The following is a 72,089-nucleotide window of genomic DNA, read 5'->3' on the forward strand; positions in this document are numbered from 1 at the left end:
TCGGATAGCTTCCACCTAGGTGCATTCTTACACTCGGATAATTTCCATCCGGTCGCATGTTTTGACCAGCCAACCGATAGCTACCGATGTTCAGTCGGCTATTATATGAGTATTCAAGTCGATCCCAAACAGTTTGCCTTTGCTCTTCTGGAAACAACGCCTTTTGTTGAAGATATAGACCTTAGAGTCACCCGCCAGAAGGGGCCGGGTTACTCATAATGGTCATTGCCAGAAGCCCGGCGACAAGCTTGAAGACGGTGGGCCAAAGGTGGGCTTAAGACCCGGATATGGCTTAAGGCCCGTAGTTACAATCATCATTATAATAGAACTTGTAGTGTAAGGCAAGAATAGTTGAGAGTCCGAGCCGGACACTCTTATGAGCCGTCCGGGACTCTGAGAGTTGCTGGGCGTCAGCCTCCCTATATAAAGGGACGACCCGGCAGCGGTTTAGAGAGAAGGAAGATCCCGTCGAGAGTCAGGCATAGCAATTAAGCTCCCTGGCCCTCGAAACCCTAATCAATACCACCTCAACTGGACGTAGGCTTTTACCTTCACCGTAAGGGGCCGAACCAGTATAACCCTCGTGTTCCTTGTCCCGTTAACCCCTTCAAGCTTCCTAGCGGCGATGGCTCCATGACTAAGTCCTAGCTTGAGGACATCTGCCATGACGACTCCACGACAGTTGGCGCCCACCGTGGGGCGCCAACTGTCGTGGAGTCGTCACGGCAGATGTCTCAAGCTAGGACGTAGGCTTTTACCTTCACCGTAAGGGGCCGAACCAGTATAACCCTCGTGTTCCTTGTCCCGTTAACCCCTTCAAGCTTCCTAGCGGCGATGGCTCCACGACTAATTCCTAGCTTGAGGACATCTGCCGTGACGACTCCACGACACCTTTGGTCCACTCGGTTTCATATACCGACTGAACATATCATCTGATGGTGACCTTGGTCGCTTCAACTGGGATGGATGGTTAGAGCTGGAACCAACCGACTGATTGGCATACTTGGACAGCAACATATCAAAAGTTGGCTTGATCCGCTTGTGTTGCAGTTTAGCTTCATTCCTCTTCCACTTGCCAACTTCTGGACTCTTGGGTTTGACAAATTTAACTCGAGTATTTTCTTGCACTTGCGGTTGCCCCCCCCCCCCGAGTGTAGGATTCTTGATGGTGATTTTGATCACTTCCTTGCCATCGGGCTGCTTATCAAGCACAACATGTCTCCCCAAGACCGTGTTGCCTTCCATGTCTTTCCTGGGCTCACCAACAATGATATTAGCTTTATTAGCATATTCGGCTACCTCCGGCCGAATGAGTAGCTTCTTCCCCTCCAAATCCATGGTATTCATTGGAAAAGGTTGTTTATCAACTTGCATCTCAGAAAAGTTCAATCACCCTTCATTAATGGCTGATTGTATCTGTCGTCGAAAAACATTGCAATCGTTAGTAGCATGAGAAAAGAATTATGATACTTGCAATAAGCCCGCCGTTTTAGCTCTTCAAACGGCGGTAAAGTATGAGATATTCTAATAATCTTAGCCTGCAGCAAAGCATCAAATATTCTATCACACTTAGCAATGTTAAAAGGAAACTTCATCTCTTCATCATGATTCTTATGAATCGCTTTCTGATCATTGCAAGTAAAGGGTTTGACCTTAGATGGCCAAACAAATTCAGTAGCAAAAACATCACCCTCATCGTCCGAGTGATCACTATCATATTCCACCATATTCATCTTTGGACGATCGACTTTGTATCTATGCACTTCTTTGAGGTCTTTGCTTCGGCTTTCCTGAGCCAAAGCCCTTTGTAAGACTTGGTTGATATTTAAGAACTCATAGCCTTCTAGCTTTTCTCTAATGGGAGTTCTCAAACCACTCAGCACTAGGTCCGCCAAGTCCCTCTCGGTTATCACCAAACTAAAACACCGGTTTTTTGTTTCTCTGAATCTCTTGACGTAATCGGAGATTGATTCATCATGCTTGTGTTTAACTGATGTTAGATGTGACAACTTAAGTTCATTGTCGCCGCTATAAAAGTGATCATGAAATTTCTGCTCTAGTTGCGACCAAACTCGAATGGAACCATGTGGTAAAGAAGAAAAGCATGAAAATGCGGTACGAGTTAATGATAAAGGAAATAAACGCACTTTCAACTCATTTAGTGAGCCTGCTTCACCTAGTGGTGCCAACTATTGACTAACATGCTCCCATGTGGTTTTTGTGCCCTCTCCATTGAACTTAACAAAATTTGGAATCTTATATCCCGAAGGGCACTGGATGGCATCAAAGTACTCGGGGTACGACTTTTGGTAAATCCGATTCCGAGGTAACTCAACTCCAAATTTTTTTCGAAGCATCTTAGCCATCTCCTCTCTAAGATTAGCTAGACCATAGTCCATAGTGGACGATGAAGCTTGTGGCAGTGACATAGGAGGAGTAGGGTTACTAGCTGTAGGTAGGAATTGTAGCATGTATGTCGACCCGTAATTTGGTAGTGGTCGAGTGCTTGTAGCTGTAGGTAGGGTTTGGTTCGGCGTTGCCACCGAACCTGGCATGCTCATAATAGGATTAATGGGTGCAGCCACAATCTGATTTGTTTGGGTAGGATAATAAGCCATCGGCACGGGAGGCGCCGATGAAATAGGTAAAGCCAGATTTGGGTTTTGCACACTAGCAGCTACACCATCATTACCATTAGACGATTGAGATATATTCTTCTGAGCATTAGTATTTTCTATGAAAGTTTGATAGACTAGTTTGTTACCATCAGCAATACGACTCTCAATCTCAGCCCACTGCTCAGCAGAACAGGTAGTACTCATAGAAGGTTTAACCTGCTCATCTTGAAGAGGATGGAACTTGATTTCTTCAATCGGAGTGATGTTGCCTTGGCGATCCTTCTTGAATTTTGCAAGGAACTCCTGCAAATCCTTCTCTTCACGCGCCTTCTTGTACTCCTCATAGACTTGGCGATGATCGGACAATATCTCATCAAGACTTGGCTTAATGATGTTATCGGCGTCTACCTCAGATGGCTTGGGAAGATCGGACATGGTGGATGATGACGATTGATCTTCAGATCCCCAGCGGAGTCGCCAAAAAGTGTGTTGACACACGAACACGTCACGTGTACCCTCGACGCCACAAGCTTCATCGTCCACTCTTATTTGTTCTGCCTATAGCTCCTCGTTGGGTTCGACACTCTTATTTATCGAAGAAGGCTACAAACGATCCCCTATACTTGTGGGTTATCAAGACCTTTTTCTGGCGTGTTGCCGGGGAGCAATAGTGTGGGGTGAATATTCTCATGTGTGCTTGTTTGCTTTATCACTAAGTAGCTTTATTTCCTGTCCTAAGTTGTTATCTATCTTTAGTTATGGATATGGAACACGAAATACCAAAAAAATTAGTTGTACTTACTACTCATGGAGATGGGGAACCTCCTAAAACCCTCGATGCTCGTTATGTGAAAAATATTATGCACTACTTTGATAATCCTGAGAAAACCCCATTCAACTATATAATGAGAGTAACGTTGAATCAACGTGAATATTTTAGGGATTATCGCTGGACTCATAAAGGGAAATTGTTATGGGATCAAATTCATATGTTGCATTGGTATGCCCGGGAGCTATGCTTGAGATATGATTATACTTGTTGCTCTAGGATGAACGCTCCACACCTTCCCTTTTCATGCAAATTTAATGATAATGAAACCTTAGCTTCTTATGCTAATGGTAGATATGATTACTATGTGTTGACACACGAACACGTTACGTGTACCCTCGACGCCGGGGGTGATGCACCGCAGCTCACGTCGAAGGAGACCCGACCGACAGCGCGATACGTAGGACAGTCGGTGGGCGCTTTTGCAGACCCGAAACCCCGCGCACCCGGGAGGGACCCCGTCAGGGATTGCGGAGGCTATGGGCTGCCCTAGGTCGATTCACTCGCCCCTAGAGCCTCGAGATTCGCAGCTCTCAAACACGAAGAACAGCGAAGAACGAGAGAGAAAAACGGTGGAGAGATAAAACGTAGATGAAAAAAGTAGTATATTGATTTGTTCGATTGTGTGTTGTTCAATCGGCCATCAGCCCCAATATATATAAGAGGCGGCTGGAATTCCCGTACAAGTAAAGGATTCATCTAGGCTTTCCTTACAAGAAATTACATCAATTCACGTCCTAGCGTCCTAGTTCTATTCCAACTTGGATTCAGTGTGAATCTGGCCCAACTTCTGTCTTCCTCCTTGCACGGGCCGTCCAGCTTGCATATGATCTCCCGTCAAAACGGCCCAAACACCAAACTTGTGCGCCTCGATGAGACGAACAACTCCCAAGTTGATCACTTTTTCAAATAAGGCCATCTTGAATACTTTTTGATGTCATCTTTACCTTCTAGTCGGACTCGGTCTTGTAGCATCTGGATTTTCCGAGTCTCGTAGTGAATTTACATGCCATATACTATCTCTGGTGATGATGACTCCAAAACCAAAGTTTATCGTTTTGACAATACGCGTAACTTCCGTATTGAACACTTCTCCATCCGAGGTCATCTTGATAAACTTTCGGGCACATGTTCAGTTTCACTCGGATTTGAGCTCATCCACTCGGATTAGAGTCATTCACTCGGATCGTCCGACTGGACTTTTTCACTCGGATGACCATATTTTCACTCGGAAGGCAATCTCTTTACTCGATCGGCAAGTTTTCATTCCGACGGTAATCTTTTCATTCGGATGATTATATTTTCACTCGGAAGACAATCTCTTACTCGATCGGCAAGTTTTCATTCCGACGGTTACAGTTTCACTCGGATAATAATAATTTCACTCGGACGGAAAACTTTCACTCGACCGGTAAGTTTTCACTCGGATGGTAAGCTTTCACTCGTCGGTAAGTTTTCACTCGGATGGTAAGCTTTTCACTCGGATTTTCCGACTGAAAACATAGCCTGATTTTGATTTGTCTCTCGAGGCCTCATACGACCTCGGATTGAGATGAATTATATATAAAAATCGATCGGCTCGACGAGACGAAACTTTTATGTGTTGAAGGTTTTTCGATTCAAGGCCATCTTGAGGGCCAAATTGCTCACACATTACATCAGACACTCATCAACATGTGTCTGGTGTCAAGCGTAATATTTTGGTCTCTGGCCTGTCCAGACCATATTGACAGTAACTTTTGCATATGAACTCGGATTAAGATGATTTATATATGAAAATCAATTGCCTCAACAAGACAAAGACAATTCCTTTAGAGTGCTCCTTCATCCGAGGTAGCCCTGAATGCGTAATTGGCCGAAAAGCATTCGGAACAATAAATTCTGTCACTCGGAGTACTGTTTCGGCCCCTAAGATGAGGTCGGATGTCGATGAATTAAACATCAAAGTTATTCCATTCGACGACGCGGAACTTTTCATGCTGAAAACCTTTTCACTCGAAGCCATCTCATTTTCTTTTTATGCCGTGCCAAAATCTGATGTCAACACATGCCCCCCTGTTTTTCGGCAAAGCTTGCACGCCGAAAAATAATATGTACGGTGTTTGTTCTAAGGATTATGTCAACACTCCATCGACCATTTATTTTCTTAGGGCGATAATTATGTATCGGCCATGTTTACTTATGCTTCTTGCCACACACTCGGGTGGTATTTCTTCAAGTATTTGCCATTGAGAGCTCTAGGTAAGACCGTCCCTTGGATGGATTCCACCAAATATGAGTTTCCGGGAACTATTCTTGTAATCCTAAAAGGACCTTCCCAACTCGGAAACCACTTCCCGAATTTCCTATCTCTTGAACCAATCGGTAGAATCACTTTCCAGATGAGATCACCAACTTGAAAATTCTTCAACTTGACTTTCTTATTGTAAGCTCTTGCCACCCTCAACTTGTCTCTCTCTATGGCCTTCAAAGCAGCCAAACGTTTATCGGCAACCTCATCAATATTATCCATCATCAAGTTATAAAAGTCTACTGCCGATAAATCATTTTGTTTGGCTATGCTCAAAGCATTCAAAGTTACTTCCACTGGTAAAATAGCCTCTTGACCATATACTAGCTCATATGGAGTCACCTTCGTAGCACCATGCCTTGAAATTCTATGTGCCCACAAAGCTTCAGACAACAACTCATGCCATCTCCTCGAATTATCCTCAATCTTCTTCTTGATGAGCTTGATTAAAATTTTATTGCTAGACTCGGCTTGTCCATTAGCTTGGGCATAATACGGAGAGGAATTGAGCAACTTCATATTATAAGATTCGGCAAACTCTCTGACTTGGTGCGACATAAAAGATGAACCTTGATCTGTAGTTAACATTTGAGGACTACCGAGTCTATGAATAATGTGCTTGGTTATGAATTGAATTACCTCCGTATGTGTCATGTTCTTGAGAGGTACTGCTTCAGACCACTTAGTGAAATAATTAGTTGCCACCAATACGAACCGATGCCCTTTTGAGGAAGACGGATGGATTTCTCCAATGAAGTCTAAACCCCAACCTCTGAAAGGCCACGACTTGATAACAGGATGTAACATAGCAGCAGGAGCCAATTGAATATCACCAAATTTTTGACAAGCTTCACACCCCTTATAATATCTGAAGCAATCATTAATCATATTCGGCCAATAAAACCCAGCACGTCGCAATAACCATTTCATCTTGGGAGCCAACTGATGATTGCCACAAATGCCTTCATGTACCTCTCCCATAGCAACTCTTGCCTGGTCCTCGTCCAAGCACTTTAGAAGAACATCATCGACTGTTCGGCGATAAAGACCATCATCTCTCATTGTATACTTGAAAGCCATACGCCGAACAGACCTGTCCACCCTTTCACTCGGATTGCACAAGTAATCAACAATGGGCTTCCTCCAGTCGGTATTGTCACCTGCACTAGATTTTTTGATAAGGACTGATTCGGCCTCTCCTATATTGGCAAGACAAGACACCGGTCTTTGAGAAATATGAAACATGCCATGATCAACATGATAGCCGGATGCTTGCTGTGCCAACTCATTTGCTCTCCAATTGTCATGCCTAGATATATGAGCAATGCTAAAACAATCCAATGTAGAAATTATATCTAGACATTTATCAAGATAAACATTAAGTGATTCGTCCAAACACTGAAAGACTTTGGATATTTGCTGCACTACTAGTAACGAATCACCGTAAGCCTCAATATGTGTAACACCTATAGCAAGTAACATCTCTAAGCCGAATAACAATGCTTCATATTCGGCTTGATTGTTTGTGCAAAAATATTCTAAGCGGCACGAGACTTCAAAAACAGCACCATGAGGAGATATATAAACAATACCAACACCTTGGCCATTGCTACAAACTGATCCATCAAAGTATAATCTCCATGGTACTAATGAAACAAGGTTCATATCAATATCATGCTTGTCATTAATCCGATGTTCAACAATGAAGTTAGCAACAATTTGGCCTTTCATGGATTTTAGAGATTCATAAGCCAAATTATATTCAATCAAAGCATAAGCCCACTTGCCAATTCTACCACTAAGAATTGGCCTATGCAACATGTATTTAATGACATCGGTCTGACAAGCTACTACGCAAGCACTTGGCACTAAATAATGTCTCAATTTTGTGCAAGCATAATATAAGAATAGACATAATTTTTCAATAAATGTATACCTTGTCTCGGCGTCCAATAAGCGCCTGCTCAAATATGTAATAGCATGCTCTTTTCCTTCGGTTTCTTGAGTCAAAAAAGCACCAATAACACCTTCCTCTGCTGCAATATAAAGCTTAAAGGGCTCCCTATGTTTGGGTGCTTTCATCACCGGAGGAGTGCACAAATAATTCTTGATCATATCAAAGGCTTCTTGCTATTTTGCCCCCCAAGTGAAATCAGCATCATTCTTTAACCGAAGGATAGGAGTAAATGCATCAACTTTACCTAACAGATTAGCTATGAACCTTCTCAAATAATTAACCTTACCAAGGAACTTTTGCATATCTCTCTTGCATGTTGGAGCCTCCACTTTTTGTATGGCCTCTATCTTTTTGGGATCAATCTCTATGCCATCTTCATGAATAATGAAACCCAAAAACTTGCCAGCTGACACGCCGAATGCACACTTTAAAGGATTCATCTTCAGTCCATACTTTTTCATTCTTTCAAAAGCAAAACGCAAATGGGCCAAGTGAGATTCAAAAGCATCCGATTTGACAACAATATCATCACTATAAACTTCAAGTATGACACCAAGTAAATCATGAAAAATCAAATTCATAGCCCTTTGATATGTGGCACCAACATTTTTTAATCCGAATGTCATCACTGTCCACTCGAATAAACGAAGGAAACCAGGGCATCGAAAAGCTGTCTTGTACATGTCCTCTTCGGCCATAAAAATTTGATTGTATCCGGCATTACCATCTAGAAAGCTAATAACCTTATGTCCAGAAGCATCATTAATAAGCATATCGGCTATTGGCATGGGATACTCATCTTTGGGTGTAGCCCTATTCAAATCTCTGAAGTCAATGCACACTTTCAACTTGCCAGATCCTTTCTTCTCCACTGGGACAATGTTAGAAATCCACTCGGCATACCTGCAACGTCGAATGAAATTAGCTTTAAGCAAACGACCGATCTCTTCCTTGATCCGGTCATATGTTTCTGGATTAAACTTTCTGGTCGATTGTTTGTAAGGTCTAAAACCGGCCTTTATATGTATCCGATACTCCACTAGCTCTCGTCTTAAACCTGGCATCTCATGATATTCCCATGCAAAGCAACAAACATATTCTTTCAATAGCTCGATTAACTTAGCTTTACAATCGGCTCTCAAATTTTTGTTTACAACCGTCGGCTGAGTGACTGAACCATCTCCAATATCTATCTCTTCTAATGGATCAGCCGATGTAAAACCTTGTCCAAGTTTATCCATGTCATCTAACTCCTCTATAGACTCATATATATCGTCCTCGTTGGACCGATATTTTATGAGACATTTCTGTAACCACTCGGAACTAGAATCCATTTAAGCATATCATACCTTGGAGCCGATTGCATTCAGTCGGCTTTAAAGAGACGGGCACGAAACCATTCTTGGTCGCGCTGAGAAAATCGAACTCTAACAAGTCACGCCCCATCAAGCAAGTAGCATTGGGATGTTGCCAATCCACTGATGCATCGGCCAAAGCAACACAGGCCGAGTTATCCGCATGAATGACTTCCACTTCATCGTCAACCCATTGGATCAAAAACTGGTGCATAGTGGATGGCTCGCACTGGTTTGCATGAACCCAATCACGGCCTAGTATGACGTTATAGTTACCTTGCACCTCAGCGACAAAGAATGCAGTAGCCAAAGATTTTCTTCCGACTGTAATCTCCACATACATCACACTTTTGGCTTCAGTTTTCTCTTTGCCTTCAAATCCATTGAGCACCATATTGGTCTTGATCAATTCTTCATCAGGCAAACCCAATTTCTTGAAGACCGAATAGGGCATAAGATTTACCACAGCACCACCATCAACAAGCATTCGAGTGAGCGGTGACCCATTGATATGACCTCTGAGATATAATGGTTTCAGATGTGTTACTGGTTCCTTTGGCTTCTCGAATATTGCATTTTTAGGGCCAAAATTCAGCTGAGCCACCTCCCCTTCCTCATCTACAATACGAAATTCAGTAGGTAAGTAATACACCATATTGATATCCATACCTTCATGAACCAGCGTCGACTCATAATCTAACATATCATCCTCTTTCTCAAGTGCATCCACCGATTCTGAAATCTGTCCGAGTGAAGGAGAAGTAAGAAGTGTCGTGGAATTATCACGGCAGATGTCCTCGGGCTAGGACTTAGTCGTGGAGCCATCGCAACTAGGAAGCTTGAAGGGGTTAATGCGGGACAAGGAACACGAGGGTTATACTGGTTCGGCCCCTTACGGTGAAGGTAAAAGCCTACGTCCAGTTTGAGGTGGTATTGATTAGGGTTATGATCACCAGGGAGCTAAACTGCTATGCCCGGCTCTCGATCAGATCGTTCTTGTCCCTAAACCGCTGCCGGGTCGTCCCTTTATATAGAGAGGCTGACGCCCAGCAGCCCTTAGAGTCCCGACCGGCTCATAAGAGTGTCCGGCTCGGACTCTCAATCATACTTGCCTTACACTACAAGTTCTACCATAATAACGTTTGTAACCACGGGCCTTAAGCCATATCCGGGTCTTAAGCCCATATCTGGCCCATCGTCTTCAAGCTTGGCTCCGGGCTTCTGGTAATGACCATTAGAGTAACCCGGCCCCTCCTGGCGGGTGACTCTAAGGTCTATATCCTCAACATTAGGCCCCAGATTGATTTGAGCCGGCTCATGTCAATCTTCGACTCTGCCGACAGAAAAAATCTCCGGCTTACCATTCATGTGAAGGCCATAACCCGGCGTGACATCATCCTCCGGCCTCCGGATAATCCGCCGTGACGTCATCTTCCATTAAGCCCGTTTTTTACTCCACCAGATCCGCAACGGATCTTTGCTTTTACTGTCATCCCGAAAATCGAGGCGCCGTGGGGGGGGGGGCGATAACCACGCCGTGGTCTCCTTGAATCTCGCGCCCACTTATCACCTTGCCTTATAAATAGGCCGGCCCGACGGGCTTCTTTGCCACTCTTCTTCCTACTCGCGCCGCTACCTCTCTCCCTGAGCTCGCACTTCGCCGCCGTCGTCTCGCCTCCGGTCTTCGTCAACTTTGGCTGCTGCATCACCCTGACTCGGACCAGATAAACGGCGACGACTCCCGCACCTCTTCAGCTCCGGTAAGTTCTCATTACCCCGTAGAGTAGATCTGCAGTAGGGTTCATCCACATTCTTCATGTTCGTCACCATTGCCCGCAAGTTCGGTAGTTCTCCTAGTTGCTGCTCCTGCTTGATCTTAGGCCTGCATAGAACTAGTGCAGTAGTTGTGTTAAGATCCATTTCACACGCAAGTAGCCTTCCTTGTACTGCATAAGAACCTTGTTCAAACCCAAGAACTCCCTCACTTCAGTTTCTAGGTCTAGAAATGTTTTCCTTTGCCCGACCATTTTGATCCAAAAAAGTTACTGCAATATGTGAAACCTGTTTTACCACACTTCGTAAAAACTGCAACCATTGAATCTTGGCGGCTTACAATTCCGGTTTAAAGAAACCACGCGCCGTAGAATCTTCCGATTTAAAGAAAACCATGCTTTGTAGAATCCTCCGGCTTAGCTGTGATAAGGCCGTAGATAATCAATTTATTCTGAATGCCCCTGTGGCTTAAATAACCCACTGTACCAGAGTATATATCATTAGTCCCCTTCAGAAGCCGCCACCTTAGTTTTGAACTGTAAATCTCCGGCTTATAATTAACCCGGAAATTTTTCCTTTTTGTCATAGACCGCCAAATTTCACCATGCCTCCTAAGGCTCCCATCACTTGCAACTGGATGAGGTCCAACATCACCAACGAGACCCTAGCCAATTTTGTTAAGTCCGGATATCTGCCTAAGAAAGAAGTCATGTCCTACCGTGCCCCTGACCCGTCAGAAGAGAGACCACAGCCAAAGGATGGGGAGGTAGTGATTTTCGCGGATCACATGAGCCGGGGCTTCGCACCGCCCGACTCAAAGTTTTTTAGGGACGTGCTCAACTTCTTTGACTTGCGGCCTCAAGATATAGGGCCCAACTCTGTATCCAACATCTGCAATTTTCAAGTCTTCTGCGAGGTTTACCTTGGAGAAGAACCTAGTCTGCTGCTCTTCAGAGAGATTTTTTATTTAAACCGCCAAAATGAGTGCGCCAACGGGCCAAGTTTGGAGTTAGGTGGCATCTCCATCCAGCGGCGTAGGGATTGTCTTTTCCCTTACGCAGAGCCACCGAGCCATCCCAAGGACTGGAACATGACTTGGTTCTACTGCCAAGATACGTCCCCGGCTGATGAAAGCCCGCTGCCCGGCTTTCGCCCAACACGTCTGGAGCCGACTCACCCACTGTCGGACAAGCTGACTCAAGCGGAGCGCCAGCCTCTGCTTCCTACTATCAACAAAATCAAGGCCCTCCTGGGCAACGGTCTGAACGGAATTGACCTGGTCCGGGTCTGGATCTCCTGGCGGGTGATCCCATTGAGCCGCCGCCCCGGCTTAATGTGTGAGTACACAGGGCGAAAGGATGACCCTCAGAGGCACAGCCGCAATGATCTTCCAGAAGACGTTGCAGAAGAGGAGACCAAGGCTCTTTTAAACGAGAGCCTGGCAGACTGCGGAAGGACCGGGTTAGCCCCCTTCTGCAAGACCAATCCAGCCCCAGCGGTAAGCCGCTGACTTTAACTTTTTATCTTCGTCTGCATATAACCTTCATCTGAACCGTTTTAAGAATTCGTCATTGTATTTTTCAGGCTGATGATAAGTTCTGGCGGGTCAAATATGACCATGAGGCGGCCAAGAAAGCCAGGAAGGCGAAAAAAGCCGCCAAGAAAGCCGCCCCTCGCAAAAAGGGAAGCAGGCCTACTGCTTCGGAGCTGATGCAATTAAGCGACAGCTCCGAGTCAGAGGTAACTCCTGAGCATTTAAGTCCTTATTACATTCACTGTTTGTTGCTGTCCGCCTTATCAATACTTGCTCATTGACATGATGAAACCGGCGCAAGTAACCCGGTGGTTGAAGAGGTAATGTCGCTTTCCTCCGACTCGGAGCCCTTGCCACAGCTAAAAGTCCGAAGGGTAACCCGGAAAGTAAGCTTTTCACATCCTTTAGCTTACCAAGACCCTCAATTTATTTTGAAGCGACAGGTTCATGAAAGCCGGCGTCACACCCGGACCAACAAGGACACCGATCTCTCCGCCGGGCTACCCGACGCAACAAGGAAGCGTCGAACTGAGGTTTTTTTCTCACTTGTACCCTTTTCATCCGTCAGCCACTCAATTCTTCTGACTCCAATTATCAGGAGACCTCCCCTTCTTCGGGCGACTCTATGCAGTCGAGCCTTCCGGCTTTCAAGACCGCGCCCGGGTAATGACAACCATCTTACATTGTATTTGTCTGTACTTACTCTTTGTGTGCTTAACACTTCTGTCTTTTCAGTGCTCAGGCAAAACTCACCAAAAGAGCAAAGAAGACCAGATCAGCCGGAGTGCCGGATTTGCCTGAACCGGAGGTGACGGCTCAAGAACCGCCAGCTGCCCCCCCCCCCCGAAGCCACCACTCCAATGGACACGGCACCTGAAGCCGCTGCCCCAACCACCAAGGCAACAACCGAAGCATCGGCTAACCCGTAGGCCTCCAGCTTAGCTCCATCAGCAGACGACCCGGACGTGGTGATCACCCGGACGGAGTTTGTTGAGCCGGGGAGACCGACCGTGTTGGCCAAATGCTCCGTTAAGGGGGAGCTGCTTCAGCCCCACCGGGCGAATCTGGACCTCTCCAACTACAGCAACCTGAGCATTGGAGAGCTCGTCTCTGGCTACATCAGCCAAGTACACAAGAGCCGGGACGCCGAGGTCGCCATGGTAAACCAGATCCAGCAAAAATCTGAGGTATCCTTCTGTTATCTTCTTACTTACTACATAGTTATCTTTGCCATGCTAGCCCCCAAGTCGACGACTTATGATTTGAATATGTTGTAGACTTAGGTTCCGGCTTACTCAATTGAGCCGGCTGTATGTAGATAAATACGTTCAATATGCATTAGCCCCCAAGTGCCAAGTATCTTTGCTTGGAAAGTGCTTGGGACTTATATAGTAACTGCTCATGTCATAACCCGGAAATTTATACAGGCTGTTGGCAAGAAACTAGAGTCGGACCTTGCGGATCTCAAGAGCCGGCTAAAGACGCAGGAGATGGAGACCCGGAAGGCAAATGCCAAGTTTGTCTCCAGCATCGCCGCTCAAGAGAAGCTGAAGATAGAATTTGATGCCGAGCGGAAGGCCTGGGCTGAAGAGAAGGCCGCACTGGTGACCCGGGCAGAACAGGCGGAGAAGACCCTCTCTGAGAAGACCGCCGAGCTCTCCGGCCTAAAGCGCCAGGTTTCCCAAATGGTGGCCGCCATCTTCGGTAAGTCGCCTCACCGGCTTTCATCAATGTTAGAATGTTTATATCTCATGATTCATCCTTGTCGCCGACTTACTTGATTCTGTTAAACAGGTCCCAGAAGCGCCAACCTCAACCAGAGCGTGGTCACCAAGCTAAAGGCCGTGTATACTCTGGTGGAGCAGCTCTACACCGGGTCACAGCGTGCCTTAGCTGTGGTGGCCCTCTCCAACGAGGTGCCGACTCACCTGGCAGAAGTCCTGCGCCGGCTCGCCGTTCTGCCTCAGCGGATCCAAGAGCTGCGACGGGCTTCTGCGAGAGCCGGAGCGATCGCCGCGCTGAGCCGGGCCAAGGCATTCCTGCCGGAGCTAGACCCGGCGGACATCGCCCTTGGCTATCCAAGCCCGAAGGAAGACGGCTCAGCTTTCGATCAAAAGGACTTCGCAGCGTGCGTGAAGGCTGTATGCCCGGTGGCCACCCTCATCGGGAATGACACAGATCTGACCAAGTACCAGCCGGGTTATGACGCGGAGAATCAGAGGATTCCAACCCCTCACTATGAAGCTCTCAGCCTGATCCCGCCGGCTCGTCAGCACACCTTCGCCCCGGAGATAGACCCGGCCGGGTTAATTGACGAGGAAGCCCAGTTCGAGGCTCTCAGCGGTATCGACTGGAAGTCATCAACCTTCCAGGTCTTGGGATCAGCCGGAGGAGAGGACAGGAACGAGCCGGAGACTTCCACTCAGCGGGCATCGTAACTCGGCTGTCGGTTTACCAAACAGTGCTCCACCCTTGTTAGATTTGATGAGTTTTGTAATAAAGTAGGAACAACAGTCTATCTCTGCCGTGCCATCGTGCACATATTGAATACCAAGGTCTTATGAAGTTGTCTCTTTGATATTTCTCCGGGTCATAATCATCCCTTTGTTTTTCTCAACCTCAAAGAGGTGCCTTTAAGTATCCTGCATAAAAAGGCAAATCACAAGTCTCGAGGCGGCTTACCGCCCTGAGAATCAGGTGTTTCGGATAGATAACCCGAAATATGAATCAAAAAAGACTGGTCTTCAACTATATCCTTAACACAGTCATAATAACACCCTTAGTGGCCTGTAAACATACTTCCGGTTTAGATAACCAGGGTAACAAGGCTGATAGCTTAACTCCGAGTTACCTGTCTTGATGACACCCATGGTGTTCAACTAACATCGTAAACCAAAGTTAAGCCGGCAAAGCGAGACCCGGCCGTACACACCTTGACATAATCAGAGTAAACTTGTGATAGAACATAGGAACTTAGGGGCTTCCAGTTCGAATACGACCAGAAACCCGGCCCAAAGGGGTTAAGCTAAGATTCGGATATGATCACATAGCCCCCAGTGGGTGTGGCGATGCCAATCAAGAGGGTACCGACAGCTATGCTCTCTTTGGTTCGAATACGACCCATGTTTGAACAGGAAGCCCCCAAGTGATTTTAAGAAATTGTTTAACGACGCTGATTCGAATACGATCCACGTCGGTTCTCAGAGAGGTTAAACTATGATTCAAATGTGACCAAAGGTAACCTCCCAATGAGCTCGGCACTTTGCCAATCAAATGGGTATCGACAGCTATGTTCTCTTTGGTTCGAATACGACCCATGTTTGAACAGGAAGCCCCCAAGTGACTTTACTGCTTACGGCTAGATTCGAATACAATCATAAGCCGGATCCTCCTTTAAGTCATCATGTAATTTTGTAATAAAAACAACACGCGCATATTTGGAGGAGAAAATAGGACAGAGGTCCTGCTTTATTGCTTTATCATAATATATACATGGCTGAGAGAAGTATGTACATTACGAGAGCCGGCGGCTCAAGTGTAGTAAGGCCGAAGCTGAGCTATGTTCCATGGCCGACGGGTCTCCTCCTCCGACTTACGTGAATCTTTGTGCTCCCGAATGTCAATGAGATAGTATGACCCATTGTGCAAGTTCTTGCTGACCACAAAGGGCCCTTCCCAAGGTGGGGATAACTTGTGTGCATCTGTTTGATCCTGGATCAGCCGGAGCACTAGGTCGCCTTCCTGGAAGACCCGGGATTTGACCCGGCGGCTATGATAACGGCGCAGGTCTTGTTGGTAAATCGCTGAACGGGCTGCTGCCACATCACGCTGTTCGTCCAACAAGTCAAGAGCATCTTGGCGCACCTGTTCATTATCCGTCTCAACATAAGCCGCCACGCGAGGTGAGTCGTGACGGATGTCACTGGGGAGGACTGCTTCTGCTCCATAAACCATGAAGAAAGGCGTGAAGCCTGTAGACCTGTTAGGAGTAGTGTTGATGCTCTATAAGACGGAGGGCAACTCTTCTACCCAACAACCCGGCGTCCGTTGCAAAGGGACCAAAAGCCGGGGCTTGATGCCCTTCAGAATCTCCTGGTTAGCTCTCTCAGCTTGACCATTGGATTGAGGATGAGCCACTGAGGAAACATCAAGTCGGACATGCTCTCGTTGACAAAACTCTTCCATGGCGCCTTTGGAGAGATTGGTGCCATTGTCAGTTATGATGCTGTGCGGAAAACCAAAGCGGAAAATCACCTTTTTCATAAATTGAACCGCCGTGGCTGCATCGCACTTGCTAACTGGCTCAGCTTCCACCCACTTTGTGAACTTATCAACTGCCACCAAGAGGTGGGTCTTCTTATCCTTGGACCTTTTAAAAGGCCCCACCATATCAAGCCCCCAGACCGCAAAGGGCCAAGTGATTGGGATCATCCTCAGCTCCTGAGCCGGCACATGAGCCCGTCGTGAGAACCTCTGGCAGCCATCACATTTACTGACCAAGTCTTCTGCATCAGCATGAGCCGTCAACCAATAAAAACCATGACGAAAAGCCTTGGCCACAAGAGACTTTGAGCCGGCGTGATGGCCACAATCCCCTTCATGGATCTCACGCAAGATCTCTTGACCTTCCTCAGGGGAGACACAACGCTGAAACGCTCCTGTGTAACGCCCACGATGCGGCTATATCTCCCACGTGTCGAGGCACGACTTAGAGGCATAACCGCATAGTGGTTTTGTCGCAAGAAGGGTCATCTTCACACAATCCCATGTAATGAACAAGAATGGGATAAAGAGTTGGCTTACAATCGCCACTTCACACAATACATAAATATCATTCATACATCATCCAAAATACAATCATATAGACCGACTACGGTCAAAATCCAGATGAAAATAAGACAACCCCAAATGCTAGATCCCCGATCGTCCCAACTGGGCTCCACTACTGATCATCAGGAAAAGACACATAGTAACGACCACGTTCCTCGTCGAACTCCCACTTGAGATCGACGCCATCATCTGCACTGGCATCGTCGGCACCTGCAACTGTTTTGGTAGAATCTGTGAGTCACGGGGACTCAGCAATCTCACACCCGCGAGATCAAGACTATTTAAGCTGGTAGGAAAGGATGGTGCAAAGAGGTGGAGCTGCAGCGGTAAAAGCATATATGGTGGCTAACTTGCGCAAATGAGAGCGAGAAGAGAAGCAACGGAACGGACGTCATCTAGCAATGACCAAGAAGAGGTCCTGAACACCTACTTACGTCATTCATAACACAGACCGTGTTCACTTCCCGGACTCCGCCGAGAAGAGACCATCACGGCTACACACGCAGTTGATGTATTTTAGCTTGGGTCAAGTGACAAGTTATCTACAACCGGACATTAACAAATTCCCATCTGCCTCATAACCGCGGGCACGGCTTTCGAAAGATAATACCCCGCAGGGGTGTCCCAACTTAGCCCATCATAAGCTCTCACGGTCAACGAAGGCCGGAAAGACCCGATCAGTCTCGGAATCCCGGTTTACAAGACATCTCGACAATGGTAAAACAAGACCAGCAAAGCCGCCCGAATGTGCCGACAAATCCCGATAGGAGCTGCACATATCTCGTTCTCAGGGCACACCGGATGAGCAGTCCGTACAACTAAAACCAATCCTCGAGTTTCCCCAAGGTGGCGCTGCAAAGGGCTCTAGTTTGGACCAGCACTCAGAGGAACACTGGCCCGGGGCTTTAAAATAAAGATGACCCTCGGGCTCTAGAAAACCCGGGGGAAAAAGGTATAGGTCGCAAATGGTAAAACCAAGGTTGGGCCTTGCTGGAGGAGTTTTATTCAAGGCAAACTGTCAAGGGGGTCCCATAAATCACCCGACCGCGTAAGGAACGCAAACTCAAGGAACATAATCCCGGTATAACAGTAACTAGGGCGGCAAGAGTGGAACAAAACACCAGGCGTAAGGCCGAGCCTTCCACCCTTTACCAAATATATAGATGCATTAATTAAATAAGAGATATTGTGATATCCCAACATATCCATGTTCCGACATGGAACAAACTTCAACTTCACCTGCAACTAGCAACGCTATAAGAGGGGCTGAGCAAAAGCGGTAACATAGCCAAACAATGGTTTGCTAGGAAAGGATGGTTAGAGGCTGACATGGCTAAATGGGATACATGATATAGCAAGTGATAGGTAGCGAGCATGGCAATAGAGCGAACAACTAGCAAAGCAAAGATAGAAGTGATTTCGAGGGGTGGTCATCTTGCCTGCAAGGTTCTCAGAGTTGTCGAAAGCTTGATCCTCGTAAGCGTACTCGACAGGTTCCTCGTTCACGAACTCGTCTCCCGGCTCTACCCAAGACAAGAACACAAACAAACAGAACCACAATCAACAACGAGGAATGCGCAAGCAACATGATGCAAAACATGTATGATATGCAAGATATGATATGCGATGCATATGCGTGCTCCGGAAGGAAAATGATGAACATGGCAGTAACTTGGCAAACCAAGCATGCCACTGGAAAGATGAGATGATTTCGGTCGAAATCGATATAAAGATCACCGGAATCAGATGCACGGTTTGCAAATGGCAAGCAAAACAAGAATGACACGAATCTGCGATTAACAGCATGATAGCACTTAAAATGCAACAAGTAGCAATGCTATGGCACCCCAACATAGCAACAAAGCATATGGCAGTAATCTAGAGGAGATGCTTGACAAAATATGAACACTGAGCTACATCTAGTTCACAACATATCAAGCTCAAACAAGCATGGCAAAAGTGCAAAAGATTACAGGTTCACAGACTTGGTGAAAAACTGGACATGGCAGAAAACAGCATCAGGTAGCAATGTTCAGAGCACGAAATCAACATGCTACAGGAACTTAACATAGCAAAACAAGGCATGGTAGTGTTTTACTAAATGCACATGACAAAAGTCCCTTACTGACCATAATCCAAAAAGGACAAGAAGATATGATGGCAAGCATGTAAACATAGCAAGTTTCGTTATCAGGTTTCAGACTTAGCAGAAAACAGAGCATGGCAGAAATATTAATATGTAGGTCTCTTTGTGAGCTTGATGCACTCACTACAGAGCAACTCACTACAAAACAAGCATACCTACAGCAAGCGGGCATGTTAATGAAGCTATCCATGGCAAGAACAGTAGCATAGCGTGTATGGATCAACTACAATAAGCTTGGCAAAAATGCATATCATGATAAGAATCTGCCAGAAATATTTTATAGCAAAAGTAGAGCAAGATTGAGTCGTTCTATGGCACTCCATAAATGTAAACAATTGTAGGGATGGATAACTTACAACTATAGCTACAAAACATCCTTACTGGACATCTCAAAAATATGCATGGATCCCTCTGTAGCATCAAGTTTACATGGCAACAAAATTACAGCAGACAAGGACTTAGAGAAATCACTAAGTCCCTCAAATCAGAAATATTACGGGGCCTACTTTGCATGCTTGTGCTAGTCACCACAGGGATCACAAAAATACATGGACTATACCACTGGAAATGGCATGGCATACTTCAAAACACATGTAGAGCTCATGCTCAAAAGATACACAGATTAAATGATACAAAAATGACAAATCTCCAAGTTCTGCTAAGAACCAGAGAATAACAGCAACTAGCCCTCTTCCAATGAAGATTTGGGCATCAAGATGACCTCTAATGAACATGGTGCAATTGAACAAAATGAAGAGCATCACGAGGTGAACATTTTGACATATTACACGTGCGAATCGGAGCTACATAAACAAAGTTATAGCATCGGGAACAGGAGCACTTGCTGATAAAATAACAGGACTTGGAAAAAATCAGGGGTTCGAGAAGTCAACGCCGCACGTACTGGATCGATCGGATCGAGCGCTCGAGCTCGTCGCCGGTCGGGGGAGAAGAAGGAGGCGGGCGCCGGCGGGGGGGGGGGGGGGGAAGGAGCGGCCGGAGAGGGGCGGCGCTGCCGAGGCCCGGGCGCCCCGGTGGACGGCGCGGCGCCGGAGGAGATCCGGCGGCGGCGGAGGAGCTCGCCGGAGCTCGACGGCGGGGCGGCCGGCCGGCGACTGGATAGGCGGCGAGGAGGAGGACGCGCGGGCCGGGGAGGGCTCTCCGCGGGCTCGGGCGGGCCGCGGGCGCGGGCGGCGGCGCGCGGTGACGTGGCGCGCTCCGGTTGGCCGGGCGGCGCGGCGGACGTTGTCCGGCCGGAGCGGACGCGTCCGGCGCGGCGCGGAGGGAGAAGCTTGGGTTTCGTCTGCAGTTTCGTTTTTCGGGATGCCCACATATAAATAGGTAGAGGGAGCTAGGAGACTCCAAATGAGGTGCGGTTTTTGCCCACACGATCGTGATCGAACGACCTAGAGCATGGAAGAGAGTTTGGTGGGTTTTGGGCTGGTTTTGGAGGGGGTTTTTGCTGGACACTCAAATGGACTTTGCGGATGCCCGGTTAACCGTTGGAGTACCAAACGACCTCCGAATGGAACGAAACTTGACCGGTAGTCTCCGGGTGGTATATTAAGACCACTTGAGAAGCCTCGGTCCATTCCGAGAAGGTTTGACACACGCACACGAAAGAAAACAAGAGGGGTGCACCGGAGGAGATAGGAGCGCCGGATTGGAAAACGGACAACGGGGAAAATGCTCGGATGCATGAGACGAACACGTATGCGAATGCAATGCACATGATGACATGATATGAAAATGCATGACAAGACAAAATGCAAAACGAAAAACAAAACCCGACAACGGAGGGAAAAACATATCGCATAGCCAGAAATGGCAAGAGTCGGAGTTACAAATATGGCAAGTTACATGCGGGGTGTTACAACACTCCACCACTACGAGAGGATCTCGTCCTGAGATCTAGGACTGAAAGAACTCCGGATATTCGGAACGGAGATGGTCCTCGCGTTCCCAGGTGGCTTCCCGGTCGGAATGGTGCGACCACTTCACTTTCAGGAATTTGATTGACTTGTTGCGAGTCTTGCGCTCAGTTTCTTCAAGAATAGCAACGGGGTGCTCATGATAAGACAAATCTTCTTGGAGGTCAATCTCTTCGAAGTTGATAGTGCGCTCAGGCGTCTTGAAGCACTTGCGGAGCTGTGACACGTGGAACACATCGTGCACGTTCGCGAAGTTGGAAGGAAGCTCAAGTTGATAGGCGAGGTCACCTCTTTTGCCAATGATCTTGAAAGGACCCACGTATCTAGGGGCAAGCTTCCCTTTAATACCGAAGCGACGAGTGCCTTTCATTGGAGAGACGCGGAGGTAGACATGGTCTCCGATCTCGAAAGCCAAATCACGATGCTTACTATCATAGTAACTCTTCTGGCGCGATTGCGCGGCTTTGAGATTATCACGGATGACTTTACACATTTCTTCAGCTTCAGTGGTTAAGTCATTGCCAAGAAGTTGGCGTTCACCAGTCTCTGACCAATTGAGAGGAGTACGGCACTTTCTGCCATAGAGAATCTCGAATGGGGCCTTGCCCGAACTCGCTTGGAAGCTGTTGTTGTAGGAGAATTCAGCATAAGGAAGACAATCTTCCCATTTCATGCCAAAAGAAATGACACAAGCCCTGAGCATATCTTCAAGAATTTGATTGACTCGCTCGACTTGGCCACTAGTTTGAGGGTGAAAAGCCGTGCTGAAGCGAATATTTGTGCCCATGGCCTTCTGGAAGGAGTCCCAGAACTTAGAGGTGAAGATGCTTCCACGATCTAAAGAAATCAGTTGTGGAATGCCGTGCAAGGACACAATTCTGGAGGTGTAGAGCTCTGCCAGCTGAGCTGCTGTGATGGATTCTTTGATTGGAAGGAAATGAGCCACTTTAGAAAGCTTGTCAATGACAACGAAGATAGCGTCATTTCCACGCTTGGACTTGGGAAATCCAGTCACGAAGTCCATTTCGATATGATCAAACTTCCACTCTGGGATAGCAAGAGGTTGGAGGAGACCAGCTGGTCGTTGGTGTTCTGCTTTCACTCTTCGGCAGACATCACATTCATTCACGAATTGAGCAATTTCTCGCTTCATTCGAGTCCACCAATACGACTGCTTGAGGTCATGATACATCTTCGTACTTCCAGGATGAATGGAAAGGAGAGAATTGTGCGCCTTGTTCATTATGACTTTCCTTAGATCACCTTTAGGAACCACAATCCGGTCCTCGAAGAACAAAGTGTCTCTGTCATCAATGCGATAGCACTTGTATTTGGAAAGACCCTTGTCGATACCACGTTTCACCTTCTTCACCATGGCATCAAGGAGTTGTGCCTCACGAATTTGATCTTCCAAAGTAGGAGATACTATGAGGCTGGCAAGAACGCCTTGAGGAACAACTTGGAGATTCAGCTTGCGGAAAGCTTCACAAAGATCCGGCTGGAAAGGCTTGAGGATTAAGCTGTTGCAATAAGCCTTCCTGCTTAAAGCATCTGCAATGACATTAGCCTTGCCTGGAGTGTATTAGATACTCGGATTGTACTCTTGAATCATTTCGACCCATCGAGTCTGCCTGAGGTTGAGGTTGGGCTGAGTGAAGATATACTTGAGACTCTTGTGATCAGTGAAAATGTCCACTTGTCTTCCCAACAAGAGATGTCTCCATGTAATCAACGCATGGACAACTGCCGCCAACTCAAGATCGTGAGTGGGATAGTTCTTCTCGTTGGGCTTCAACTGCCGAGAGGTATAGGCCACAACTTTATTCTCTTGCATTAACACAACACCGAGACCTTGGAGAGAAGCATCACAGAAAACTTCATACGGCTTGGATTCATCAGGAGGAGTCAAGACAGGAGCTGTGACTAGTTTCTCTTTGAGAGTGTTGAAAGCAACGTCACACTCAGGAGACCAGACATACTTCACATGCTTCTGTAGGAGGTTGGAAAGAGGCTTTGCAATCTTGGAGAAATTCTCAACGAATCTTCGGCAATAGCTTGCAAGACCCAGAAAGCTGCGGAGCTGCTTGACATTTTGAGGAGGTTCCCAATCCACAACTGCGGACACCTTCTCGGGGTTAACAGCGATGCCCTTGGCAGAGATGATGTGACCAAGAAAAAGAACTTCATCGAGCCAAAACTCACATTTGGAGAACTTCGCATAGAATTGATACTCTCTGAGCTTGTCGAGCACCAATCGCAAATGTTTGGCATGATCCTGCTTATTCTTGGAGAAGACCAAGATATCATCGAGATACACCAGAACGAATTCATTGGTATAGGGGTTGAAGATGAAATTCATCATCCGAGAGAACACCGGAGGAGCATTGACAAGGCCGAAAGACTCGACAGTATATTCATAAGAACCAAAGCTTGTTCTGAATGCTGTCTTGGGAATATCTTCTTCACGAATGCGAATCTGATGATAACCCATACGGAGGTCAAGCTTCGAGAATACTTTAGCGCCCTTGATTTGCTCGAATAGCTCATTGATGTTGGGAAGTGGATACTTGTTCTTGATTGTCTTCTTGTTCAATGGACGGTAGTCGACACAAAGTCGGTCCGTGCCATCCTTCTTCTTGACAAAAAGAACACCACAACCCCATGGAGAAGAACTCAGTCTGATCAAACCCAGACGTTCTTGTTCATCGAGCTGTTTCTTCAATTCCTTCAGCTCGTTGGGTCCAAGCTTGTATGGACGCTTGCAAACGGGTTCAGTGCCAGGCTCTAGTTCGATAACGAACTCAACTGGCCGATGAGGAGGCATACCCGGAAGCTCTTCTGGAAAGACATCTAGATACTCGCAAACGACTGGAATTTGCGAGATGGCATTCAATTCACCCTTCTCATTGAGAGAAAATAACCGAATGGTTTCATCACAAGCGGCAAAAATAACCACATCCTCAGAAGAGTGTGTCAATTGAATTTCCCTGGCAGCACAATCAAGTAGAGCTTTGTGCTTAGAAAGCCAATCCATCCCGGGAATTAGATCAATATCCGAATCACCAAGAACAATTGGAGAAGACAGAAATTCATAGTCGTCCATCTTGATTGTGGAATCCCGAACGAATGCTCGAGAAGTCAGTTGTCGAGCCAGAGAAACAATAGACAGAGGACTCGGCAATACTTCAGTAACCAGATCATGCATAGCCACAAAAGGTCTAGAAATGAAAGAATGCGATGCACCAGTATCAAAAAGAACTTTTGCAGGAATATCATTAACAGGAAGATTACCCATTATCACATCAGTAGATTCCTCCGCTTGAGCTGCATTCATCATGTTCACCTTTGCAAACTTTGGATTATGCTTAACCACTGCATTGCTGGAAGATCTGACAGGAGGAGGAGGAGGAAGACGCCTCTGGTTGAAGCACTTGTTAGCATAGTGACCTTTCTGCTGACATTTGTTGCAAGTCACCTCTGAGAGTGGACGGTGATAAGGAGCATTGGACTTGGGAGCTTGATTCTGAGACTTGTTCTGATACCCAGAGTTGGAAGAGTTGGACGGACCATGGCCACCTTTGTTCTTCTGCTGGTAAGGCTGACGAAACGGAGGAGGAGGAGGCAACCAGAACTTCTGTTGCTTAGCTGTCACAAGTGAGGAAGAAGAAGACTGAACTGCATCTCTGACTCTCTTCTTAGAAGCCTCACACTTGAGCTGAGCAGCCTCTTGCTTCAGTGCCATATTGTAGAATTGATTAAACTGAGTAGGCTCAACAAGAACGAGAGCTAACTGCAGATCCTCTTTAAGGCCACCTCTGAAGTGATAGATCATGCTCTTCTCATCAGGAACGTCTTGTTTAGCGAAGCGAGCAAGTTTCTGAAACTGAATGTTGTATTGATACACAGACATGTTGCCTTGCTTGAGATTGCGGAACTCCTCACGCTTGCTCTCAACAACACTTTGTGGAATGTGGTGCACTTTGAAGTCCCGACAGAAGTCAGTCCAAGTGATCACACGACCTCCTCTGGAATCTTTGTATTGTTGAAACCAATCAGCAGCTTGGTCCTTGAGCTGGAAAGAAGCAAACTTGACAAAGTCCTCAGGCCTAACATTGCTACATTCAAAATGCTTGTTGATGTCCACGAGCCAATCATCGGCATCCGTGGCCTCGGCACAGTAGCTGAAAGACTTGGGCTGATTTGCGAGAAACTGGTTGAGAGTGGCAAAGTGAAACTGATTGTTGCCTTGACCTTGATTGCCTTGATTGCCTTGCCCTTGAGTACGTTCTTGCAAGAGTTGCAGAATCATCTGAGCATTGGCGTTGGTGGCTGCCATGATTGCTTGCCATGCCTCCAGAGGTGGAGGTGGCGGCGGAGGGTTTGCTTGACTCCCTTCATTGCGATCCGGATTCTGACGCGTTGGCGGAGCCATCCTGAAGAGGGTGACATCCGTTAGCATCTTGATAGACAAATAGATAAGTAGAATCAACGGATAGAAATTGCAACATATAGTCTTCACAATAAACATTCGAACGAAGATGAACGAATGAATTCCGTAGTAAAACATCACACTTCCATAAGTTGAGAAGCCACTTGAAAAAGATATGGAATGAACATAGAATTCGAAGCAACTCGAATACCACAATACAAAATAAACAAAGTATTGGCTTGCAAAATAAGCCGGAACAAACATATGATAGATATTTCGTCCGAAGTTTTCATGGTGGGGCCCACACGGGCTCAATCGTACAGCACCATCATGTACAAGGCTGTGCACATGACATACGAAGCGTCCCCGAGTCGGCATAGCCATGGACTCTTTAAGACACAACGAGACCACTGTAAAATCAACCGTATATAGGCGGACCACTAGACGTCGAACCCCAATCTCATATCATGCGTCTGTCGGAAAGATATCCTAAGGCTACTTGAATTCCCACTTATAAACTCCCGAAACTTTCTGGTTATGCAATCTGGTGTAGGGGATACAGGGGACACAAAATATATCACCCAAACTAACAATCCCTAGATCCAGCTGTATCCATCCGTCAACACATAACCAAGAAACCTTCGGAAATCGTTTACCTCAACCTTCGAAAAACATCCGTTATACAAGTTATGGCAATACTCCCGAACTCCCGCCCCAGTACTGGGTGGCGTCGAGGTGATCTCACCAACAACTGCATAAAAGAGATTTTGATGTCGGCGAAACTCAGGTATTCCAGAACTGCAACGATAAAATTGTGACGACAACACCTCGGAGCTCAACTCCCCGGGACACTGCCACAACCCCTAAATGACAGGAGGCACCAAGAACAATGTTCTCGTCACAAATCCATCAGAACGATTCCAAGATACCCGCGTGATCCTAAATTTTTTTTTTGTGAAATTTTAGGAGAGAGTAGTCAAAACTCTACGTCAGGAGACCTCACCAGAGCGATGAAGGGACTGAGGAGTAAAAAGAATCCTACTCCCCGATATATATAATCCTAAGACTCAAAACATTTTTGTTCTAGACTCAACAACGCCAGCGATTCGATCAAGCAGGGGGCTCCTAAGTCGGGGATGGCTCTGATTACCAACTTGTAACGCCCACGATGCGGCTATATCTCCCACGTGTTGAGGCACGACTTAGAGGCATAACCGCATAGTGGTTTTGTCGCAAGAAGGGTCATCTTCACACAATCCCATGTAATGAACAAGAATGGGATAAAGAGTTGGCTTACAATCGCCACTTCACACAATACATAAATATCATTCATACATCATCCAAAATACAATCATATAGACCGACTACGGTCAAAATCCAGATGAAAATAAGACAACCCCAAATGCTAGATCCCCGATCGTCCCAACTGGGCTCCACTACTGATCATCAGGAAAAGACACATAGTAACGACCACGTTCCTCGTCGAACTCCCACTTGAGATCGACGCCATCATCTGCACTGGCATCGTCGGCACCTGCAACTGTTTTGGTAGAATCTGTGAGTCACGGGGACTCAGCAATCTCACACCCGCGAGATCAAGACTATTTAAGCTGGTAGGAAAGGATGGTGCAAAGAGGTGGAGCTGCAGCGGCAAAAGCATATATGGTGGCTAACTTGCGCAAATGAGAGCGAGAAGAGAAGCAACGGAACGGACGTCATCTAGCAATGACCAAGAAGAGGTCCTGAACACCTACTTACGTCATTCATAACACAGACCGTGTTCACTTCCCGGACTCCGCCGAGAAGAGACCATCACGGCTACACACGCAGTTGATGTATTTTAGCTTGGGTCAAGTGACAAGTTATCTACAGCCGGACATTAACAAATTCCCATCTGCCTCATAACCGCGGGCACGGCTTTCGAAAGATAACACCCTGGAGGGGTGTCCCAACTTAGCCCATCATAAGCTCTCACGGTCAACGAAGGATAAACCTTCTCCCGGAAAGACCCGATCAGTCTCGGAATCCCGGTTTACAAGACATCTCGACAATGGTAAAACAAGACCAGCAAAGCCGCCCGAATGTGCCGACAAATCCCGATAGGAGCTGCACATATCTCGTTCTCAGGGCACACCGGATGAGCAGTCCGTACAACTAAAACCAATCCTCGAGTTTCCCCAAGGTGGCGCTGCAAAGGGCTCTAGTTTGGACCAGCACTCAGAGGAACACTGGCCCGGGGCTTTAAAATAAAGATGACCCTCGGGCTCTAGAAAACCCGGGGGAAAAAGGTATAGGTCGCAAATGGTAAAACCAAGGTTGGGCCTTGCTGGAGGAGTTTTATTCAAGGCGAACTATCAAGGGGGTCCTATAAATCACCCGACCTCGTAAGGAACGCAAACTCAAGGAACATAATCCCGGTATAACAGTAACTAGGGCGGCAAGAGTGGAACAAAACACCAGGCGTAAGGCCGAGCCTTCCACCCTTTACCAAATATATAGATGCATTAATTAAATAAGAGATATTGTGATATCCCAACATATCCATGTTCCGACATGGAACAAACTTCAACTTCACCTGCAACTAGCAACGCTATAAGAGGGGCTGAGCAAAAGCGGTAACATAGCCAAACAATGGTTTGCTAGGAAAGGATGGTTAGAGGCTGACATGGCTAAATGGGAGACATGATATAGCAAGTGATAGGTAGCGAGCATGGCAATAGAGCGAACAACTAGCAAAGCAAAGATAGAAGTGATTTCGAGGGGTGGTCATCTTGCCTGCAAGGTTCTCAGAGTTGTCGAAAGCTTGATCCTCGTAAGCGTACTCGACAGGTTCCTCGTTCACGAACTCGTCTCCCGGCTCTACCCAAGACAAGAACACAAACAAACGGAACCACAATCAACAACGAGGAATGCGCAAGCAACATGAGGCAAAACATGTATGATATGCAAGATATGATATGCGATGCATATGCGTGCTCCGGAAGGAAAATGATGAACATGGCAGTAACTTGGCAAACCAAGCATGCCACTGGAAAGATGAGATGATTTCGGTCGAAATCGATATAAAGATCACCGGAATCGGATGCACGGTTTGCAAATGGCAAGCAAAACAAGAATGACACGAATCTGCGATTAATAGCATGATAGCACTTAAAATGCAACAAGTAGCAATGCTATGACACCCCAACATAGCAACAAAGCACATGGCAGCAATCTACAGGAGATGCTTGACAAAAGATGAACACTGAGCTACAGCTAGTTCACAACATATCAAGCTCAAACAAGCATGGCAAAAGTGCAAAAGATTACAGGTTCACAGACTTGGTGAAAAACTGGACATGGCAGAAAACATAGCATGTCAAGAGCAAATACATAGCATGTATGGATCAACTACAATAAGCTTGGCAAAAATGAATATCATGTTAAGAATCTGCCAGAAATATTTTATAGCAAAAGTAGAGCAAGATTGACTCATGCTATGGCACTCCATAATTGCAAACAAGGGCATGAATGGATCAATTACAACAATAGCTACAAAACATCCTTACTGAAAATCTCCAAAATATGCATGGATCTCTCTCTAGCATCAAGTTTACATGGCAACAAAATAACAGCAGGCAAGGACTTGGAGAAATCACTAAGTCTCTGAAATCAGAAACATTACGGGACCTAGTTTGCATGCTTGTGCTAGTCACCACAGAGATGACAAAAATACATGGACTATACCACTGGAAAGATGGCATGGAATACTTCAAAACACATGTAGAGCTCATGCTCAAAAGATGCACAGATTAAATGATACAAAAATGACAAATCTCCAAGTTCTGCTAAGAACCAGAGAATAACAGCAACTAGCCCTCTTCCAACGAATATTTGGGCATCAAGATGACCTCTAATGAACATGGTGCAATTGAACAAAATGAAGAGCATCACGAGACGAACATTTTGACATATTACACGCGCGAATCGGAGCTACATGCACAAAGTTATAGCATAACACATCGGAGGATATTGCACCAACAATCTCCCCCTTTTTGGACGATTGTTGACAAAACATAACACATCGAAGGATAGATAATGAATGGAATGTAATGCAAAGGATAATAAATGATGAGAGATAATTACGAAGATAAAGCACACTCCCGTGAAGATGTGCAACATTTGAGTGCGTAGTTAAATCAGAAGAAAGCGAGGTGAATCTTCATAAGAGTGTCATTGACATAAGATCTTATACGTGGTCTCTTTCAATACACTCGACAGAGTCTGAGATAATTCCTATCACACTATCTTTTGAAAAGAATTAGATATAATGAATACTTTGAAATGATTTGTTACAAAGGATATGTCATGAAAGTTTTCTCAAAACATATTTAAATCCACACGAGATGTAAATTCCCTCCAAGATAGATACTCGAGAATTGTAAGAGCAAGAGAAATAAAGGATTTTGCTCAGATGAGATAAGATTCAGACAAATTTTTCCTATTACAAAGTTGATACAAAGAATATGTGCGAGGAAAAACACTTTAACGGTCATATAGATAAATCTCACGAGATTTTAAGCTGAGACTGACTTTCTTCGCCTGCAGGGTTAGATAACAAGAGATAATTAAGCAAATAATATTCAACTATGACACATATAGTTTCAAGGAGAGAAATGTCTCTGATTAGAGAGGCATGAATTCTTGTTCTTGTTGGCAAAGCCTTTACTTTCCCTGCGCGAAAGATAATTATCGAGGATAACCATGACATGGGAGTAACCTTTCGATAGCACCTGCATATAGATAGTTGAAAACAAGTAGCATTGCAGGAGGGGGTTATTAACGAAACATGGCGATCGAGTATTTCAACACCACAAGCGGTGCGATAAGTTCAACAAGCAAATTTTTCAAGAAAAAACCAAAAAGTTTGACTACGAAAAGCAAATGGTGTCGTGGGTTTGTCACGGCAGATGTCCTAGTGTGAGGACTTAGTCGTGGAGCCATCGGGACGAAGTTAGCTTAAAGGGGTTAAACGGGACAAAGGACACATGGAGTTATACTGGTTCGGCCCCTTGCGGTGAAGGTAAAGGCCTAATCCAGTTTGAGGTGGTATTACTAGGGTTTTGATGACCAGGGAGCGAATATGCTTAACCTGGCTCTCGATCTGTTCTTTATTGTCCCTAAACCGCCGCCGGGTCATCCCTTTATATACTCAGGTTGACGCCCGGCGGTTCACAGAATCCCGGCCGACTCATAAACGTGTCCGGCTTGGTATCCACTCTTTCCTATCTTACAATACAAGTCATACACCTATGGCGGTTTACATCTATGGCCCCTAACCCGCCTTTGGGCTTTGGGCCTTCTTATTAAGTCTCCTTCGTAAGTCGCCATCTTCTATGTCTTCATGGGCTTCAATACTGGTAAATCATCATGAGCATAACCCGGCCCCTCCTGGGCGGTTTATACTCAATAGTTATGTCCCCAACATTAGGCCCCAAGTTGATTTGAACTTGTTCATGTCAATCTTCAACACTTATGAAAATCCCTTCTCCATTACCTTCGTGAAGATTTGTAACTCGACGTGACGTCATCTTCTGAGATCATGATAACTCGCCATGACGTCACCTGTCATTAATTCTATACAAATCCAAAATCATATATGTATCTTCATTTTTAATGAACCTCCGAAAATCGAGATGTCGGCCCTGTTACATATCCAATTTGGAGCTCCTCGGTTCCCGCGCATGCCACTTATCCATTCGTCTTATAAATAGGGCCAGGGGTCCTTTATACTTTCCCCCCTCAGCCTCTTCGTCTTCATCGTCTTCCTCGCGAAGTGTTGCTCTCGAGTCTAGCCGCCGCCATCGATCCTCTCCTCTGCATCACCATTGGCCGCTGCATCAACCTGATTAGTCCAGATCTCGCTCGTGCGCCTCCTCCGCTCCAGCAGCCTCAGTAAGTTCTTCCTCCTTCCCTCTTCATAGATCTCATTAGGGTTCGTACGAGCTCATGTAGGTTCAGCACTGTTCTTCACTTGTTCTTCGCTGTAGCATGAATTTTTGATTCAAACTTGATATTTTCCTGTGAAGCAATGGCCATAGTCCTTCTTTCCTCATCAAAGCATCTCTGTTTAGGTAGAAAATCCAATCTGTTCCTTTATAAACTGTTCAAGTACCAACATTTAGGTCTGAATATATTTTCATTTTCTGACACGCGGTAGATCCGAAATTGTGATATCAATCTGTGAAAACTGTTTTTCATCACTTAGTCATTTTCCAACTTCAGATCTATACTTTCAATATCTGTGTAGGCGGTTTAACTCAGAAAATAATAACCCGTCAGGTACCATTAGTCCCCTCTTAAACCGCCAATTGCTCATCTCTGCAACTTGATAACGCCAATCTCCGGTTTAACACTTTTGCACGCTTCAACCCTTTCTGCCTTTTAGTCCTTTACTGGATTAACCATGAATCTTAAACCGGCACAAACCTTCTTCCAGGTTGTCGAATAAATGGCCAAGTCCTTTTATTCCTGCAACTGGGTTCAATCCCGGGTTACAGAAGAAAGGCTGAACGGGTGTGTTGCTACTGGCGCTTTAGCCAAAAAGGAAGACATCCACTGGAGAGTCGCTGGTCCTGAAAATCCCCCTGGACCCAAGGAAGGGGAAGTGATCATTTTTGTTGACCATCTGAGTCGAGGATTCAGCCCTCCCGGATCAATTTTTTTTCATGATGTGCTTCGTTCCTCCAACTTCACCCTCAAGATATTGGACCTAACTCCTTATCCAATATTTGCAATTTCCAAGTGTTCTGTGAAGCTTACCTACAAGAGGAGCCCACAGTTGAACTGTTCAGGGATTTCTACTATTTTAACCGCCATACAGAATTTGTGGACGGGCCCAATACTAAACTTGGCGGGGTTTCAATCCAAAAGAGAAAAGATGTCAGCTTCCCTCACGCTAACCATCATAGCCATCCCAAAGACTGGAATCAAACTTGGTTCTATTGCCAAGATACATCTCCAGCTGGTGAGAATCCTCTGCCGGGTTACCATGTTCACCGGCTTAGCAGTACACATCCACTCCCCCAAAGACTGAGTGCAAAGGAACGAGCCAAATATGCACCACAGCTTTCAAAGCTCAAAGCCTTTGTGGCAAACGGCTTAACAGGCGTTGATTTTGTCCGTTGCTGGGTGTCTTGGAGTATTTTGCCCTTAAGCCCGTCGCCCCGGTTTAATGTGTGAATACACATGGGACGTGAAAGATCCTCAACGCCACATTGATATTCAGTTGACTGACACTGAAGTTACTGAAGCCGTCAAAAAAAATGTTGGATATACCGGTGGCAGAGTGCAGCAAAACATGGCTTAGTCCTTTCTATGCTTCAAATAAACCGCCAGCTGTAAGAATTACCCAACTTCTGCTTAATCCATATTCTTAATACTCCCTTATGATCTTTTCAACTTTTAACAGGGTGATGATCCATTCTAGAAGAGGAAACCATAGGATAAACCGGCCAAAACAGCTCATCCCAAGACCAAGGTCAACAAGAAGCCCGCGAAAAAGAAAACCGCCGAGTCCACCAAGTTAAATATTGACGATGACGATGATAATCATGAGTCAGAGGTAGAACTTGATTCACTTGGCTCCTTTTTCATACATCTCATTGACAATGATTATTATCAGGATGATGTAGAGGCTAGCCATGCTGGGGATGCAGAGGTAATTATTCTTTCCTCTGGCTCAGAACTCTGCCAACACGGGAAACCCGTCAAGCAAGCCGGAAAGTAAGATTTTCTCACCCTCTAGCTCAGTTAGACTCAAACTTTCTTTTGAAGAAACAACAACATGAGGCTTGCCGCACGACCCGACATAGCGGCAAGATAATCACCTCTTCCGGTTTACCAAACACTCCACTGCGCAAACGCCGTCCAGATGTCTTACATATTTCTGACATACTTTACCCCAAGGCGGGTTTTTTTCGACAACCTCTTAATTCGTCCGATTCAAACTATTAGGGGACTTCTCATTCTTCCTCCGGTGAGTCAACAGGAACACAAATTCCAACCCTCAAAACTGTTCCTGGGTAAACATGTTTTTAACTCCTTATGTCTTATGTTTCGATCATTATACTGACCTGTTATGTGCGTCTCATTTTCAGGACCCAGGTCAGACCCAATAAGAAAGCCAAACTGAATAAACCGGTTGATGACCCCCATCCATCTGATCCGGAAAGAACCCCGGAACCTTCTAATCCAAATGCTGAAGTTACTCCTGACGATCCACCACCGCAAGACCATGCAGCCTTTGCTGAGCCTATGGGTCGACCCGATGAGCAATGCTGATAAACCGCCAAGCCCAACTAAAACTATTGATGACAAAACTGACGATGTTGTAGTTACTGGTGTTAGTTATACAGCCCCAGGTAACCCCACTGCTCTGTCAAAACATAGTGCCAAAGAAGAAATTTATGTTGTTGATAAAGGCAAATGGAAGGTAGACTTGGAAAGCTATGCCCACCTCAGCGCCCAAGATATTCACTCTGGGGTTTTAAACCGCCTGCATACCAGCCGTGACTATGAAGCCAGTTTCGTAAATCTGATGAAGGAGCGATATGAGGTAAACGCTGTTGCCTTTGTATGAATATGCTTCCCTTAGCCGCCAAGTTTATTGGACATAATAGAATGTACTGTAAACTTTGAATAACCATATAGATCAACTGCAGTAACCCCCAAGGGCCGGTTTATATTTTCAATATGAACCGGGACTTTAGAATAATAGGAGTCCAAATTTTGACTGTGTAGCCCCCAAGGGCCGGTTTATATCTTCAATATGAACCGGGACTTTTTAGAATACTAGGTTTCTTTGAGCAAACATGCATTAGCCCCCAAGTGCCAACAGTAATACTTGTATTGGGTTTGGGACTTGTAAAAAGGTTTATAAGAAGCAATAAGCATTGTCCCCCAAGTGCCAAGTAGATTACTTGTTATGTGCTTGGGACTTTGAATATGCACTGTCATCTCATAAATTGCTTGTCTCTTGCAGGCTGAGCTTATCAAGAAGGAATCCCAAATCGCCGACCTTGAAGAAAATATCAAATCTCAACAATCAGAGACTTCCAAGGCCAAGGATGAACTGACCAGCGCCTTAGCAGCAATGGAAAAACTGAAGGAAAGCTTCAAGAACGAGTGGGCAGGTTGGGATACAGAAAGGTCAACTATGCTGAAGAGGGCTGAAGATGCTGAAACAGCCCTTAATCCGGTAGCGGAGGAGCTGACTGGCTTGAAACAGCAAATAAATGCCATGAATGCTGCCGTTTTTGGTAAATAGCTTCTTCATAAGCTTTAAACATGTATTATCTAATAAACTGTCGGTTTACAAACGTTTTTGATGACGCAGGAACCCGCATTGCTCATCTTGGCTCAGATATGCGGCAAAATTTGAAAGCCGCCTATACACTTATAGAGCAGTTATATACCGGCGTACAACGGGTTATCTGCACAGCTTCCCATAACAAACCGCCCCCAACCTTGATCAAGGAGACGTTGGAAAGGCTGGCGATGATGCGTGCCCGGTTTGAAGAACTAAAGAAATCAGATGCCAGGGTGGGTGCTCTTACTGCGCTAACTCGGGCCAAAGCATGGATATCTGATCTTGATCCGACCAATTTGGGAAACGGCTACCCGAGCATAAAGGAGGACGGGTCAGACTTTAATACTGATGACCTCGGAGCCCTGACAAGGGAAATGCACCCATTGGCTAGCAAATTGGCCGAAGAGACCGATCTTTCATATTATCAGTTGATTTATGATACCAACAACAAGAGAGTTAAAGTGCCAACTTATGATGCTCCAAATCTTATTCCTCCAATCCGTAAGCATACTTATGCCCCTGATGTTGATCCCTCCACACTTATAAGTGATGAAGCTATATTCAAAGCCTTAACTGGGATCGACTGGACAACCATTGACTTCCAACCACTGGGTAGAGAAGAGGAAGATGAACCGGCGCTGGATGATCCACAACCGTCAAGTCCACCAGGCCAAGATTCATAAACCGGAGGCTGGCTAAACATCTGCTCTCTGCAAGACTCGTAAAACAATTATCCTTTTGGGCATCACACGCCTTGTAATAGGCTAGCTTAAACTCTTGATCTGTTATGCCCTCGTGCATATTTGCTTTGCATGACACTGCTGATCCGCCATGTTAAGATATACCACATGTGCTTATGATATTAGCAATTTGAATCTGTTCCCGCATATAACAGATTAAAAAAGTGTCCTGGCGGTTTACCGATGGACGGGTTATAATGCCCAATATAAAGTCATGGGAAATTAACATAGTTTATAACCAAGGCTGGACTTAAGGATAACCATATATAATTCAAAATATATCATACCTGTGATATTGGATCACACGGTTGGTTTACCAAGCCAGTGTAGTAAGGGTGATAACCCAAAATTTGAGCACTGGCAATTATCATATATTTCCGGCTTATGAACAAAGCCGGGCCGGGTTAATAAACACCGGATATTATCTTATCTCATGCTGGCGACTTATAGTCGAAAGCCAGGCCGGGTTAATGAACACCGGGTAGTTTCATGTATAAACCATAAGGCACCACAGCCCTCATAGGCTTTTTAACCATGTACTACTATGTCACACGAGAAAAAACCTCAAAAATGTTCAAATCAAACAACAACAAAAAATCAAGGCTTTCATAGGCGGCCAAGCCTAAAACTCAAGTGCTTTGACGGGCCGCACAGCCACTGAGTTAAACCTTTATACAAACCTTATAAGCCGGACCTCACACAACCAATCGTCGTTTTAACTTTGACAAGTTCAGGGTCTGTATAAGATTGACTTATCAAAAGTATGGCGGATCGTTCCAAGATTACCTGGGCGGAGTGGCAGACTTAAAAAGGCAGGATAACCCGGGGTTTTAGGTGAATACACCTGGCTTCCAAGCTTGGCTTTTAAGCCTATTACAAGGGTTATAAAAACTCTTGTTGTTTAGAACAAAGAGCCCCCAAGCAATATTTTTGAGCTGTGCTCAATGGGTACCTATGTTTGAGTTGTGCTTTTGCAACAGACTCTCTTTGGTCCCTTTAACCTGGGTAGCAAGCCCCCAAGTTTTTTTTTCATATATGGCCTATAAGCTGGATCAAAGGGTAATCATAACTTTACTTTATAAAGCAGAAGCCCCCAAGTAACCAAAAACTCATTATTTAAGAAGAGAAAACGACAGAGGCCCTGCTTTAGCAGGGATGCCGGTTTATTATATTGATCATAATATATACTTTGTCAAAATATGTACATCAGAAGAGCTAGTGGCTCAAGTGTGGTAAGGCCGAAGATGAGCAATATTCCACGGCCGGTGGGTCTCCTCCTCCGACTTACGTGAGTCTTTGTGCTCTCGAACATCGATAAGGTAGTAGGACCCATTGTTGAGATTCTTACTGACCACAAAAGGTCCTTCCCAAGGTGGGGATAACTTGTGCATATCAGTTTGATCCTGGATAAGCCGGAGCACCAAATCACCTTCTTGGAAAGTTCTGGTTTTAACCCGGCGGCTGTGGTTACGACGCAGATCTTGCTGGTAAATCGCCGAACGAGCCGTTGCGATATCACACTCCTCATCCAACAGGTCAAGTGCTTCCTGACGTGCTTTTTCATTGTCAGCTTCAACATAAGCCGTCACACGAGGTGAGTCATGACGGATGTCACTAGGGAGAACCGCCTCTGCTCCATAAACCATGAAGAAAGGCGTGTAACCCATAGATCTGTTGGGGGTGGTATTAATGCTCCATAACACGGAAGGTAACTCCTCCACCCAACAACCCGGTGTCCTCTGTAAGGGAACCATAAGCCGGGTCTTGATGCCTCTCATGATCTCTTGATTGGCTCTCTCAGCTTGACCATTAGATTGGGGGTGAGCCACTGACGACACATCAAGACGGATATGCTCACATTGACAAAATTCTTTCATAACACCTTTGGAGAGATTAGTGCCATTGTCTGTTATAATGCTGTGTGGAAAGCCAAAATGGAAGATCACCTTCTTCATGAATTGAACCACCGTTGTTGCATCACACTTACTGACCGGCTCTGCCTCTACCCACTTAGTGAACTTATCAACCGCCACCAAAAGGTGGGTCTTCTTATCCTTGGTCCTCTTAAAAGGTCCAACCATATCAAGCCCCCAAACTGCAAACGGCCAAGTAATTGGAATCATCCTCAATTCTTGAGCCGGTACATGGGCTCGTCGTGAAAATTTCTGACATCCGTCGCATTTACTGACCAGATCCTCAGCATCAGCATGAGCCGTCAGCCAATAAAATCCATGACGAAAAGCCTTGGCCACAAGAGACTTAGAGCCAGCATGGTGGCCACAATCTCCTTCATGAATCTCGCGCAGAATCTCACAGCCTTCTTTAGGTGAAACACAACGTTGAAACGCCCCTGTGACACTGCGATGATGTAGCTCCCCATTGACAATAGTCATTGACTTGGACCGCCGGGTAATTTTCCTGGCCAAAGTTTCATCCTCAGGTAACTCGCCCTGGGTCATATAAGCCAAATATGGAACTATCCAATCAGGAATTACATGAAGAGCTGCCACCAACTGAGCTTCCGGGTCCGGAATAGCCAAATCCTCCTCTGCAGGTAACTTGACCGACGGGTTATACAAAACGTCAAGAAAGACATTAGGCGGCACCGGTTTACGTTGAGAACCCAACCGGCTTAAGGCATCAGCCGCTTCATTTTTCCTCCGATCAACATGCTCAACTTGATAACCCTTGAAGTGACCAACAATAAATCCACCTCTCGTCGATAAGCCGCCATGAGTGGATCCTTAGAATCCCAAGTACCAGAGACTTATTGAGCCACCAAATCTGAGTCACCAAAGCACCTTACCCGGTTTAAGTTCATCTCCTTAGCTATCCGAAGACCATGGAGCAACGCCTCATATTCAGCTGCATTGTTAGTGCAAGGGAACATCAAATGGAGAACATAAAAAAATTTATCACCTCGAGGGGAAGCGAGCACAACCCCAGCCCCCGAGCCCTCCAATTGCCTGGACCCATCAAAGTGAATAGTCCAATACGTGTTATCTGGCTTTTCCTCGGGCATCTGCAGCTCTGTCCAGTCATTGATGAAATCCACCAGTGCCTGAGACTTGATGGCCGTGCGAGGCATATATTTCAAACCATGAGGACCAAGCTCAATGGCCCACTTGGCTATCCGACCTATGGCTTCTCTGTTCTGAATAATATCCCCTAAAGGAGTAGAACTAACCACAGTGATGGGATGACCCAAAATATATTGCTTAAGCTTCCGACTTGACATGAACACCCCATATACAAATTTCTGCCAGTGCGGATATCTCTGCTTGGACTCAATAAGCACCTCACTGATGTAGTAAACCGGCCTTTGAACCGGATATTCCTAGCCTGCCTCTTTCCGTTCCACCACAATAGCCACGCTGACAGCCCGGGCATTGGTAGCCACGTACAACAACAATGGCTCTTTATCAACAGGAGCAGCCAGAACAGGTGGCTTAGCCAGCTGCTTCTTCAAGTCCTCAAACGCTGCATTAGCGGCATAACTCCAAAGAAAATTATCTGTCTTTTTCATCATCTGATACAGAGGGATAGCCTTCTCTCCCAACCAGCTTATGAACCGGCTTAACACCGCAATAGGACCCGCCAGACGTTGAACATCGTTGACACACGCCGGTTTAGCCAGAGAAGTAATGTCTTTCATCTTCTCCGGATTAGCTTCAATGCCCCTGTTAGACACCAGAAAGCCCAAGAGCTTGCCTGCCGGTACACCAAAAACACACTTGGCCGGGTTAAGCATCATCTTATAAACCCTGAGATTATCAAAGGTTTCCTTCAAATCGTCTATCAACGTCTCCTTCTTTCCGGACTTCACCACAATATCATCCACATAAGCATTAACATTGCGCCCAATCTGATTATGAAGGCAATTCTGCACACATCGCTGGTAAGTCGCCTGGGCACTCTTGAGCCCAAAAGGCATAGACACATAGCAGAAGGCTCCAAAGGGAGTTATGAAACCTGTCTTCTCCTGGTCCTTAATTGCCATCTTGATCTGAGGATAACCAGAATAAGCATCCAAAAAACTCAAACGCTCACAACCCGCCGTACCATCAATAATCTGATCAATATGAGGGAGAGCAAAAGGATCAGTTGGACAAGCCTTGTTTAAGTCCGTGTAGTCCACACACATACGCCAAGTGTTGTTCTTCTTAAGTACCAGCACCGGGTTAGCTAACCACTCAAGATGAAAAACCTCAACAATAAACCCAGCCGCCAAGAGTCGGGCTACCTCCTCACCAATGGCCTTACGCCTTTCTTCATTGAAACGGCGAAGAAACTGCTTGATTGGTTTAAACTTGGGATCAATATTGAGAGTGTGCTCAGCGAGTTCCCTCGGTACACCTGGCATATCAGAAGATTTCCATGCAAAGATGTCCCGGTTCTCACGGATGAACTCGATGAGCGCGCTTTCCTATTTCGGATCCAGATTAGCACTGATACTGAAGTGCTTGGATGAATCGCCAGGAACAAAATCAACCAGCTTGGTATCATTTGCCGACTTAAACTTTAAGACTGGGTCATGCTCTGTAGTTGGCTTTTTCAAAGATGCCATATCCGCCGGATCAGCATTGTCCTTATAAAATTTAACTCCTCCGTTGCACAAACCGACTCAACATAAGCCGCATCACCTTCTTCGCATTCCAAAGCTATCTTTTGGCTCCCATGCACTGTGATGGTCCCCTTGTAACCCGGCATCTTGAGCTGCAGATAAACATAAAAAGGCCGCGCCATGAACTTGGCATAAGCCGGCCGTCCAAACAAAGTGTGATACGGGCTGTGAATCTTGACTACTTCAAAGGTCAATGTCTCTGACCTGGAGTCATGTTCATCTCCAAAAGCAACTTCTAGAGCTATCTTACCAACTGGGTACGCCGACTTACCAGGCACCACGCCATGGAAAACAGTGTTCGACGGTTTAAGATTTTTATCTGTCATCCCCATGCGACGGAAAGTTTCATAATAAAGGATATTGATGCTGGTCCCTCCGTCCATGAGTACCTTTGTGAACTTATACCCTCCTACCTGTGGCGCGACCACCAATGCCAAGTGACCCGGATTATCAACCCAGGGTGGGTGATCTTCCCGACTCCACACAATGGGCTGCTCAGACCAGCGCAAGTAACGGGGAACTGCCGGTTCAATGGCGTTCACCGCCCTTTTATGAAGCTTCTGATCCCGTTTGCATAAACTTGTGGTGAAGACGTGGTACTGCCCACTATTCAACTGCTTTGGGTTACTCTGATACCCGGATTGCTGCTGCTGATTCCCCTGACCTGACTGTTGATGGTAGCCACCCTAATTGCCTTGATTGCCTTGATTACCTTGGAATCCAGAGCTAGAACCTCCACCGCCATAACCCGGTCCATGAGATACGGATCCTGAGCCACCACCTGGCCCATGATTTTCTTGAAAAAGATTGGAATCTTTGTACTCCTTCATAATGAAGCAATCCTTCCAGAGGTGGCCAGGCGGTCTTTCTCGCGTTCCATGCGTTGGGCAGGGCTGATTTAGCAGTGGCTCAAGATTGAAGCCTGACCCTCCAGTCCGTGGGGGCGGTTTACCCTTACGATGCTGACCATTATTCTGCGTATTGGTGTTAGCCACAAAGTCCAAACTACTATCAGCTTTGCGCTTCCCGTTGTTTCCATGGCTCGTCGGGTTATGCTGCTGCCCCCAGGTGCTGCTGCTCTTCTTTCCCCTTCCCAGTTTTTCATCATCAGACTCGGGGTCCTTGGTACCATCAGAGTCAACATACTTAACCAGAGCCGCCAAGAGTGTCCCCATGTCATTGCAATGATGTTTGAGCCGCCCTAATTTCTGCTTCAGGGGCGTGAAACGACAATTGTTCTCCAACATTAAGACTACTGAATCGGCATTGATGCGGTCGGATGAGTGCAGGATTGTTGAAACCCGGTGCACCCAACGGGTTGTTGACTCACCTTCTTCTTGGACACAGGAGGCCAAATCCACGATTGACATGGGCTGATTGCACGTTTCTTTGAAATTCTGGATAAACCGGGCTTTTAACTCGGCCCATGACCCAATGGAGTTGGCTGGCAACCCCTTCAACCAAGTACGAGTTGTCCCTTCCAACATCATGGTGAAGTACTTAGCGCATGCAGCATCGTCAACATCCAACAGTTCCATCGCCATCTCATAACTCTCAACCCATGCTTCAGGAGGTAAATCTGCAGTGTAGTTGGGCACCTTATGGGGACCCTTGAAATCCTTGGGCAAACGTACGTTACGCAAAGCCGGCACCAAACACGGCACACCCAGAGTCCTGAAGGTCAAACCTGTCTCCACCGAAGTTGTCGGACGAACCGGGGAATGCTGACGAGCTGTATACTGGGCCGCCAGCTCAGCCTCTCAACGCGCTCTTCCTTGATCCACGACGTTCTGGGCATTAACCCCACCACCTGCCGGGTTATGCCCACAGGGCGGGTTACGGTTCCGTCCACTGATTGACACAGTCAGTTCCTCAATATGCCTGCTATAACTCCGGCTTGGGCGAGGGGTTGAATGAATCCTCTCACGACTGTAAGAATAAGCCTGCTGCTGAACCAATGCTATCTAAAGAAGCTCTCTAGCCCTTCGCGTCTCAACTACTGTTGGAGACTCGCCTTCAACTGGGAGAGCCGCCAATCGTGATGCGGCAGCGATCATGTTATCCAAGGGGTTAGAATAATGACTCGGTGGCGTCGGCATGTGCTATAGTGGGATATTGTCTTGACGAGGCGGGCCCGTCGTGCGCGGCTGAACCGGCGCTCCCGTTCCAGATGTTTCAACCCGGTTTACCACTGGCTGGTTACTGGTTCCTGCTCCTGCGTGTTAAAGAGATTTCTTGCCTCGTAAACCGGGGGCAGACGAGTCTGATGCCTCCTCCTCAAGACTTTGTTTGAAGCGTTCTGATCTAGCATGAGTTGGTAAGACTCTGACTGAATCCGCTGTGCCTGAGCATCCAAAGTAGCCCGCTCCTCGGCCATCCTAGTGTTTTCTGCGTTCAGCTCCTCCTTGGCCTGTGCTATCTCATCACGCAATTTTGCGACCGCCGCATTATGCTGATCCTGATCCGCCGGGTTAACCACTGTTGTTAACAATGCTGTCAGCTTATCCAGCAAGTCAGTCACGACCTGAGCCGGCGGGCGCACAGGGCCTCCTGCCCCGGCAGCCGTTGCCGCTGCTGACCCAGAAATCATCTCTGCTGCAGTCGACGAGTGATGCATGGGCTGCGTACCGGCCATGAAGATTGCAACCCGGTTCGGCGGCTCATAGGAGTCCGGAATACTGTCGCCATCGGAACAGCCCCCAAGCCGGCCGTCTTGCAGTTGATACAATGACTCGGTCTCACCGGTGGATGACTCACCATCAGAGTAAACAACCATCTCACCACCAGATGCCAATCTATCCTCAGATTCCGCTCCATGGATGAATCCCACGAAGGCACGATTCATGGCGGGCCGAACCCGGGCGGGTCTTGCACGCTGAGCCGTCTCGATGATGTCGGTGCAGACGTCCGGCTCAGGGCCCAGTTCGCCGATCTTGCCGATGAAGACGTGAATTCCGCCGAAGGGGACCCGGTACCCGTACTTGATTGAGCCGGCCTCGGGGCCCCAGCCTGCGTCGTCGATGCAGAGCTTGCCGCGACGACTCTTGGTCATCCGGCTCACAGCGTATCCCGTGATCCCTTTGAAGTTGCCCTCTAAGAACTTGAAACCATCGTGCGATAGCCCCACGGTGGGCGCCAACTATTGTGGGTTTGTCACGGCAGATGTCCTAGTGTGAGGACTTAGTCGTGGAGCCATCGCAACGAAGTTAGCTTAAAGGGGTTAAACGGGACAAAGGACATAGGGAGTTATACTGGTTCGGCCCCTTGCGGTGAAGGTAAAGGCCTAATCCAGTTTGAGGTGGTATTGCTAGGGTTTCGATGGCTAGGGAGCGAATACGCTTAACCTGGCTCTCGATCTGTTCTTTCTTGTCCCTAAATCGCCGCCGGGTCGTCCCTTTGTATAATCAGGTTGACGCCCGGCGGTTCACAGAATCTCGGCCGGCTCATAAACGTGTCCGGCTCGGTATCCACTCTTTCCTATCTTACAATACAAGTCATACACCTATGGCGGTTTACATCTATGGGCCCTAACCCGCTTTTGGGCTTTGGGCCTTCTTATTAAGTCTCCTTCGTAAGTCGCCATCTTCTATGTCTTCATGGGCTTCAATACCAGTAAATCATCATGAGCATAACCCGGCCCCTCCTGGGCGGTTTATACTCAATAGTTATATCCCCAACAAATGGCGAATGAAAACACCCTGCAAATGCCCCGTCCATCTATCACTCGACGTTCTTCTCCCCCTTTTTTCAACAAGTGTCGAAAAGGAAAGAGAATGCATATGATGAACTACACGTCCGAAGAATCCTCAGAATCAGAATTAGCACTGCTTGATGAAGTAGAATTCGTAGAGCAAGGAATGGTCGAGGCCGAAGCAGGTGTTGCGGTATGGGCTTCGGGAACTCCTTCGAAAGAAATGGTGCGAGGTGCATCTGGTTTGAAGACAAGTGTTCCAGCCGTGTCTTCGATTTCATCATCTGGTTCGACGAACAACAAATCAGTGGATGCAGAATGCTGAGGGAGTACAGGGGTTTGTCTTCGGATGCGAGGTACTGCAAATAACTCCAGATAGTCATATTATTTCTTGATGCCTTTGGCAGATAGTTGTTTCCGAGAATAATGCTGCCTTAGTAGAGTCCAGGAGCGCTTCTTTTGTTCCTTCTCATGCAGAAGAGTTTGGGAGCATAATTATGAAGCAACTTCAATTCAATCATCAATTCCATTTTTTCTTTTGATCAAGCTTGATGTGACTCTCTAGAGCTTGCTGAGTGCGAATGCAAATCTCATACAGAGATGGATTTTCTTCTCGAGGAATTTCAACCTTGGCTCCCTTGACTTTCGGAGCGGTCTCAGAAGCAGAAGCAGAAGCAGTGCCGGCAATGTCAACAGGTGCCTTTCCTTTCCCAATATCCTTCACCATTTGGAGAGTGTCACGAACTGGTGGCATGAAGACCTTCGGAACATGAGGGTAGAAGAAAATTTCATGAATGAGCTGCTCAATTGCATACATGATCCAAGGAGCATATGGCTTTAATGATTGGGGGCTATCTGCAGCACAAGCCAAATTTCGAATGAATAGATCTGGAACATCAAAACAAATTCCTTGAGAAATTGCTAGAAGAGCATTTCCCATGATTCCATTGATATTTTCTGGTCTGTTGGTTGGCATGAGAGTATTGCAGAGGATGTAGAACATCACTTTGTTCTCATAGGCCAACTTCTTGGGATCGATATCAATGCATTCATCTCCAACTAGTTTGGGGTCCATTAGCATGTGAAGTTGTGCTTCGGAGACTTCCCAGTAGTGCAGCCTATGTTCTCGTTCTTTATCAAATTCACATCGAGGAAGATTTAGCAGAGCAAGAAACTGATCTGCTGAGCACTTTATCTTTTCTTCTCCAGTGATCCATTCGAGGATCCAAGTAAAGCTATGATACATCTCCGTCGTATCTATAATTTTTGATTGTTTCATGCCAATATTATACAACTTTTACGTATTTTTGGCAACAATTTATATGATTTATTGGACTAACCTATTGATCCAGTGCCCAGTGCCAGTTCCTGTTTGTTGCATGTTTTTTGTTTCGCAGAAAATCCATATCAAAGGAAGTCCAAACGCAATAAAAATTTATGGAGAATTATTTTGGAATATATGTGATTTTTGGGAGGTGGAATCAACGCAAACGGGGGCCCACAGTGCCCACAACCGACCTGGGCAGTTGGGGCCCTTCTTCTGGCACAAGAAAGATCATTTATGGAAAAATCGTCTAAACATTTGAGCGCAATCGGAGTTACGGATCTCTGGGAATTTAAGAAACCGTGAAGGGCCAGATCTGGAGAACGCGAAACAGAAGAGAACAAAGAGGGAGATCTAATCTCGGGAGGGCTCCCGCCCCTCTGCAGCCATGGAGGCCATGGACCAGAGGGGGAACTCTCCTCCCATCTAGGGGAAGGCTAAGGAAGAAGAATAAGGAGGGGGGCTCTCTCCCCCTCTCTCTCGGTGGCGCCGGAACGCCGCCGGGGCAAGGATCATGACGGCGATCTACATCAACAATCTTGCTACCGTCAACACCAACTCTCCCCCCCCTCTATGCAGCGCTGTAACACCTCTTCTCTCCACTATAATCTCTACTTAAACATGGTGCTCAACTCCATATATTATTTATCAATGATCTATGTTATCCTATGATATTTGAGTAGATCCGTCTTGTCCTGTGGGTTAATCGTGATCTTGGTTGGTATGATTGTATATTTTATTTATGGTGCTGTCCTACGGTGACCTCCGTCTCACCCAAACATGAGGGGCCCCCGTTGTAGGGTGTTGCAATATGTTCATGGTTCGCTTATTGTCGGTGTTGCGGGGGTGACAGCAGCCTAAACGCGGATAATTGGGTTATGGCGTATGGGAGTAAAGAGGACTTGATACTTAATTCTACGGTTGGGTTTCACGACCTTAATGATCTTTAGTAGTCGCGGATGCTTGCTAGAGTTCCAATCATAAGTGCATATGATCCAAGTATAGAAAGTATGTTAGCTTATGCCTCTCCCTCATATAGAATTACAAGAATGATTACCGGTACTTGTTATCGATTGCCTAGGGACAAATGACTTTCTTGTTGACAAAAGCTATCTACATATATTACCTTGCAATTTATCTGTAGTTTATTCTTGCAAAGTACTCGTACTTTTATTCTTGCAAAATAGTTTCATACTTGTTCTAGGTAAAGCAAACGTCAAGTGTGCGCAGAGTTGTATCAGTGGTCGATAGAACTTGAGGGAATATTTGTTCTGCCTATAGCTCCTCGTTGGGTTCGACACTCTTATTTATCAAAGAAGGCTACAAACGATCCCCTATACTTGTGGGTTATCAAGACCTTTTTCTGGCGCGTTGTCGGGGAGAAATAGCGTGGGGTGAATATTCTCGTGTGTGCTTGTTTGCTTTATCACTAAGTAGCTTTATTTCCTGTCCTAAGTTGTTATCTATCTTTAGTTATGGATATGGAACACGAAATACCAAAAAAATTAGTTGTACTTGCTACTCATGGAGATGGGGAACCTCCTAAAACCCTCGATGCTCGTTATGTGAAAAATATTATGCACTACTTTGATAATCCTGAGAAAACCCCATTCAACTATATATTAGGAGTAATGTTGAATCAATGTGAATACTTTAGGAATTATCGCTTGACTCATAAAGCTAAATTGTTATGGGATCAAATTCATATGTTGCATTGGTATGCCCGGGAGCTATGCTTGAGATATGATTATACTTGTTGCTCTAGGATGAACGCACCACACCTTCCCTTTTCATGCAAATTTAATGATAATGAAACCTTAGCTTCTTATGCTAATGGTAGATATGATTACTATGTGTTGACACACGAACACGTCACGTGTACCCTCGACGCCGGGGTGATGCACCGCAGCTCATGTCGAAGGAGACCCGACCGACAGCGCGATACGCAGGACAGTCGGTGGGCGCTTTTGCAGACCCGAATCACCGCGCACCCGGGAGGGACCCCGTCAGGGATTGCGGCGGCTATGGGTTGCCCTAGGTCGATTCGCTCGCCCCTAGAGCCTCGAGATTCGCAGCTCTCAAACACGAAGAACAGCGAAGAACGAGAGAGAAAAACGGTGGAGATATAAAACGTAGATGAAAAAGTTAGTATATTGATTTGTTCGATTGTGTGTTGTTCAATCGGCCATCACCCCCAATATATACAAGAGGCGGCTGAACTTCCCGTACAAGTAAAGGATTCATCTAGGCTTTCCTTACAAGAAATTACATCAATTCATGTCCTAGAGTCCTAGTTCTATTCCAACTCGGATTCAGTCTGAATCTGGCCCAACTTCTGTCTTCCTCCTTGCACGGGCCGTCGAGGTTGCATATGATCCCCAGTCAAGACGGCCCAAATACCAAACTTGTGCGCCTCGACGAGACGAACAACTCTCAAGTTGATCACTTTTTCAAATAAGACCATCTTGAATACTTTTTGATGTCATCTTTACCTTCTAGTCGGACTCGGTCTTGTAGCATCTGGATTGTCCGAGTCTCATAGTGAATTTACATGCCATATACTATCTCTGATGATGATGACTCCAAAACCAAAGTTTATCGTTTTGACGATACGCACAACTTCCGTATTGAACACTTCTCCATCCGAGGTCATCTTGACAAACTTTCGGGCACATGTTCAGTTTCACTCGGATTCGAGCCCATCCACTCGGATTAGAGTCATTCACTCGGATCGTCCGACTGGACTTTTTCACTCGGATGACCATATTTTCACTTGGAAGGCAATCTATTTACTCGATCGGCAAGTTTTCATTCTGATGGTAATCTTTTCACTCGGATGATTATATTTTCACTCGGAAGACAATCTATTACTCGATCGGCAAGTTTTCATTCCGATGGTAACAGTTTCACTCGGATGATAATAATTTCACTCGGTCGGAAAACTTTCACTCGACCGGTAAGTTTTCACTCAGATGGTAAGCTTTCACTCGATCGGTAAGTTTTCACTCGGATGGTAAGCTTTTCACTCGGATTTTCCGACTGAAAACATAGCCTGATCTTGATTTGTCTCTCCACGCCTCATACGACCTCGGATTGAGATGAATTATATATGAAAATCGATCGGCTCGATGAGACGAAACTTTTCTGTGTTGAAGGTTTTTCGATTCAAGGCCGTACTGAGGGCCGAATTGCTCACGCATTGCATCAGACACTCATCAACATGTGTCTGGTGTCAAGCGTAATATTCTGGTCTGTGGCCTGTCTAGACCGTATTGACTGTAACTTTTGCATATGAACTCGGATTATGATGATTTATATATGAAATTTAATTGCCTCGACGAGAAAAAGACAATTACTTTAGAGCGCTCCTTCATCCGAGGTAGTCCTGAATGCGTAATTGGCCGAAAAGCACTCGGAACACTAAATTCTGTCACTCGGAGTACAGTTTCGGCCCCTAAGATGAGGTCGGATGTCGATGACTTAAACATCAAAGTTATTCCATTCGACGACGCAAAACTTTTCATGCTGAAAACCCTTTCACTCGAAGCCATCTTATTTTCTTTTTATGCCGTGCCAAAATCTGATGTCAACACATGCCCCCCTGTTTTTCGGCAAAGCTTGCACGCCAAAAAAATAATATGTACGGTGTTTGTTCTAAGGATGATGTCAACACTCCATCGGCCATTTATTTTCTTAGGGCGATAATAATGTATCAGCCATGTTTACTTATGCTTCTTGCCACACACTCGGGTGGTATTTCTTCAAGTATTAGCCATTGAGAGCTCTAGGTAACACCGTCCCTTGTATGGATTCCACCAAATATGAGTTTCCGGGAACTATTCTTGTAATCCTAAAAGGACCTTCCCAACTCGGAGACCACTCCCGAATTTCCTATCTCTTGAACCAATCGGTAGAATCACTTTCCAGACGAGATCACCAACTTGAAAATTCTTCAACTTGACTTTCTTATTGTAAGCTCTTGCCACCCTCAACTTGTCTCTCTCTATGGCCTTCAAAGCAGCCAAATGTTTATCGGCAACCTCATCAATATTGTCCATCATCAAGTTATAAAAGTCTACTGCCGATAAATTATTTTGTTTGGCTATTCTCAAAGCATTCAAATTTACTTCCACTGGTAAAACAGCCTCTTGACCATATACTAGCTCATATGGAGTCACCTTCGTAGCACCATGCCTTGAAATTCTATGTGCCCACAAAGCTTCAGACAACAACTCATGCCATCTCCTCGGATTATCCTCAATCTTCTTCTTGATGAGCTTGATTCAAATTTTATTGCTAGACTCGGCTTGTCCATTAGCTTGGTCATAATACGGAGAGGAATTGAGCAACTTTTTATTATAAGATTCGGCAAACTCTCTGACTTGGTGTGACATAAAAGATGAACCTTGGTCTGTAGTTAACGTTTGTGGAATACCGAATCTATGAATAATGTGCTCGGTTATGAATTGAATTACCTCCGTATGTGTCATGTTCTTCAGAGGTACTGCTTCGGACCATTTAGTGAAATAATCAGTTGCCACCAATATGAACCGATGCCCTTTTGAGGAAGACGGATGGATTTCTCCAATGAAGTCTAAACCCCAACCTCTGAAAGGCCACGACTTGATAACAGGATGTAACATAGCAGCAGGAGCCAATTGAATATCACCAAATTTTTGACAAGCTTCACACCCCTTATAATATCTGAAGCAATCATTACTCATAGTCGGCCAATAAAACCCAGCACGTCGCAATAACCATTTCATCTTGGGAGCCGATTGATGAGTTCCACAAATGCCTTCATGTACCTCTCCCATAGCAACTCTTGCCTGGTCCTCGTCCAAGCACTTTAGAAGAACATCATCGACTGTTCGGCGATAAAGACCGTCATCTCTCATTGTATACTTGAAAGCCATACGCCGAACAGACCTGTCCACCCTTTCACTCGGATTGCACAAGTAATCAACAATGGGCTTCCTCCAGTCGGTATTGTCACCTGGACTAGATTTTTTGATAAGGACTGATTCGGCCTCTCCTATATTGGCAAGACAAGACACCGGTCTTTGAGAAATATGAAACATGCCATGATCAACATGATAGCCGGATGCTTGCTGTGCCAACTCATTTGCTCTCCAATTGTCATGCCTAGATATATGAGCAATGCTAAAACAATCCAATGTAGAAATTATATCTAGACATTTATCAAGATAAACATTAAGTGATTCGTCCAAACACTGAAAGACTTTGGATATTTGCTGCACTACTAGTAACGAATCACCGTAAGCCTCAATATGTGTAACACCTATAGCAAGTAACATCTCTAAGCCGAATAACAATGCTTCATATTCGGCTTGATTGTTTGTGCAAAAATATTCTAAGCGGCACGAGACTTCAAAAACAGCACCATGAGGAGATATATAAACAATACCAACACCTTGGCCATTGCTACAAACTGATCCATCAAAGTATAATCTCCATGGTACTAATGAAACAAGGTTCATATCAATATCATGCTTGTCATTAATCCGATGTTCAACAATGAAGTTAGCAACAATTTGGCCTTTCATGGATTTTAGAGATTCATAAGCCAAATTATATTCAATCAAAGCATAAGCCCACTTGCCAATTCTACCACTAAGAATTGGCCTATGCAACATGTATTTAATGACATCGGTCTGACAAGCTACTACGCAAGCACTTGGCACTAAATAATGTCTCAATTTTGTGCAAGCATAATATAAGAATAGACATAATTTTTCAATAAATGTATACCTTGTCTCGGCGTCCAATAAGCTCCTGCTCAAATATGTAATAGCATGCTCTTTTCCTTCGGTTTCTTGAGTCAAAAAAGCACCAATAACACCTTCCTCTGCTGCAATATAAAGCTTAAAGGGCTCCCTATGTTTGGGTGCTTTCATCACCGGAGGAGTGCACAAATAATTCTTGATCATATCAAAGGCTTCTTGCTATTTTGCCCCCCAAGTGAAATCAGCATCATTCTTTAACCGAAGGATAGGAGTAAATGCATCAACTTTACCTAACAGATTAGCTATGAACCTTCTCAAATAATTAACCTTACCAAGGAACTTTTGCATATCTCTCTTGCATGTTGGAGCCTCCACTTTTTGTATGGCCTCTATCTTTTTGGGATCAATCTCTATGCCATCTTCATGAATAATGAAACCCAAAAACTTGCCAGCTGACACGCCGAATGCACACTTTAAAGGATTCATCTTCAGTCCATACTTTTTCATTCTTTCAAAAGCAAAACGCAAATGGGCCAAGTGAGATTCAAAAGCATCCGATTTGACAACAATATCATCACTATAAACTTCAAGTATGACACCAAGTAAATCATGAAAAATCAAATTCATAGCCCTTTGATATGTGGCACCAACATTTTTTAATCCGAATGTCATCACTGTCCACTCGAATAAACGAAGGAAACCAGGGCATCGAAAAGCTGTCTTGTACATGTCCTCTTCGGCCATAAAAATTTGATTGTATCCGGCATTACCATCTAGAAAGCTAATAACCTTATGTCCAGAAGCATCATTAATAAGCATATCGGCTATTGGCATGGGATACTCATCTTTGGGTGTAGCCCTATTCAAATCTCTGAAGTCAATGCACAGCCTCAACTTGCCAGATCCTTTCTTCTCCAGTGGGACAATGTTAGAAATCCACTCGGCATACCTGCAACGTCGAATGAAATTAGCTTTAAGCAAACGACCGATCTCTTCCTTGATCCGGTCATATGTTTTTGGATTAAACTTTCTAGCCGATTGTTTGTAAGTTCTAAAACCGGCCTTTATATGTAACCGATGCTCCACTAGCTCTCGGCTTAAACCTGGCATCTCATGATATTCCCATGCAAAGCAACAAACATATTATTTCAATAGCTCGATTAACTTAGATTTACAATCGACTCTCAAATTTTTGTTTACAAACGTCGGCTGAGTGACTGAACCATCTCCAATATCTATCTCTTCTAATGGATCGGCCGATGTAAAACCTTGTCCAAGTTTATCCATGTCATCTAACTCCTCTATAGACTCATACATATCGTCCTCGATGGACCGATATTTTACGAGACGTTTCTGTAACCACTCGGAACTAGAATCCATTTAAACATATCATATCTTGGTGCCGATTGCATTCAGTCGGCTTTAAAGAGACGAGCACGAAACCATTCTTGGTCGCGCTGAGAAAATCGAACTCTGACAAGTCACGCCCCATCATGCAAGTAGCATTGGGATGTTGCCAATCCACTGATGCATCGGCCAAAGCAACACAGGCCGAGGTATCCGCATGAATGACTTCCACTTCATCATCAACCCATTTGATCAAAAACTGGTGCATAGTGGATGGCCCGCACTGGTTTGCATGAACCCAATCACGGCCTAGTATGACGTTATAGTTACCTTGCACCTCAGCGACAAAGAATGCAGTAGCCAAAGTTTTGCTTTCGACTGTAAGCTCCACATACATCACACCTTTGGCTTCAGTTTTCTCTTTGCCTTCAAATCCATTGAGCACCATATTGGTCTTGATCAATTCTTCATCAGGCAAACCCAATTTCTTGAAGACTGAATAGGGCATAAGATTTACCACAGCACCACCATCAACAAGCATTCGAGTGAGCGGCGACCCATTGATATGACCTCTGAGATATAATGGTTTCAGATGTGTTACTGGTTCCTTTGGCTTCTCGAATATTGCATTTTTAGGGCCAAAATTCAGCTGAGCCACCTCCCCTTCCTCATCTACATCACGAAATTCAGCAGGTAAGTAATACACCATATTGATATCCATACCTTCATGAACCGGCGTCGACTCATAATCTAAAATATCATCCTCTTTCTTAAGTGCATCCACCGATTCTGAAATCTGTCCGAGTGAAGGAGAAGTAAGAAGTGTTGCAGGCGATGTGATATCTGTTGCATCTTCCTCCTTTGGCGATGTAGGTATTGCTGTGATAGATGTAGACGTTGCTGTATCTTTTATTTGTTTAGGCCTCCACACTTGTTTTGCTAGAACCATGGGACGAGTGTCATTGAACAACTTATCCCTTTGCTTCTCGGCCTCCTGTTCTGCCATCTCTTGACTCCTTAACCTCTGTAGTTTCCTCTTTTGTGTCTTTGTTAGCCCTGGAGGACGCCACTTTGGCTGAGTGTATTTAGGGTCTCTCGTCTTTACTTGGCTGGTGCTTGCTTCATGGTCATTAGCCGAGTGCTTTGGCGCGATAGCAAGTATCGGCTCAGTCGGATTGTTATGCACAATCGGCTGCTGTATGGCGAATGTTTCGGTGCCCAATATAAGTGAGTCGGCATCCATTTTCTCCTTGCCTTTTCCCGACTCCACTACTGCAACACTTGGTGATTTGACACACCATTCTTTTCGACTTTCCAGATGCATGAAATTTCCACTCGGGCGCACCTTTTTACTCTGATGGAATCCACTTGGATGGATGTCACTCGGATGGAATCCACTCGGATGGAATTCACTCGGATGGAATCCACTCATATGGAATTCAGTCGAATGGAATCTACTTGACCACATTTTTTCACTCGGATAGCTTCCACCTAGGTGCATTCTTACACTCGGATAATTTCCATCCGGTCGCATGTTTTGACCAGCCAACCGATAGCTACCGATGTTCAGTCGGCTATTATATGAGTATTCAAGTCGATCCCAAACAGTTTGCCTTTGCTCTTCTGGAAACAATGCCTTTTGTTGAAGATATAGACCTTAGAGTCACCCGCCAGAAGGGGCCGGGTTACTCATAATGGTCATTGCCAGAAGCCCGGCGACAAGCTTGAAGACGGTGGGCCAAAGGTGGGCTTAAGACCCGGATATGGCTTAAGGCCCGTAGTTACAATCATCATTATAATAGAACTTGTAGTGTAAGGCAAGAATAGTTGAGAGTCCGAGCCGGACACTCTTATGAGCCGGCCGGGACTCTGAGAGTTGCTGGGCGTCAGCCTCCCTATATAAAGGGACGACCCGACAGCGGTTTAGAGAGAAGGAAGATCCCGTCGAGAGTCAGGCATAGCAATTAAGCTCCCTGGCCCTCGAAACCCTAATCAATACCACCTCAACTGGACGTAGGCTTTTACCTTCACCGTAAGGGGCCGAACCAGTATAACCCTCGTGTTCCTTGTCCCGTTAACCCCTTCAAGCTTCCTAGCGGCGATGGCTCCATGACTAAGTCCTAGCTTGAGGACATCTGCCGTGACGACTCCACGACAGTTGGCGCCCACCGTGGGGCGCCAACTGTCGTGGAGTCGTCACGACAGATGTCTCAAGCTAGGATGTAGGCTTTTACCTTCACCGTAAGGGGCCGAACCAGTATAACCCTCGTGTTCCTTGTCCCGTTAACCCCTTCAAGCTTCCTAGCGGCGATGGCTCCACGACTAAGTCCTAGCTTGAGGACATCTGCCGTGACGACTCCACGACACCTTTGGTCCACTCGGTTTCATATACTGACTGAACATATCATCTGATGGTTACCTTGGTCGCTTCAACTGTGATGGATGGTTAGAGCTGGAACCAACCGACTGATTGGGATACTTGGACAGCAACATATCAAAAGTTGGCTTGATCCGCTTGTGTTGCAGTTTAGCTTCATTCGTCTTCCACTTGCCAACTTCTGGACTCTTGGGTTTGACAAATTTAACTCGAGTATTTTCTTGCACTTGCGGTTGCCCCCCCCCCCCCCGAGTGTAGGATTCTTGATGGTGATTTTGATCACTTCCTTGCCATCGGGCTGCTTATCAAGCACAACATGTCTCCCCAAGACCGTGTTGCCTTCCATGTCTTTCCTGGGCTCACCAACAATGATATTAGCTTTATTAGCATATTCGGCTACCTCCGGCCGAATGAGTAGCTTCTTCCCCTCCAAATCCATGGTATTCATTGGAAAAGGTTGTTTATCAACTTGCATCTCAGAAAAGTTCAATCACCCTTCATTAATGGCTGATTGTATCTGTCATCGAAAAACATTGCAATCGTTAGTAGCATGAGAAAAGAATTATGATACTTGCAATAAGCCCGCCGTTTTAGCTCTTCAAACGGCGGTAAAGTATGAGATATTCTAATAATCTTAGCCTGCAGCAAAGCATCAAATATTCTATCACACTTAGCAATGTTAAAAGGAAACTTCATCTCTTCATCATGATTCTTATGAATCGCTTTCTGATCATTGCAAGTAAAGGGTTTGACCTTAGATGGCCAAACAAATTCAGTAGCAAAAACATCACCCTCATCGTCCGAGTGATCACTATCATATTCCACCATATTCATCTTTGGACGATCGACTTTGTATCTATGCACTTCTTTGAGGTCTTTGCTTCGGCTTTCCTGAGCCAAAGCCCTTTGTAAGACTTGGTTGATATTTAAGAACTCATAGCCTTCTAGCTTTTCTCTAATGGGAGTTCTCAAACCACTCAGCACTAGGTCCGCCAAGTCCCTCTCGGTTATCACCAAACTAAAACACCGGTTTTTTGTTTCTCTGAATCTCTTGATGTAATCGGAGATTGATTCATCATGCTTGTGTTTAACTGATGTTAGATGTGACAACTTAAGTTCATTGTCGCCGCTATAAAAGTGATCATGAAATTTCTGCTCTAGTTGCGACCAAACTCGAATGGAACCATGTGGTAAAGAAGAAAAGCATGAAAATGCGGTACGAGTTAATGATAAAGGAAATAAACGCACTTTCAACTCATTTAGTGAGCCTGCTTCACCTAGTGGTGCCAACTATTGACTAACATGCTCCCATGTGGTTTTTGTGCCCTCTCCATTGAACTTAACAAAATTTGGAATCTTATATCCCGAAGGGCACTGGATGGCATCAAAGTACTCGGGGTACGACTTTTGGTAAATCCGATTCCGAGGTAACTCAACTCCAAATTTTTTTCGAAGCATCTTAGCCATCTCCTCTCTAAGATTAGCTAGACCATAGTCCATAGTGGACGATGAAGCTTGTGGCAGTGACATAGGAGGAGTAGGGTTACTAGCTGTAGGTAGGAATTGTAGCATGTATGTCGACCCGTAATTTGGTAGTGGTCGAGTGCTTGTAGCTGTAGGTAGGGTTTGGTTCGGCGTTGCCACCGAACCTGGCATGCTCATAATAGGATTAATGGGTGCAGCCACAATCTGATTTGTTTGGGTAGGATAATAAGCCATCGGCACGGGAGGCGCCGATGAAATAGGTAAAGCCAGATTTGGGTTTTGCACACTAGCAGCTACACCATCATTACCATTAGACGATTGAGATATATTCTTCTGAGCATTAGTATTTTCTATGAAAGTTTGATAGACTAGTTTGTTACCATCAGCAATACGACTCTCAATCTCAGCCCACTGCTCAGCAGAACAGGTAGTACTCATAGAAGGTTTAACCTGCTCATCTTGAAGAGGATGGAACTTGATTTCTTCAATCGGAGTGATGTTGCCTTGGCGATCCTTCTTGAATTTTGCAAGGAACTCCTGCAAATCCTTCTCTTCACGCGCCTTCTTGTACTCCTCATAGACTTGGCGATGATCGGACAATATCTCATCAAGACTTGGCTTAATGATGTTATCGGCGTCTACCTCAGATGGCTTGGGAAGATCGGACATGGTGGATGATGACGATTGATCTTCAGATCCCCAGCGGAGTCGCCAAAAAGTGTGTTGACACACGAACACGTCACGTGTACCCTCGACGCCACAAGCTTCATCGTCCACTCTTATTTGTTCTGCCTATAGCTCCTCGTTGGGTTCGACACTCTTATTTATCGAAGAAGGCTACAAACGATCCCCTATACTTGTGGGTTATCAAGACCTTTTTCTGGCGTGTTGCCGGGGAGCAATAGTGTGGGGTGAATATTCTCATGTGTGCTTGTTTGCTTTATCACTAAGTAGCTTTATTTCCTGTCCTAAGTTGTTATCTATCTTTAGTTATGGATATGGAACACGAAATACCAAAAAATTAGTTGTACTTACTACTCATGGAGATGGGGAACCTCCTAAAACCCTCGATGCTCGTTATGTGAAAAATATTATGCACTACTTTGATAATCCTGAGAAAACCCCATTCAACTATATAATGAGAATAACGTTGAATCAACGTGAATATTTTAGGGATTATCGCTGGACTCATAAAGGGAAATTGTTATGGGATCAAATTCATATGTTGCATTGGTATGCCCGGGAGCTATGCTTGAGATATGATTATACTTGTTGCTCTAGGATGAACGCTCCACACCTTCCCTTTTCATGCAAATTTAATGATAATGAAACCTTAGCTTCTTATGCTAATGGTAGATATGATTACTATGTGTTGACACACGAACACGTTACGTGTACCCTCGACGCCGGGGGTGATGCACCGCAGCTCACGTCGAAGGAGACCCGACCGACAGCGCGGTACGTAGGACAGTCGGTGGGCGCTTTTGCAGACCCGAAACCCCGCGCACCCGGGAGGGACCCCGTCAGGGATTGCGGAGGCTATGGGCTGCCCTAGGTCGATTCACTCGCCCCTAGAGCCTCGAGATTCGCAGCTCTCAAACACGAAGAACAGCGAAGAACGAGAGAGAAAAACGGTGGAGAGATAAAACGTAGATGAAAAAAGTAGTATATTGATTTGTTCGATTGTGTGTTGTTCAATCGGCCATCAGCCCCAATATATATAAGAGGCGGCTGGACTTCCCGTACAAGTAAAGGATTCATCTAGGCTTTCCTTACAAGAAATTACATCAATTCACGTCCTAGAGTCCTAGTTCTATTCCAACTTGGATTCGGTGTGAATCTGGCCCAACTTCTGTCTTCCTCCTTGCATGGGCCGTCCAGCTTGCATATGATGTCCCGTCAAAACGGCCCAAACACCAAACTTGTGCGCCTCGATGAGACGAACAACTCTCAAGTTGATCACTTTTTCAAATAAGGCCATCTTGAATACTTTTTGATGTCATCTTTACCTTCCAGTCGGACTCGGTCTTGTAGCATCTGGATTTTCCGAGTCTCGTAGTGAATTTACATGCCATATACTATCTCTGGTGATGATGACTCCAAAACCAAAGTTTATCGTTTTGACAATACGCGTAACTTCCGTATTGAACACTTCTCCATCCGAGGTCATCTTGATAAACTTTCGGGCACATGTTCAGTTTCACTCGGATTCGAGCCCATCCACTCGGATTAGAGTCATTCACTCGGATCGTCCGACTGGACTTTTTCACTCGGATGACCATATTTTCACTCGGAAGGCAATCTCTTTACTCGATCGGCAAGTTTTCATTCCGACGGTAATCTTTTCATTCGGATGATTATATTTTCACTCGGAAGACAATCTCTTACTCGATCGGCAAGTTTTCATTCCGACGGTTACAGTTTCACTCGGATGATAATAATTTCACTCGGACGGAAAACTTTCACTCGACCGGTAAGTTTTCACTCGGATGGTAAGCTTTCACTCGTCGGTAAGTTTTCACTCGGATGGTAAGCTTTTCACTCGGATTTTCCGACTGAAAACATAGCCTGATTTTGATTTGTCTCTCGAGGCCTCATACGACCTCGGATTGAGACGAATTATATATAAAAATCGATCGGCTCGACGAGACGAAACTTTTCCGTGTTGAAGGTTTTTCGATTGAAGGCCATTTTGAGGGCCAAATTGCTCACACATTACATCAGACACTCATCAACATGTGTCTGGTGTCAAGCGTAATATTTTGGTCTCTGGCCTGTCCAGACCATATTGACAGTAACTTTTGCATATGAACTCGGATTAAGATGATTTATATATGAAAATCAATTGCCTCAACAAGACAAAGACAATTCCTTTAGAGTGCTCCTTCATCCGAGGTAGCCCTGAATGCGTAATTGGCCGAAAAGCATTCGGAACAATAAATTCTGTCACTCGGAGTACTGTTTCGGCCCCTAAGATGAGGTCGGATGTCGATGAATTAAACATCAAAGTTATTCCATTCGACGACGCGGAACTTTTCATGCTGAAAACCTTTTCACTCGAAGCCATCTCATTTTCTTTTTATGCCGTGCCAAAATCTGATGTCAACACATGCCCCCCTGTTTTTCGGCAAAGCTTGCACGCCGAAAAATAATATGTACGGTGTTTGTTCTAAGGATTATGTCAACACTCCATCGACCATTTATTTTCTTAGGGCGATAATTATGTATCGGCCATGTTTACTTATGCTTCTTGCCACACACTCGGGTGGTATTTCTTCAAGTATTAGCCATTGAGAGCTCTAGGTAAGACCGTCCCTTGGATGGATTCCACCAAATATGAGTTTCCGGGAACTATTCTTGTAATCCTAAAAGGACCTTCCCAACTCGGAAACCACTTCCCGAATTTCCTATCTCTTGAACCAATCGGTAGAATCACTTTCCAGATGAGATCACCAACTTGAAAATTCTTCAACTTGACTTTCTTATTGTAAGCTCTTGCCACCCTCAACTTGTCTCTCTCTATGGCCTTCAAAGCAGCCAAACGTTTATCGGCAACCTCATCAATATTATCCATCATCAAGTTATAAAAGTCTACTGCCGATAAATCATTTTGTTTGGCTATGCTGAAAGCATTCAAAGTTACTTCCACTGGTAACATAGCCTCTTGACCATATACTAGCTCATATGGAGTCACCTTCGTAGCACCATGCCTTGAAATTCTATGTGCCCACAAAGCTTCAGACAACAACTCATGCCATCTCCTCGAATTATCCTCAATCTTCTTCTTGATGAGCTTGATTAAAATTTTATTGCTAGACTCGGCTTGTCCATTAGCTTGGGCATAATACGGAGAGGAATTGAGCAACTTCATATTATAAGATTCGGCAAACTCTCTGACTTGGTGCGACATAAAAGATGAACCTTGATCTGTAGTTAACGTTTGAGGAATACCGAGTCTATGAATAATGTGCTCGGTTATGAATTGAATTACCTCCGTATGTGTCATGTTCTTGAGAGGTACTGCTTCAGACCACTTAGTGAAATAATTAGTTGCCACCAATACGAACCGATGCCCTTTTGAGGAAGACGGATGGATTTCTCCAATGAAGTCTAAACCCCAACCTCTGAAAGGCCACGACTTGATAACAGGATGTAACATAGCAGCAGGAGCCAATTGAATATCACCAAATTTTTGACAAGCTTCACACCCCTTATAATATCTGAAGCAATCATTAATCATATTCGGCCAATAAAACCCAGCACGTCGCAATAACCATTTCATCTTGGGAGCCAACTGATGAGTGCCACAAATGCCTTCATGTACCTCTCCCATAGCAACTCTTGCCTGGTCCTCGTCCAAGCACTTTAGAAGAACATCATCGACTGTTCGGCGATAAAGACCATCATCTCTCATTGTATACTTGAAAGCCATACGCCGAACAGACCTGTCCACCCTTTCACTCGGATTGCACAAGTAATCAACAATGGGCTTCCTCCAGTCGGTATTGTCACCTGCACTAGATTTTTTGATAAGGGCCGAATCAGTGGGTTCTGGTTCGGCCTCTCCTATATTGGCAAGACAAGGCATCGGTCTTTTAGAAATATGAAACATGCCATGATCAACATGATAGCTGGATGCTTGCTGTGCCAACTCATTTGCTCTCCAATTGTCATGCCTAGATATATGAGCAATGCTAAAACAATCCAATGTATAAATTATATCTAGACATTTATCAAGATAAACATTAAGTGATTCGTCCAAACACTGAAAGACTTTGGATATTTGCTGCACTACTAGTAACGAATCACCGTAAGCATCAATATGTGTAACACCTATAGCAAGTAACATCTCTAGGCCGAATAACAATGCTTCATATTCGGCTTGATTGTTTGTGCAAAGATATTCTAAGCGGCACGAGGCTTCAAAAACAGCACCATGAGGAGATATATAAACAATACAAACACCTTGGCCATTGCTACAAACTGAACCATCAAAGTATAATCTCCATGGTACTAATGAAACAAGGTTCATATCAATATAATGCTTGTCATTAATCCGATATTCAACAATTAAATTAGCAACAATTTGGCCTTTCATGGATTTTAGAGATTCATAAGCCAAATCATATTCAATCAAGGCATAAGCCCACTTGCCAATTCTACCACTAAGAATTGGCCTATGCAACATGTATTTAATGACATCGGTCTGACAAGCTACTACGCAAGCACTCGGCACTAAATAATGTCTTAATTTTGTGCAAGCATAATGAAAGAATAGACATAATTTCTCAATAAATGTATACCTTGTCTCGGTGTCCAATAAGCGTCTGCTCAAATATGTAATAGCATGCCCTTTTCCTTCGGTTTCTTGAGTCAAAACAGCACCAATAACACCTTCCTCTGCTGCAATATAAAGCTTAAAGGGCTCCCTATGTTTGGGTGCTTTCATCACCGGAGGAGTGCACAAATAATTCTTGATCATATCAAAGGCTTCTTGCTGTTTTGCCCCCAAGTGAAATCAGCATCATTCTTTAACCGAAGGATAGGAGTAAATGCATCTACTTTCCCTGACAGATTAGCTATGAACCTTCTCAAATAATTGACCTTACCAAGAAACTTTTGCATATCTCTCTTGCATGTTGGAGCCTCCACTTTCTCTATGGCCTCTATCTTTTTGGGATCAATCTCTATGCCATCTTCATGAATAACGAAACCCAAAAACTTGCCAGCTGACACGTCGAATGCACACTTTATAGGATTCATCTTCAGTCCATACTTTTTCATTCTTTCAAATGCAAAACGAAAATCGGCCAAGTGAGATTCAAAAGCATCCGATTTGACAATAATATCATCAATATAAACTTCAAGTATGACACCGAGTAAATCATGAAAAATCAAATTCATAGCCCTTTGATATGTGCCGACAGCATGTTTTAATCCGAATGTCATCACTGTCCACTCAAATAAACCAAGGAAACCAGGGCATCGAAAAGCTGTCTTGTACATGTCCTCTTCGGCCATAAAAATTTGATTGTATCCGGCATTACCATCTAGAAAGCTAATAACCTTATGTCCAGAAGCATCATTAATAAGCATATCGGCTATTGGCATGGGATACTCATCTTTGGGTGTAGCCCTATTCAAATCTCTGAAGTCAATGCACACTTTCAACTTGCCAGATCCTTTCTTCTCCTCTGGGACAATGTTAGAAATCCACTCGGCATACCTGCAAGGTCGAATGAAATTAGCTTTAAGCAAACGGCCGATCTCTTCCTTGATCCGGTCATATGTTTTTGGATTAAACTCATGATATTCCCATGCAAAGCAACAAACATATTCTTTCAATAGCTCGATTAACTTAGCTTTACAATCGGCTCTCAAGTTTTTGTTTACAACCGTCGGCTGAGTGACTGAACCATCTCCAATATCTATCTCTTCTAATGGATCAGCCGATGTAAATCCTTGTCCAAGTTTATCCATGTCATCTAACTCCTCTATAGACTCATATATATCGTCCTCGTTGGACCGATATTTTACGAGACATTTCTGTAACCACTCGGAACTAGAATCCATTTAAGCATATCATACCTTGGAGCCGATTGCATTCAGTCGGCTTTAAAGAGACGGGCACGAAACCATTCTTGGTCGCGCTGAGAAAATCGAACTCTAACAAGTCACGCCCCGTCAAGCAAGTAGCATTGGGATGTTGCCAATCCACTGATGCATCGGCCAAAGCAACACAGGCCGAGTTATCCGCATGAATGACTTCCACTTCATCATCAACCCATTGGATCAAAAACTGGTGCATAGTGGATGGCTCGCACTGGTTTGCATGAACCCAATCACGGCCTAGTATGACGTTATAGTTACCTTGCACCTCAGCGACAAAGAATGCAGTAGCCAAAGATTTTCTTCCGACTGTAATCTCCACATACATCACACTTTTGGCTTCAGTTTTCTCTTTGCCTTCAAATCCATTGAGCACCATATTGGTCTTGATCAATTCTTCATCAGGCAAACCCAATTTCTTGAAGACCGAATAGGGCATAAGATTTACCACAGCACCACCATCAACAAGCATTCGAGTGAGCGGTGACCCATTGATATGACCTCTGAGATATAATGGTTTCAGATGTGTTACTGGTTCCTTTGGCTTCTCGAATATTGCATTTTTAGGGCCAAAATTCAGCTGAGCCACCTCCCCTTCCTCATCTACAATACGAAATTCAGCAGGTAAGTAATACACCATATTGATATCCATACCTTCATGAACCAGCGTCGACTCATAATCTAACATATCATCCTCTTTCTCAAGTGCATCCACCGATTCTGAAATCTGTCCGAGTGAAGGAGAAGTAAGAAGTGTCGTGGAATTATCACGGCAGATGTCCTCGGGCTAGGACTTAGTCGTGGAGCCATCGCAACTAGGAAGCTTGAAGGGGTTAATGCGGGACAAGGAACACGAGGGTTATACTGGTTCGGCCCCTTACGGTGAAGGTAAAAGCCTACGTCCAGTTTGAGGTGGTATTGATTAGGGTTATGATCAACAGGGAGCTAAATTGCTATGCCCGGCTCTCGATCAGATCGTTCTTGTCCCTAAACCGCTACCGGGTCGTCCCTTTATATAGAGAGGCTGACGCCCAGCAGCCCTTAGAGTCCCGGCCGGCTCATAAGAGTGTCCGGCTCGGACTCTCAATCATACTTGCCTTACACTACAAGTTCTATCATAATAACGTTTGTAACCACGGGCCTTAAGCCATATCCGGGTCTTAAGCCCATCTCTGGCCCATCGTCTTCAAGCTTGGCTCCGGGCTTCTGGTAATGACCATTAGAGTAACCCGGCCCCTCCTGGCGGGTGACTCTAAGGTCTATATCCTCAACATTAGGCCCCAGATTGATTTGAGCCGGCTCATGTCAATCTTCGACTCTGCCGACAGAAAAAATCTCCGGCTTACCATTCATGTGAAGGCCATAACCCGGCGTGACATCATCCTCCGGCCTCCGGATAATCCGCCGTGACGTCATCTTCCATTAAGCCCGTTTTTTACTCCACCAGATCCGCAACGGATCTTTGCTTTTACTGTCATCCCGAAAATCGAGGCGCCGTGGGGGGGGGCGCGATAACCACGCCGTGGTCTCCTTGAATCTCGCGCCCACTTATGACCTTGCCTTATAAATAGGCCGGCCCGACGGGCTTCTCTGCCACTCTTCTTCCTACTCGCGCCGCTGCCTCTCTCCCTGAGCTCGCACTTCGCCGCCGTCGTCTCGCCTCCGGTCTTCGTCAACTTTGGCTGCTGCATCACCCTGACTCGGACCAGATAAACAGCGACGACTCCCGCACCTCTTCAGCTACGGTAAGTTCTCATTACCCCGCAGAGTAGATCTGCAGTAGGGTTCATCCACATTCTTCGTGTTCGTCACCATTGCCCGCAAGTTCGATAGTTCTCCTAGTCGCTGCTCCTGCTTGATCTTAGGCCTGCATAGAACTAGTGCGGTAGTTGTGTTAAGATCCATTTCACACGCAAGTAGCCTTCCTTGTACTGCATAAGAACCTTGTTCAAACCCAAGAACTCCCTCACTTCAGTTTCTAGGTCTAGAAATGTTTTCCTTTGCCCGACCATTTTGATCCAAAAAAGTTACTGCAATATGTGAAACCTGTTTTACCACACTTAGTAAAAACTGCAACCATTGAATCTTGGCGGCTTACAATTCCGGTTTAAAGAAACCACGCGCCGTAGAATATTCCGATTTAAAGAAAACCATGCTTTGTAGAATCCTCCGGCTTAGCTGTGATAAGGCCGTAGATAATCAATTTATTCTGAATGCCCCTGTGGCTTAAATAACCCACTGTACCAGAGTATATATCATTAGTCCCCTTCATAAGCCGCCACCTTAGTTTTGAACTGTAAATCTCCGGCTTATAATTAACCCAGAAATTTTTCCTTTTTGTCATAGACTGCCAAATTTCACCATGCCTCCTAAGGCTCCCATCACTTGCAACTGGATGAGGTCCAACATCACCAACGAGACCCTAGCCAATTTTGTTAAGTCCGGATATCTGCCTAAGAAAGAAGTCATGTCCTACCGTGCCCCTGACCCGTCAGAAGAGAGACCACAGCCAAAGGATGGGGAGGTAGTGATTTTCGCGGATCACATGAGCCGGGGCTTCGCACCGCCCGACTCAAAGTTTTTTAGGGACGTGCTCAACTTCTTTGACTTGCGGCCTCAAGATATAGGGCCCAACTCTGTATCCAACATCTGCAATTTTCAAGTCTTCTGCGAGGTTTACCTTGGAGAAGAACCTAGTCTGCTGCTCTTCAGAGAGCTTTTTTATTTAAACCGCCAAAATGAGTGCGCCAACGGGCCAAGTCTGGAGTTAGGTGGCATCTCCATCCAGCGGCGTAGGGATTGTCTTTTCCCTTACGCAGAGCCACCGAGCCATCCCAAGGACTGGAACATGACTTGGTTCTACTGCCAAGATACGTCCCCGGCTGATGAAAGCCCGCTGCCCGGCTTTCGCCCAACACGTCTGGAGCCGACTCATCCACTGTCGGACAAGCTGACTCAAGCGGAGCGCCAGCCTCTGCTTCCTACTATCAACAAAATCAAGGCCCTCCTGGGCAACGGTCTGAACGGAATTGACCTGGTCCGGGTCTGGATCTCCTGGCGGGTGATCCCATTGAGCCGCCGCCCCGGCTTAATGTGTGAGTACACAGGGCGAAAGGATGACCCTCAGAGGCACAGCCGCAATGATCTTCCAGAAGACGTTGCAGAAGAGGAGACCAAGGCTCTTTTAAACGAGAGCCTGGCAGACTGCGGAAGGACCGGGTTAGCCCCCTTCTGCAAGACCAATCCAGCCCCAGCGGTAAGCCGCTGACTTTAACTTTTTATCTTCGTCTGCATATAACCTTCATCTGAACCGTTTTAAGAATTCGTCATTGTATTTTTCAGGCTGATGATAAGTTCTGGCGGGTCAAATATGACCATGAGGCGGCCAAGAAAGCCAGGAAGGCGAAAAAAGCCGCCAAGAAAGCCGCCCCTCGCAAAAAGGGAAGCAGGCCTACTGCTTCGGAGCTGATGCAATTAAGCGACAGCTCCGAGTCAGAGGTAACTCCTGAGCATTTAAGTCCTTATTACATTCACTGTTTGTTGCTGTCCGCCTTATCAATACTTGCTCATTGACATGATGAAACCGGCGCAAGTAACCCGGTGGTTGAAGAGGTAATGTCGCTTTCCTCCGACTCGGAGCCCTTGCCACAGCTAAAAGTCCGAAGGGTAACCCGGAAAGTAAGCTTTTCACATCCTTTAGCTTACCAAGACCCTCAATTTATTTTGAAGCGACAGGTTCATGAAAGCCGGCGTCACACCCGGACCAACAAGGACACCGATCTCTCCGCCGGGCTACCCGACGCAACAAGGAAGCGTCGAACTGAGGTTTTTTCTCACTTGTACCCTTTTCATCCGTCAGCCACTCAATTCTTCTGACTCCAATTATCAGGAGACCTCCCCTTCTTCGGGCGACTCTATGCAGTCGAGCCTTCCGGCTTTCAAGACCGCGCCCGGGTAATGACAACCATCTTACATTATATTTGTCTGTACTTACTCTTTGTGTGCTTAACACTTCTGTCTTTTCAGTGCTCAGGCAAAACTCACCAAAAGAGCAAAGAAGACCAGATCAGCCGGAGTGCCGGATTTGCCTGAACCGGAGGTGACGGCTCAAGAACCGCCAGCTGCCCCCCCCCCCCCCCCCCGAAGCCACCACTCCAATGGACACGGCACCTGAAGCCGCTGCCCCAACCACCAAGGCAACAACCGAAGCATCGGCTAACCCGTAGGCCTCCAGCTTAGCTCCACCAGCAGACGACCCGGACGTGGTGATCACCCGGACGGAGTTTGTTGAGCCGGGGAGACCGACCGTGTTGGCCAAATGCTCCGTTAAGGGGGAGCTGCTTCAGCCCCACCGGGCGAATCTGGACCTCTCCAACTACAGCAACCTGAGCATTGGAGAGCTCGTCTCTGGCTACATCAGCCAAGTACACAAGAGCCGGGACGCCGAGGTCGCCATGGTAAACCAGATCCAGCAAAAATCTGAGGTATCCTTCTGTTATCTTCTTACTTACTACATAGTTATCTTTGCCATGCTAGCCCCCAAGTCGACGACTTATGATTTGAATATGTTGTAGACTTAGGTTCCGGCTTACTCAATTGAGCCGGCTGTATGTAGATAAATACGTTCAATATGCATTAGCCCCCAAGTGCCAAGTATCTTTGCTTGGAAAGTGCTTGGGACTTATATAGTAACTGCTCATGTCATAACCCGGAAATTTATACAGGCTGTTGGCAAGAAACTAGAGTCGGACCTTGCGGATCTCAAGAGCCGGCTAAAGACGAAGGAGATGGAGACCCGGAAGGCAAATGCCAAGTTTGTCTCCAGCATCGCCGCTCAAGAGAAGCTGAAGATAGAATTTGATGCCGAGCGGAAGGCCTGGGCTGAAGAGAAGGCCGCACTGGTGACCCGGGCAGAACAGGCGGAGAAGACTCTCTCTGAGAAGACCGCCGAGCTCTCCGGCCTAAAGCGCCAGGTTTCCCAAATGGTGGCCGCCATCTTCGGTAAGTCGCCTCACCGGCTTTCATCAATGTTAGAATGTTTATATCTCATGATTCATCCTTGTCGCCGACTTACTTGATTCTGTTAAACAGGTCCCAGAAGCGCCAACCTCAACCAGAGCGTGGTCACCAAGCTAAAGGTCGTGTATACTCTGGTGGAGCAGCTCTACACCGGGTCACAGCGTGCCTTAGCTGTGGTGGCCCTCTCCAATGAGGTGCCGACTCACCTGGCAGAAGTCCTGCGCCGGCTCGCCGTTCTGCCTCAGCGGATCCAAGAGCTGCGACGGGCTTCTGCGAGAGCCGGAGCGATCGCCGCGCTGAGCCGGGCCAAGGCATTCCTGCCGGAGCTAGACCCGGCGGACATCGCCCTTGGCTATCCAAGCCCGAAGGAAGACGGCTCAGCTTTTGATGAAAAGGACTTCGCAGCGTGCATGAAGGCTGTACGCCCGGTGGCCACCCTCATCGGGAATGACACAGATCTGACCAAGTACCAGCCGGGTTATGACGCGGAGAATCAGAGGATTCCAACCCCTCGCTATGAAGCTCTCAACCTGATCCCGCCGGCTCGTCAGCACACCTTCGCCCCGGAGATAGACCCGGCCGGGTTAATTGACGAGGAAGCCCAGTTCGAGGCTCTCAGCGGTATCGACTGGAAGTCATCAACCTTCCAGGTCTTGGGATCAGCCGGAGGAGAGGACAGGAACGAGCCGGAGACTTCCACTCAGCGGGCATCGTAACTCGGCTGTCGGTTTACCAAACAGTGCTCCACCCTTGTTAGATTTGATGAGTTTTGTAATAAAGTAGGAGCAACAGTCTATCTCTGCCGTGCCATCGTGCACATATTGAATACCAAGGTCTTATGAAGTTGTCTCTTTGATATTTCTCCGGGTCATAATCATCCCTTCGTTTTTCTCAACCTCAAAGAGGTGCCTTTAAGTATCCTGCATAAAAAGGCAAATCACAAGTCTCGAGGCGGCTTACCGCCCTGAGAATCAGGTGTTTCGGATAGATAACCCGGAATATGAATCAAAAAAGACTGGTCCTCAACTATATCCTTAACACAGTCATAATAACACCCTTAGTGGCCTGTAAACATACTTCCGGTTTAGATAACCAGGGTAACAAGGCTGATATCTTAACTCCGAGTTACCTGTCTTGATGACACCCATGGTGTTCAACTAACATCGTAAACCAAAGTTAAGCCGGCAAAGCGAGACCCGGCCGTACACACCATGACATAATCAGAGTAAACTTGTGATAGAACATAGGAACTTAGGGGCTTCCAGTTCGAATACGACCAGAAACCCGGCCCAAAGGGGTTAAGCTAAGATTCGGATACGATCACATAGCCCCCAGTGGGTGTGGCGATGCCAATCAAGAGGGTACCGACAGCTATGCTCTCTTTGGTTCGAATACGACCCATGTTTGAACAGGAAGCCCCCAAGTGATTTTAAGAAATTGTTTAACGACGCTGATTCGAATACGATCCACGTCGGTTCTCAGAGAGGTTAAACTATGATTCAAATGTGACCAAAGGTAACCTCCCAATGAGCTCGGCACTTTGCCAATCAAATGGGTATCGACAGCTATGTTCTCTTTGGTTCGAATACGACCCATGTTTGAACAGGAAGCCCCCAAGTGACTTTACTGCTTACGGCTAGATTCGAATACAATCATAAGCCGGATCCTCCTTTAAGTCATCATGTAATTTTGTAATAAAAACAACACGCGCATATTTGGAGGAGAAAATAGGACAGAGGTCCTGCTTTATTGCTTTATCATAATATATACATGGCTGAGAGAAGTATGTACATCACGAGAGCCGGCGGCTCAAGTGTAGTAAGGCCGAAGCTGAGCTATGTTCCACGGCCGACGGGTCTCCTCCTCCGACTTACGTGAATCTTTGTGCTCCCGAATGTCAATGAGATAGTATGACCCATTGTGCAAGTTCTTGCTGACCACAAAGGGCCCTTCCCAAGGTGGGGATAACTTGTGTGCATCTGTTTGATCCTGGATCAGCCGGAGCACTAGGTCGCCTTCCTGGAAGACCCGGGATTTGACCCGGCGGCTATGATAACAGCGCAGGTCTTGTTGGTAAATCGCTGAACGGGCTGCTGCCACATCACGCTGTTCGTCCAACAAGTGAAGAGCATCTTGGCGCACCTGTTCATTATCCGTCTCAACATAAGCCGCCACGCGAGGTGAGTCGTGACGGATGTCACTGGGGAGGACTGCTTCTGCTCCATAAACCATGAAGAAAGGCGTGAAGCCTGTAGACCTGTTAGGAGTAGTGTTGATGCTCTATAAGACGGAGGGCAACTCTTCTACCCAACAACCTGGCGTCCGTTGCAAAGGGACCAAAAGCCGGGGCTTGATGCCCTTCAGAATCTCCTGGTTAGCTCTCTCAGCTTGACCATTGGATTGAGGATGAGCCACTGAGGAAACATCAAGTCGGACATGCTCTCGTTGACAAAACTCTTCCATGGCCCCTTTGGAGAGATTGGTGCCATTGTCAGTTATGATGTTGTGCGGAAAACCAAAGCGGAAAATCACCTTTTTCATAAATTGAACCGCCGTGGCTGCATCGCACTTGCTAACTAGCTCAGCTTCCACCCACTTTGTGAACTTATCAACTGCCACCAAGAGGTGGGTCTTCTTATCCTTGGACCTTTTAAAAGGGCCCACCATATCAAGCCCCCAGGCCGCAAAGGGCCAAGTGATTGGGATCATCCTCAGCTCCTGAGCCGGCACATGAGCCCGTCGTGAGAACCTCTGGCAGCCATCACATTTACTGACCAAGTCTTCTGCATCAGCATGAGCCGTCAACCAATAAAAACCATGACGAAAAGCCTTGGCCACAAGAGACTTTGAGCCGGCGTGATGGCCACAATCCCCTTCATGGATCTCATGCAAGATCTCTTGACCTTCCTCAGGGGAGACACAACGCTGAAACGCTCCTGTGTAACGCCCACGATGCGGCTATATCTCCCACGTGTCGAGGCACGACTTAGAGGCATAACCGCATAGTGGTTTTGTCGCAAGAAGGGTCATCTTCACGCAATCCCATGTAATGAACAAGAATGGGATAAAGAGTTGGCTTACAATCGCCACTTCACACAATACATAAATATCATTCATACATCATCCAAAATACAGTCATATAGACTGACTACGGTCAAAATCCAGATGAAAATAAGACAACCCCAAATGCTAGATCCCCGATCGTCCCAACTGGGCTCCACTACTGATCATCAGGAAAAGACACATAGTAACGACCACGTTCCTCGTCGAACTCCCACTTGAGATCGACGCCATCATCTGCACTGGCATCGTCGGCACCTGCAACTGTTTTGGTAGAATCTGTGAGTCACGGGGACTCAGCAATCTCACACCCGCGAGATCAAGACTATTTAAGCTGGTAGGAAAGGATGGTGCAAAGAGGTGGAGCTGCAGCGGCAAAAGCATATATGGTGGCTAACTTGCGCAAATGAGAGCGAGAAGAGAAGCAACGGAACGGACGTCATCTAGCAATGACCAAGAAGAGGTCCTGAACACCTACTTACGTCATTCATAACACAGACCTTGTTCACTTCCCGGACTCCGCCGAGAAGAGACCATCACGGCTACACACGCAGTTGATGTATTTTAGCTTGGGTCAAGTGACAAGTTATCTACAACCGGACATTAACAAATTCCCATCTGCCTCATAACCGCGGGCACGGCTTTCGAAAGATAATACCCCGCAGGGGTGTCCCAACTTAGCCCATCATAAGCTCTCACGGTCAACGAAGGCCGGAAAGACCCGATCAGTCTCGGAATCCCGGTTTACAAGACATCTCGACAATGGTAAAACAAGACCAGCAAAGCCGCCCGAATGTGCCGACAAATCCCGATAGGAGCTGCACATATCTCGTTCTCAGGGCACACCGGATGAGCAGTCCGTACAACTAAAACCAATCCTCGAGTTTCCCCAAGGTGGCGCTGCAAAGGGCTCTAGTTTGGACCAGCACTCAGAGGAACACTGGCCCGGGGCTTTAAAATAAAGATGACCCTCGGGCTCTAGAAAACCCGGGGGAAAAAGGTATAGGTCGCAAATGGTAAAACCA

Source organism: Aegilops tauschii, chromosome 6 (genome assembly GCF_002575655.3).
Source record: "Aegilops tauschii subsp. strangulata cultivar AL8/78 chromosome 6, Aet v6.0, whole genome shotgun sequence".
Lineage (NCBI taxonomy): Eukaryota > Viridiplantae > Streptophyta > Magnoliopsida > Poales > Poaceae > Aegilops > Aegilops tauschii.